Source organism: Lactuca sativa, chromosome 9 (assembly GCF_002870075.4).
Source record: "Lactuca sativa cultivar Salinas chromosome 9, Lsat_Salinas_v11, whole genome shotgun sequence".
NCBI lineage: Eukaryota > Viridiplantae > Streptophyta > Magnoliopsida > Asterales > Asteraceae > Lactuca > Lactuca sativa.
Genome location: NC_056631.2, coordinates 159,361,981 through 159,434,069, shown reverse-complemented (window position 1 = coordinate 159,434,069; position 72,089 = coordinate 159,361,981). Strand labels below are relative to the sequence as shown.

Sequence of the window (72,089 nt, the reverse complement as noted above, 5' to 3'; positions counted from 1 at the left end):
AGGTGACTCGGCGAGTCTGATCGGGTTTCATCAATCCTGGAGTGTTTTCTGAGTTGGCTCCTTCCAGTAGCTTTTCTAGCTCCTCCAAGTCTTTGTTAGCATCTTCAACTCCTTCAGAGTGTAGCGTGAACTTACTTGGGTCTTCTTTTAGTAAAATTTCAAGCTCTTTTTGTAATACCTCATCATCCAATTGGATAAATGAGATTTCTTCTCTCTTTTCTTCTTCTTGCTTGACTTCTGGAACAGCTTTAAACATCACCGAGTCATCACCCACTCTTAATGTCAATGTAGACTCACATATGTCAATTAGGGCACACGCGGTGTTTAAGAATGATCTTCCCAAAATAATTGGTATTTCGGGGTCTTCTTCCATTTCAACCACCACGAAGTCTACTGGAAAAATAAACTTGTCCACTTTGATAAGGAGATCTTCACAAATGCCTTGTGGATGAATTATTGTTTTGTTTGCCAAATGGATTCTCATATTTACCGGCCTTGGTGCTGGTAAATTCAGCTTCTTAAAGAATGAATAGGGCATCAAATTAACGCTTGCACCTGAATCAGTCAATGCTCGTGTAGAAACTTCATTACCAAATTGGCACGGAATTACTATGTTACCCGGATCACCCTTCTTCTCAGGCAGCTCACTCATTAATATCTCCGCGACTTCAGCCAGATCTTTCCTAGCAGCAAAAAGGCCTTTAAGCAAGTTAAAGTATTTAGGAGTTTGGAGCATTATTTCCACAAATGGCATATTGACTTGTAAAGCTTTAACATGCTCCATGAAGGTTCTATAGGCTTGAACTTTTTCTGCAGGCATGGCTCTGGTTGGGTATGGCAAAGGAGGCTTATAAGGTTTCAAAGAACTGATGGGTTTCTCACTTTCGCATGGACTCGTCGAGTCCATAGGAGTGACTCGGCGAGTCGGGTCGGGTTTGACTGGCTTCGATTCTTCTACCTTCTCTTCCTTCGTCTTGGAGATCCTTAGTGCTTCTGTAAGTTTTTCTTCACTGCTGGAGGTTATTACGCTCACGTTCTCCATTCTTGGATTGGGCTCGGTGTTGCTCGGAAGTTGACCCGGTCTTCTTTCATTCACTTGATGTGCAAGCTGTCCCATCTGTTTCTCAATGTTGAGAATGGAAGCTTGCTGATTCCTCAACATGTTTCTGGTTTCTTGCATTGCTACATCGTGATCATTATGTCTTTTCTCGGACGCGGTTATGAACCTTGTGAGTATTTCTTCTAAATTTGCCTTCTTTTCCGTCACCGACTCTTCCTTTTGGTAGAATCCCCTCTCCCTCTGTTTGTATTTCTCCTCCTTAGCCTTTTTATACTCTTCGTATGGGAGCCATTCCTTCTTTGGTTTCCTCCAGTCTTCATCGTATCTATCGCCACTGGAATAAAATACTTGAGCCTTTTTCTTTCCATTCTCGTCTCGATCACAATCCTTGGTAAGATGGGGGCCGCCACAATTTTCGCATCCTACCCTAATAGCATGGATCGTTTGATCCATTTTCGTCATTCTTCGGTCTAGGCTATCAAGTTTAGCTATTACCGCCGCCATGCCATCATTCACCGAGTTTACTGCTCCACGACTCACTTCATTCCTCAGATTGTGGTATTCTCTAGAATGCTTAGAGAATTCTTCAATTAATTCCTTTATTTCCAGAGGTGGCTTTCGGGTGAGCGGGCCTTGTGAATCGAGTAGTTGCCTTGTGGTGACATTAACTCCATCATAAAAGATGGAGACCTCTTGTTGGCTATTAAGATCATGGTGTGGGCAATTTCTAAGTAGGCTCTTGTACCTTTCCCAAGCTTCATAAAGAGATTCACCGGGTTGTTGCTCGAAGTTGGCAATGGCTTTCTTTAGCTTGGCTATCTTGGAAGGTGGGCAGAAATGGTCAATGAACTCTTCTTTCATCTTGGCCCATGTGGTGACTGATCCGGGAGGGAGTGACTTCAACCAATCTTTTGCAGCGCCTTTAAACGTGACAGGAAGCATTCGAAGAAGCTGGGTCTCGCGTGGAACATTAGGCACGTTGAAGTAGTCGGCCACATCATTTACTTCGTCCAAATGCTTGTAAGCGTCTTCATGATCTCTCCCGTAAAAAGGGATCTCCTTGAGTTGAGCGAGAATATGGCCCTTTAGCTCGAACGTAGCGGTTGCGGGAATTGCGGGTTGCACAAGTCCCGGCCCGGTGTCATCACGCATCCTTTTCTTCCACTCCCCCATGGGGACTTCATCGATGTTATCCATAATGATAGCTAACTCTTCTTCGGAATCGGTTTCGTACTCGATATCTTCGTGAATTGGTTCCTCAATTGTTAATGAGGCACTGGATGCTCCTGGTTTGCTGCCTTTCTTCTTGCTGAAAACTGATTTCAAGTTCTTGAGTGGTGAGTTCTTTGAAGTTGCGGTTTCTCCTTCGGCTTTTCCTTTGCTTCTCTTTAGTGCGGATTCCGGGTCTTCCAAAGGTGGTACTAGAGGTGTGTCCGATCCTCGGGTCATGAAACAGCTGAAAAAAAAAACGAAACAAAAGAAACGAAACGCGTAAAAGGAATAAAAACGAAATAATAAATAGGGACTAAAATTGCGATGGACTCGCCAAGTCTGCTCGAATGCACTCGGCGAGTTCAAGGCCAAAACAGAAGAGAAAATTTTCTAGTTATTCTAAAAACGGAATTTATTAAAACTAAATCTATTTACTGATTTGCTTTGTAAATAACTTTGTGTAAGATAAATCCCACACAAAGGATCGATTAAACTAGACTTTATTATTAATTTTAGAACCGTTCCCCGGCAACGGCGCCAAAAACTTGATGTGTGTGAACTCAACTAGTTTTAAACCTACTTTTAATTATCAAATAACACACAAAAGGCAGTGAACCTATCAATTGTGGTATAGCTAAATAAGTAGGGTATCGAACACAGGGAACGACAAATTAAACTAAAAACTAATTTAATCTAAGTTAATTAAAAAGCAGGGGTTGTTCTCTAGTTTTACAAGACTAGAAACTTACTAATTTAAGCTAGAAAATAAAGACTTTGACTAGATTCAATAACGGAAAAGTACTTCTATTTAGTTCAACTTAATTGATCCTATGGTTGATTTCAAGGTAAAAGTGCAATGGATTAATTCTCTTGCTAGTTACCGATTCAATTGATTAGTTCCGTATTCACTTCATTAATCCTTAGCAAATAAATCAATTTAAACAATGGCCAGTTGTCTATTTCAATTAAATTTACTAGATATAATATTCGGGTTAAGTTAGACTTGCAATAGCTAATTAAATTATCTTTTAATTAACTTCTTGTTTAATGGTCATCTCACAAGCTTGCACATAAATTTACTTGATTTTCTTATTAATCCTAGTTTCATGTTCATTTCACTAGACATATGACAAAAAGTGTTCACTACGCATATGAGATTGATAACTAATAGATGTTCATGCTAATTAGTTATCTCCCTATTAACAGAAAATCAATTATCATTCACACACAAGGTTCTTTAGCAAGCTAAAATAACTAAATTAACCAACATAGAATTAATCCTACCAAGAATCAAACCATACTACCAATTTCGTATCCCCAAATAGAAGTTTAAAGAATTTAGTTCATAACTAAGGTAAATAACAACAAACAAATAAGTTCAAGTTGCTTAATCATGTTGACAAAACAAAAGAAATAAATAGAATGGTGGAATTATGCCTTTATTACTCCCAGAATTGGATTCTAGCTTCCTTGGTCGACTTCTAGGGTTCTTCTGGCTTCTTATTCGCAGCTAAGCACTTCTGAAACTTCCCAGAACTCTCCCCTCTCGATCTGTGGAATTATCTTTAAATAAGCGGTCCGACTCGTCGAGTCAAGTGGTGACTCGTCGAGTCCCTCTCATATTCCCCGTATTGCGATAACTATCTGGGATCCCGAGTCATTATCCTTCTGATTCCTCGACCGGACTCGTCGAGTAGCTATCTGACTCGACGAGTAGAAGCCTTTTTTGGGTGTTTTTTTTCCTTCTTCATTCCACTCTCGAGCTCCTAACTGTTTCTCTTGCTTCCTTTAGCTTCCGAGCTTCATCTTTGGACTGAAAAACATAATTTAACACTTTTAAGTACCTTTTGTCCATAATATGCGATAATTTAGCTAATATATGAATAAAAAACTATACTAAATACACACTAAATATGCACATATCAATACCAAGAGTCTATAATAGGGTAAAAGACCATTTTTACCCTTTACCCAACTTGGCATAAAGCCTAGGCCCAAACCAATTTGTCCAAAGGCCCAATATTTTAAAATAATCATCCAAGGCCCATTATGGCCCAATTTTCCAAATTGGGCCAAAATCCTTCATGGGCCTTAAACCAAGGTCCAAAAACATTCTTAGCCCCAAAACAATATTCTGATGGCCCAAAATAAAGCCCTAGACTCCTAAAGTCCAAAATGAAGCTGAAAACTGCAAAGCCCATCCTGCACAGCCCACTGCTGAGTACGCTGGGCGTACTCAGCCTATACGCTAAGCGTACTCACTGTAGGGATTGTACGCGACGCTTATGGGCTTGTATGCCTATCGTACTCTCCTGAATGGCCAACTTTCAATTTCCTGCTCTTAACCGATTAAGACCTCAACCCAAACTCAGATCTGACTTCCTTAAGATGGTTTATCATGTAAAGTTCCCAACTTTACCTGCATGCATGGCTTAATGAGACCCTAGAGCTCAATAGAGCTTAATAAATGACATAATGCATGCATGAGACCATAAACCCCATAAAGTTTGCACCTTTAAGCTTGAGGAACTCTCCAAACATCCAAATCTATAAGATTTAGGTACTAAAACGATCTTAACCCATCAAGACCAACCAAAAAGGGACAAGGAAGCACAAAAGCGTCACATGAAGAGATCTAAGCAAGGAGAACAAAGGTATGAACTTTATACCTCAAAATTCACTAAAAGATGGAGCTAAATCTAGATCTCTATGCTTCCCTCCAATGAATGAGTCTTCCAATTTCTTCTTCAAACACTTCAAGGAGCGCAAACCACCAAAAATCAAGGCCAATGCTCAAGAACACTCAAAAAGGCTATTTGGGTTCGAGATTAGGGTCTTAGGACAATGGAGGGTGATAAAGAGGCCATCCCTAGGGACTTAAGGAGCTTATATAGGGTGAAACACCCTAAAATTAGGGTTTCATTAAACTCTCGTACACCCATCGTAATGCTTTTACACCCAACGTATGAGGCCTCGGTCCCGCAATCAAAACCCACTTAGTATGCTAAGTCGTACCATGTGGTACGCCTTGTGTACTAACCCCAAGGACCAAAATTGCAATAATTAAATACAAAGGGGCTAAAAAGGAACATACCCAAATCTAAGTGTTACATAAATCCTCCAATCGAAGCTAGATTTTTACAACGATTATATCATTAGGATCACTTTGTTGTGAACTTTCCAAATACACTCGTCATTATTAAAAGTGATATAAATCTTTTGGTCACTCATTTTTACCCTATTATTACTATTATTATTATTATTATTATTATTATTATTATTATTATTATTATTATTATTATTATTATTATTATTAGTATTAGTATTATTATCATCATCATCATCATCATCATCATCATCTAATTGATCATATTTTTCTAAAATATGAAAAGTTCTATTATCATCATTTGATGATGCTAATCTCTAGTGACGGTTGGTGACGGGAATTTCCCAATTGTCACACCGTTGCCCCATGGGAGGATGTTCGTTTTGATTTTGTGTTTGGTTTACCCCGAACTCAAAGACAAAAAGATTTGGCGATGGTGGTTGTTGATAGGTTTTCTAAAATGGCTCATTTTGTGCCACGTGCTAAAACTTATGATGCAAGCCGAATTGCATAGTTGTATTTTTATGAATTTGTCAAGCTACATGGAGTTCCAAAGACTATAACCTTGAATTGGAATGTAATGTTCATTACCCATTTTTGGCGCACACTTTGGAAAATCGTGGGGTGTAGGTTGCAATTTAGTATCTCCCACCACCCTAAAATGGATGGTCAAACAAAAATCACAAACCGAAATTTAGGAAATTTGTTATGAAGTCTTATCGATGATAACCCAAAGCAGTGGGATCTCCCCCTTACTCAAGCTGAGTTTGCATACAACCTTTCCACTAATCGCACAACAAGGTTGAGTCAATTCATAATAGTTTATGGTCGAAACCCGCTCACTCCACTTGATTTAACACACATTCCTCTGGTTGACCATGTGTTAAAGTAGAAGATCAATCCCGCTAGATTAAAACCCTCCAACAAAAGGTACATGATCAGATTATTAAGCATAACACTAGAAGATCAACGACAGTGAAGGAAGGTGATCGGGTTTGGATTCATCGAAGTAAGGAGCGTTTTCCAGCTAGTCGTTTTGGAGAGTTTAATCCCCATGCTGATGGACCTTCTCGGGTGCTTAAGAAGATCAATGATAATGTCTACAAAAATGAACTAGTTGGTCACCATAACGTTTCACCTACCTTCAATGTCGTTGATTTATTGTGACGTCTTCTAGATTTTTTTTTTCAAAATAGAACAAACACCCGTTTTCATAAAGTTACATTCAAGTTAAACCATTTGTTCATGAACCATAATTCAAAATTAGAGTCATAAGGAAAACAATGCGGAATATCGGATCATAAAACTATTGATGTGTATGTGTACAGTACCGCCTTCGCAATCCGATAAGTACCTGAAAAACATTTAATCCACAACTGTAAGCCAAAGCTGAGTGGATTCCCTAAAATACTCCACACAACAATACACATACAATGCATGTACACATGAGCCTTCGGTCTGACTGGACCGCCTTGCAAGGCCTAAGTACACCTGGACCGATCTACCGAGCATACAGTCTAACTGGACAGCCTTGCAAGGCCTACAGTATAACTGGACCACTCCCTTGGGCTTACTGATTGGACCGCCTTCCAAGTCCTATAGTACACCTGGATTGCATGGGTATCTTGGCATACAACAAAAAGCGTGACCGCCTCAACCCAACCAACCATAATACGTCGACATATGCAAAAAGATAAACAATAACTAGGAAACACAGGTAATCATAACAGATATACCAATCTAACAGATCACTATACCATAACAACATCCTAAAAACAAGGATACATACTACAATACAAAGTATAGTGAGAAAACTCATCTGTGCTAAACAACGAAAGCTCCACAACAACAGAAACAACTACATAGGCTACCTAAAGCCAAATTGGTACTAGTCCTAAGCCAAACACTCAATTCTACCCAAGTTTGACCAAAAGTCAACAGTCAAATTCAATAGTCAAAAATTCAACTCAGCTGTCAGCCATGTCTTTGTTGGATTAGATGTCTAAGCTTATAACTGTTATTGGTATGTATTCGACCCGAGAGTAGCATGGTCCATTTGGGTTGCACTTCACCAGAACAATTTATATGGATAGTCTTTGGAGAATAGTATGTTTATGATTTATATTAATATATTATAAGTTTTGATATATTAATATGAAATCATATTATTTAATTAGTATTGATCAAGAATTAATTTAGAATTAATTTAGTGATAAAAAAGGAACTAATTAAATATGGACTCTTATATATATATATATATATATATATATATATATATATATATATATATATATATATATAGCATGGGCGAAGTTCATTTAGGTTGGGCTAAGCTTGCATGTATAGTACTTGGAGTTTTTAACCCATGGATCCTATGGAAATGAAAGGTCATGGGTATTAGGGTTTACATGAATGTAACCATAATTCTCCATACAATATAAAGAGGTATTTGGCACACGAAATGACACTGGCGTGTGAGAAAACAAAAGTGGGCCAATTTCTAGTGTGCTTACTATTCTCTCAAGTTTTCCAAGGTGTTCTTGGTGATTTTTTTATTCCACTTGAGGCTTCCACACTATTGGGGCTAAGCTATTAAAGTTCAAGACTTCAAGCTTCATCAAAAGGTATGTCATCTAACTAGGCTTTTGTAGTATAGTTGCTTCATATTATGCTAGTTAGGATAAAACCTTGGAATATTGAATATTTGCATGTATAATAGAGAAAACATAGATCCAAGGCTTATAGGGTTGCATGTACACCATAGGGGTGTTAGAATTCTCAAAACCCATTAGTGGTATCAGATCCTAGGCTTGTTTTCAATTATAATTAATGCTACATGTTTTTCCAAAGTTGAAATTCTGCCATTTTTTGCATATGACTGATCACCACGACGTGGCAGTCTTTACCACGACGTGGTGATGCCCCCGTATGAAAAATTTCAGGGTTTTACTTGGTATTGGATGAGGATCATTACCCTAAGCTGTTTTTGAACTTGTAAACCTGTTTTGATGTGGTAATGTTCATGCTAATCCGATTTCAAAGATAATTGTCAATAGATTCATGTTTTGTATTAGTTTATTGGTCAGGCTAATTTCATGAAAATTGTTTGATTTGAATTATCTTGTTCTTATGAGTTGTTTTAGATTAATAGAAAAGTTATCTGATAATATGTTTTCAATCCAAATTGATCTAAAAGTTGTTCATCATATGTGTTTTTGTAACTTGTCCTCAAGTTATATGAAAGTCACATTTATGATTATTAAAACTCATAAGATTTCCATAAGTTATAAAAAATGAAGAGCCTCATTTTGTAAATGCATTAAAGTCTTCCATAACTTGTCCTCAAGTTATGGAACTTGAAGAGATTTTTTTATTAAAAACTACTTTAAACACATAAGTTATAGAATAGAAAAGTTTTTGAATTATTCGAAACTTGCCCTCATGTTTTGGAATTTGTAAAGTCTCACACACACTTTAATTCCAAACCCTAGAATTTTAAAAGTTAAAATTCAACCCTTATACTTTATAGTATTATAAGTTTATATATATATATATATATATATATATATATATATATATATATATATATATATATATAAGGACAAAGTCAGTCTTACCGTTAGTAGGCCTCATTCACGAAGCCGGTCTATAAGGGGGGGGGGGGGGGAGGTATAAGGTTACTTCCTATAAAATGACAGTTTAATGGGTGTCCACTCTCACCCACCGCTTCCTTGACTGGTGGAGGGTTGTTAGCCGAACGGGTAGGACAAGGACTATAATTTTCATTATAAGTATAATGATAAATATAAAGTAACTAAACCTTTTATAAATTCCCAATCTTAGTTACTTAAGGAAAATGTGAATTTGGTGCTAACCCATGAAATTATACTTTGCACTTTGCTTAAGTTGTTAGTGGAGTGTGTGTGGTTAACCGGCACACTAACCTGGATTTAACAAGGTAGGCAAAGGGTAACTTAATGTTTATCATAGGATTGCTGGAGCGTGTGTGGTTAACCGGCACATCGATTAAGTGATAAATATTAAGGGTACCAAGTATATTTTCATGGTTATTCACACCTTGTTTTGTGATCCTTGGCATCCCAGTCACAAAACTTGAGAATGCACAATCGAGATTGAAACATGCCATTGAAAAGTTCAATGAATCTCAAAGATCTAGGAGTTTCAAATCCAATTAAAACCTAATAATTTATTTCGTTTTTCATGGTGGAAATTGGTGAATCGTCATTTACCTACCTTCAAATATTTTATAGCTTGGATTACGACATCTCTCTTCCAAGTTATAAAATATTGTGTTGGGTCCTAGCCTTAATATTTCATATTGGGTGTTATATTAAGGACTTTAAATCAACTAACTTGAATTTCTCCCATTATAGATGTTTGGTTTAGACAACTATGATCTTCCCAAATCTCTTGGAACAAGCTTTCCCAATGAAGATGATGTTCCGTGGTTGGATAATGGAAATTATACTTGTCTTCCTCCACCTCCTCCAATTATTCTCTCTATCCCACAAGTTCTTGAATAGTTCAAGTTCAATCAAGCCCTATTGGCAAGCAAGGTCTATGTGTGCTCACATCTAGGAGATGAAGTCACATATTGACAGGCCAGGAGAGTTGGGTGTCAAAGTCTTGAGGAAGTTGGATGTTCAATCACTTCCTAAGTCACATAGTGAGTTCTTTAAGGACTACTATGTAACAGACTATGAAATGACCCTTAATATAACACCCATAAAATTTGATACAAAATTAAACTTTCAAAAACATTCAAAAACCAATAGTTACTACAAGTTTGTTTCCAAAATAGTCTTTATCAGAGTTTGCCCAGAATACATATCAAAACGTGAGGAGTGGTACAATCACGCCTTTGCCTTGCCTCGATCCCCTAATGTACATGAAACAATAAACTGAAACTATAAGCCCGAAAGCTTAGTGAGTTCCCCCAAAATACCCATACTCACAAATATACATATTATCATAAACACAGTATACAATGGGTCCAGTCAACAATCGGGTTGGAATACCCCAGGCCCTCAACCAGCAGGTTGGAATGCCAACACACTATGGGCCCAATCATCCTCGGGATGGAATACCCCAGGCCCTCAACCGATAGGTTGGAATGCCCCGGTCTATTGGCCTCCACACGAAGCAGGTCAACCTCAACCACCAAACAGACATGTGCACATATAACAGATAATCACATAACAATCTACAGACAATACTGATCTAACACATCCTACCACATAGCTCATCATATCCTCCTATCTACCAGGATACCGATCTAACAATTCATACCACATGTCATATAATATTATCCTACCCTCTAGGATACCGATCTAGCAGACCATTCTAGCATAACATAACCAGATACATTCCAAAGAGCCGGCCTTGGAGCCTTAGACCCTTGAGAATAGTGAGGATAACTCACCTTGCAATGCCGACTCGCATGAATAAGCTCAAACTCTCGGATCACTGACACGAACACCACCACCTATATTTATTACGAACCAAACTCGTTAATCTCCAATCTTTCCAAAACTGTCCCCAAAAGTCAACGGGTCAACTCATAGTCAAAGTCAAAGTCATCAGTCAAGGTTAACAGCCCATGTTGACCTTAACTCGTCGAGTACCCTCAGTTGCTCGCCGAGTTTCTTTAACACTCATCCACTCTCTGAGTCACTAGAGTGACTCGTCGAGTTCCTAAGGCTCGCGATCGAAGCTCTGAGACCACACATCGAGGTTTCCCCCGTACAACTCGACAAGTTTATACACACCTAACGATTTTGGAAAACCCTAACCGACTCGTCGAGCCGCTCTACAGGCTCGCCGAGTCTAAGGCAATCTTCATCAGACTCGCCGAGTTGTTCATCCAACTCATCGAGTCCATGACCATCTTCAAATGACTCGCCGATTTGACCATGCGACTCGCCGAGTACCTTAAATCCCTCATCCATATAGAAGCTTTTTAAGTCATGCAAAGGCTCCAAACTGCAGATCTAAGCTTCTAGGGCATGATTATCACGTAAAGTTGCAAACTTTACGTGCATGCAAGATGGTATGACCCAAAACAAGCTAAAAGGAGTGGCTTAAGGCAATGGGATAGGTCATAGCTTGGCAAATACTAAACTTTATGATAAAGAGAGGCTAAAGGAGCCCAGATCTGAGGTTGCAACCTCAGATCTTGACCCAACACAGAGAGTCATCACAAAACTCTAAAAAGGGCTCTAAACCCAACCATGAGGGGTTCTACTCAAAGGTGAATCAAGGTAACAACTTGTTACCTTCAAAATGATGCCAACCCAAAGAAGAATCCGGATCTACAACAACCACTAGCTCCAACTTCTTGCACTCCAAGCTCTTAACTCCAAAGGGTCTTTTTTCAAGGTCAAGAACACACACAAAAGAGGGCAAACACGAATTAGGGTTTTTTGGGTTCAAGAGGGGCAGTAAGAGAGGCTAAGAAGAATATATGATCCTTAAATAGGGTGCCCAAACCCCAGGATTTAGGATTTCATCTGCCAGCTCCTACTCGTCGAGTCCCTACTTGGAATCGTTGAGTAGATCACTAAACACGCGGACCAACCCACTGCTACTCGACGAGTGGGGCTACCAACTCATCGAGTAGACCTTGAAATCAAGAAAGTTCTTATGTAAGTCAATTACCTGAAGATCGGGGTGTTACACTTAATGATCTTATCGATTTGCTTAGTGCTGCTGAATCAGCAATGATTTGGGGTACTGGTAAAGCAAATTTGATTAGAAGATCAACTTCCCAAAATATCATGGACATTGATAATGGTAACACTGGATATCCAGAAAATCTTTCTCTTCCCAATGGAAAGGGATCGACCATAGTCAACTCAGTTGACCAAATGGTAAAGAGAAAGGATAAGTCTGAGATATTCCCGTGTACCATTCTCAATGGGTCCATATGTTTCTATTGCCAAAGGAAGGGGCATTGGTTGCGAAACTGCCCTAACTACCTGAAAGATCTGAGAGACGGTCAAGTCAAAAAGTTTTACTCTGCTTCAGGTAAGTCCACTATCTACCTCTCTTAAGTTCTTATTTGAAGATTCTTAATACATTTTGTTGTATGGCAGGATTAAGCAAAGGGTAGGAAACTTAAAGGAAGAGTATGTTGAATCTGATCGCGAAGATGGATTTCTATCGCATGGTTCGAAGATCGGATTCTTGAGCTACTACTTAGGAGTTATGATATATTGCTAGAAAATATGTAATATCATAGTTTCCATTTAAAGGTGCATTGTAAGGAAAAGTTTTTCCGCATTTTATAAATAAATAAAATTTTGTTTTCTTTATTTTATATCTCCTTGCAATGACATTTATGGAAAATTGATGTTTGTATGTTTCTAGCAATATTGGAAATATGAATTGATTCTTTCATTTGTGGTAATGTCTAAATTTACCAAATAAGGAAAGATTCTCATCACCCAAGTTTTCAATTGGACCGAAAATTGGAATCATGCAAGTTGTATAGTATGATGAATGAGAATTTTCATCTTTGGAAAGTTAAGACTAATTCCTTGTTCACATGTATATATGAGTCAAGTGAAGGACTAAGGGATCGAGTATACGTTCGTGTGCACTGGTCAAGTCCACCACAAAAGATCGATAAAACTATTCATCATAATTTACTAAAGTTTAGTAAATGTGGTTATACTTACAAGTTTAAGTATAATTCTGAAACATTGGAAAAGTTTCTATGTATGGCAGAACGAATGAGAATAATCAAATTTGGCAGAAAGATAAAAGTTTCTCAAATCTGAAAAGATGGGAGAGTACTTTAGTATCATGTTTTGTAATCATATTAATGATTAACAAACCATATCACAATTGGTCCTCTAAGGACATCTTAGTGCATTCCTATGGCTAAGAAGAGGAATCGTGAATTGTTGAAATGGTTAAATCAAGAAGATGAGTCATGCTTCGTTCCAAAACAAGTCTTAGAGTCATAATCCAAGATTTTAATTTGAGTGACATATCTTAAAGAAGGTTTATTAACACTTGTCAAATGTAAGAGTATAATGTGTCCTACTCTTGTACATTTGAAATTGGTAAGTTATGATGTTTTGGATAAAACAAAGACCAACTAAGGCCAATTGTGTGAAGTGTTTGATTTGATAAGAATCCACACTATCTCTTGACTACTTGTTTGTCAAGGAATGGGTCTTGGCAAGAGAGTCTTATATGTCAAGAGGACAGTGGGAGTCTAAAAGATCATGAAAGAATTTCAAGTTCTGATCAAGAATAAAACCTGTAGTTTCACACTAGCTCACAACCTGAGGTTTATAACCTATTGTGTTGACATATCCTTATTTTTATGCCCATTCCAGTTAAAGTTGGCTTTGCATATGAGTTCTGAGAGTTTTCAATTGGTTGCATAACAACTTGGAAGCAATGGTAGGCCCTTGTGCTGCCAGGTGGCAAGAAGTTAAGATTGCACAAGTTCAGTCCACATGAGTTTGGATTTGTCATTAACCGTGTCTTGTGATTATGGTTTTGACAAATTCACATGGATAGGAACACATACACCATAAAATCTAAGTGTCATAAGGTTTCTCTCCGATTCATGAAAATGATGGCGAGGAAACACTTTCACTAAGTAGATTTTAAGTAGATAGCAATTGTGATATTTGCATTCTCAAAGTCGTTAGTGGAGCGTGTGTGGTTAACCGACACACTAACATGGACTTGTGAGGAATGGAAAAGGTCTAAACAATTGAGACTATGATCACGACATCCCTTTTCATAGTTCTGAAATTGTTTAGACACACATGTGTGCTATCTAAGGAAATGTGTATGATTTTGATAAAGTTTTTATCAAAGCACTCGTATCAGAAGTCTGAACTTTGGTAATAAAGTCAATAAAGTATTGATTTCTAGAAGTCCAGCTGATTTCTGGGTACATGTCAAAGCTAGTGGAGCATAAGTGTTATGCTGATAATTCTAATGTTAGTGGGAGCATGATAATTATAATAAGTGTTGCAAGTTAGCAATGTTAATTATAGAAAAAAAAAAGTTTTAATTGGGGAAAATTTGTTTTGCTATAATTAAGGGAGAGGAAATTATACTTCATTTCAAATCTAAAAGCTTAGATCATGAGATTTTAATCAAATTTATTCAAGTATATATATATATATATATATATATATATATATATATATATATAATGTTATGTTGGAATGGTCCAACATAAGGAAATTCGATATATGGGAACATTATTTGCGTTCTAAAATTCGATTATGATTATGGCATCCCTTTTCATAATCTGAATTTTGAGAACATGGGAAATAGAAATAAAAATATTGTAGCAAAAGACTGGTCTAGAATCATATATTTATGTGAGACATCATGAATCGTGTCCCATATGTTTCGGGTGTAGGATCGATTGCATGTGCTATAATATTTATCCTTTCTAAATTTTTCAAAATGCCTGGGAGCATTAAGAGGGAAAAAGTACTAAAACTGGATATGAATAATTTGATTATGCAATTCTCGGGGACAATCTAAGGCTTACCAAAGATTGGTTGCTTAGGGACAGTTGGAAGTACAGTGTTAAATTTTGAAGGACCATATTGACATATTCTAAAAAGAGGCAACTCTTGTTCAGAAATGATAGTCAAAATGGGAATATGGAGATGTCTCCATAGGTGGAAGTTATTCTATCTGTGTAAGATTAGGAAACTTAATGCAAGAAGGATGTTCAAAGCAATATAGGGGTGTTCGTTTGGATGGATCGGTTCGATCCGATCCAATTAAGTAAATCCAAATTGATTTCGGTTTTCAAAATATGGATCCAAATAATCCAAACTAAATTCAAATATGATCCGATCTGATCCAACTACAATTCGGTTGGATCGATTTTTATAATTCGGTTTTCAAAAACTAAAACATTTTAAAATGATATATAATTATAATATTATCCAATTTTTATGGAAGAAGCAAAAAAATATTTAATTGTGATTTAAAATTTATAAACTACTAAGAATGTATATTATAGTTTAATATTTAATAGATAAAGAACTTTTAAGAGAAAATGCATATTAATGTTTTTTATTAGATGAAACTTTCGGAATTTTTTTGAAAAAATAAATTATAAAATTAATAAATAGTTATAGTTATATTAAAAATAAATAAATAATAAATTGTGATTCGGTTTTTTTGGATTATTCGGTTCATATTTTATAAACCAAAACCAATCCAAAATAGTAATTCGGTTTTGTTGAAAACTAATCCAAAAATTCGAATATCCGAACCAAATAGTTTACTCCAATTTGTCCAATTGGATAATTCGGTTTTATCCAAATAACGAACAGTCCTAAAGCAATGTACTTTGATTATGAGACTTCGTTTCCATGGAGTTGATCTCCATTGGAATACTCTGTAATGTCTGTTCACAAGTCTTTGTGACACTGTGCATAATCATTACAAGAGGATCAATGCATATAAGTTTAGAATCTAACAGATTTCAGTAAATGGTAGGAATTTGGAATTCTTACATTTACGGTAAGGATTTGGGATTGTGAAATGAGAATCATTGGAATTATGTTTAATCGATCTATTTCACAAAGTAAAGATCATAGACAAACTTAGTGTGCATACTTGGTGTATGACATAACTAATGTTTGGACAAACATAGTGTGCATACTTGGTGTATGTCATGACTATTGTTTGGATAAACATAGTGTGCATGCTTAGAGCATGGCATGACTAGTGTTTTGATTCAAGTATAAAGTTAATTAGTTGAAATATTATACAATTAATAATGTGTAATCAATATGGTGATAAATCAAAAGTGTTCTATTTATATTCATAAGTTCTGAGACCATATTGGATTCGATTATTCTTGTGTTTCACTTTGCATGTTTTGACTTCCAGAACAACTAGGTCATTCTTCCCGAATGACTAAGTTATTCAAACCATCCACAGTCGGCCATATGTTGGAAGTAGATATGAATCAAGATTGTCATGAAGTTGTCTTGTAGATGTCTAAGATGTTGGACATAGCAAGAGTTGTTACAACACTCATGAGTGTTCATAAGTTTTGAGTATTGGATTCAACCCACGCTCATTTGACTCACTTCATGAATTTTATCACGAGTGATCATGAGACAATAATATCTTATATTCTTCAAACCTAGATATATGAGCTGTTTCCTATGAGTTGGTTGTGCATTGATTGTACAAAAATTCATCGGTAACTCGATGTTATAAAACGTACCTTTGTGTATGATTCAACAAGTAGTAGAACAAGCATATGAGTCGAAGTTTATCCATTCCTTTTACCCTTGTTGGGATAAAAGCGATATTTGTGGGCCCCTCGATGATTTAGTGATGACACCCCTAAGTGCTTGGCCAAGCCACGACTAATTTGATTTGTTCAATTAGTTGGTCTTCATAAATCAGAAATCGGGAAACAACAAATGGACAGAGAGAATGATTATAATCCATGTCTCAGCCCATATTATATCTAGAATGAAGGAATATATGATCCCTTATCTAATAGACAAGTCATTTGACTAGGTCAAAGTTTGACAGCGACTTTAAGAGCTATGATTGTTAGTCGGGGTTTGGAGTCATACACAATAATAGTTTTAGACTTATCCAAGTGGGAGACTATTAGCTTAGATTTCTAAGCCCATAACTATTATTGGTATGTATTCGACCCGAGAGTAGCATGGTCCATTTGGGTTGCACTTCACCAGAACAATTTATATGGATGGTCTTTTGAGAATAGTATGTTTATGACTTATATTAATATATTATAAGTTCTAATATATTAATATGAAATCATATTATTTAATTAGTATCGATCAAGAATAAATTTAGAATTAATTTAGTGATAAAAAGATGCTAATTAAATATGGACTCTTATATATATAGCATGGGCTAAGTTCATTTGGGTTGGGCTAAGCTTGCATGGATAGTCCATGGAGTTTTAAACCCATGGATCCTATGGAAATGAACTGGGTATTAGGGTTTACATGAATGTAACCCTAGTCCTCCATACTATATAAAGAGGTCTTTGGCACATGAAATGACACTAGTGTGTGAGAAAACAAGAGTGGGCCAATTTCTAGTGTGCTTACTATTCTCTCAAGTTTTCCAAGGTGTTCTTGGTGATTTGTGATTCCACTTGAGACTTCCACACTATTGGGGCTAAGCTCTTAATGTTCAAGACTTCAAGCTTCATCAAAATGTATGTCATCTAACTAGGCTTTTGTAGTATAGTTGCTTCATATTATGCTAGTTAGGATAAAACCTTGGAATATTGAATATTTGCATGTATAATAAAGAAAATATAGATCCAAGTGATGGGTTTTAGCCATAAGAACTTTCCTATGTGCGCATGCAAAACCCTAATGCTTGGATCTAGGCTTTCTAATTAAACATGCTTTGAATCCAAGACTTCTAATGACTAATTAGGTATAAGAACAATACAAAATTAGATCTAGAATCATACCTTTGAATCTCTTGTTTGATCTTGTTGTCTTGGAGCTCTAGAGTCACAATTGTCACTCCTCTAATGGCTTACAAACACCAAATAGCAAGGAGGATGATTTGAGAGAGAGGAGAGGGGAGGAAATTCGGCCAGGGATTCTCTACTTGAGATGAGATACTGATTTCCCTTTCCCATAGGGTCTATTTATACTTGTAGACTCCTTAAGGGTTACAACTTAAACCCTAGTTGGATAATCTTCTCTTAAAGCAATCCAAATCCATTCCTTAGATAACCTTGGATGATTTTAAGCTATCCCTAGCTTCTAGAATTCATCCATCCTTTATCCAATAAGGATTTACAGTCTAATGTTTAACTATCAAACAATTGACAGTTTATACCCTCTTATTTAATTAATCTCTTTAAGTCGCCAAATTAATACCAATTAATTTATGACTTATATTAATCAAATAACAATATTATTATCCTTTATATTATTCTCATAATATATTAATAATATTTATTCTCTTTTAATAAATCATCCTATCAAGTTGCTATGGTGAAGGCAACCCAAAAGGACCATGCACAATCGGGTCAAATACTTGCCTAATATTGTTGCAGCCTTAGACACTATTCCAACAGTCTCCCACTTGGATAAGTCTAGTAACTATATGCACAAGTACAATTCGATTTGCAATCGTAGCTCTCAAAGACGCTGTCAAACTCTGATCTAATCAATCTTTTCCTTTAGATAAGGGATCGTATAGTCCTCTGTTAGATATCATGCTGACAATTCTATGGAATGATCAGTCAAGCATTTAGGTTTCTCGATCTCTGATTTATTTGACATAGAACTTAATCGAACACATCAATTCAGTTATGACCGGGCCCGACACATAAGTCAAATCAAATCATCGAGCGGTCGAGATATCACTTTTACCTTCTTAGGATAAAAGTTACAGATAAACTTCGACTTATATGCATTTACTTATTCATTAACCAACTATACACAACAATGCGTTTTATAACAACGAGTTACTGATGCGTTTTCGCATTATCAATGTACAATCAATTAACAAATAACAAACCATATATCTAGGTTTTAAGACTATATGATATTATCGTCTTACGATCACCCTTTTATATCATATTCCATAAGGTGATTCCAGCAAGCACGGGTTTGTTCCAGTGCTCAAAACTAGTTCATAAGCACTCATGAACGTCGCAACAATCTTTTGCTATGTCTAATACCATTTAGACAATCTACGCACCAATTCACGACAATCTTCATTCATATCTACTTACAACATATGAACGATTGTGGACAATTTGAATAATTCGATTATTCTTAACAAATTCAATTATTCTGGAAGTCAAAACATGCAAAATGAAACAATAGTTAAACAATTAACATAAGACAGTAACATTACTTATAAATAAAACTCTTTTATTTAATCATCAAATGTTAATTACATTTATCTATTACACGTTTCTAGTACTATCTAATCTATGCTAATATCATCCTTCAATCCAATACTCCTAGCATGCTGCAAGTGCTTAACCCTACTCAGTCCCTTCGTAAGCGGATCTGCTGGGTTATCTTCTGATGATATCCTCTTCACTACGAGTTGTCCTTCTTCTACACGATGTCTAATAAAGTGATATTTTATGTTGATATGTCTTGATCTACCATGATCCCTCGGTTCCTTGGTCAAGGCAACCGCTCCTTCATTATCACAGAAAATCTCCATGGGATCCTTTATGGCAGGTACAACTCCAAGATCACCGATGAAGTTCTTCAGCCATATTGCCTCCTTCAACGCTTCGCTCGCTGCAATGTACTATGATTCACACGTTGAATCAGCTACGGTTTCCTGCTTAGAACTTTTCCAAGTCACTGCTCCTCCATTCAGGGTAAAGATCCAGCCCGACTGCGAACGGTAGTTGTCCCTGTCGGTCTGAAAATTGGCGTCACTATACCCTCGCACCTTCAAGTCATCACTCCCTCCGAGGACTAAGAACCATTCCTTCGTCCTCTAAAGGTACTTAAGGATATTCTTCACCGCAATCCAATGGGCTCTACCAGGGTTCCCTTGATATCTACTAACCATGCTCAAAGCAAAGGCTACATCAGGGCGAGTACAAGTCATAGCGTACATGATTGAGCCAACTGCGGAAGCGTATGGTACTCGGCTCATTTCTGCTATTTCAGCTTTGGTACTCGGACTTTGAGTCTTACTCAACTTGGCATTTCTTTGTATCGGTAATTCTCCCTTCTTCGAATTTTCCATACTAAAACGTTTTAGTACCTTCTCTAAGTAAGTGTTCTGACTAAGTCCAATTAGTCCCTTACTTCTCTCTCTTACTATCCTTATTCCCAAAATATAAGAAGCCTCTCAGAGGTCCTTCATAGCGAAGCACTTCCCGAGCCAGGACTTAACTTCCTGCAGAGTCGGGATGTCGTTTCCTATGAGTAATATGTCATCGACATATAGAACGAGGAAGCTTACTATACTCCCACTGGCTTTGACATATACACATGATTCATCTTTGCTTTGTACAAATCCAAACTCTTTGACTTTCTCATCGAAGCAAAGATTCCATCTGCGAGACGCTTGCTTAAGTCCATAAATGGACTTCTCAAGCTTACACACTCTACTCGGATGCTTCGGATCCACAAACCCCTCTGGCCGAGCCATGTAAACATCCTCAGCCAACTTTCCGTTAAGGAAAGCGGTCTTGACATCCATTTGCCAAATCTCATAATCATGAAATGCGGCAATCGCTAGCATCACTCTAATAGATTTTATCTTCACAACTGGCGAGAAGGTCTCATCATAGTCAACTCCGGGAGTTTGAGTAAATCCCTTCGCGACCAATCGTGCTTTATATGTGTGTACGTTTCCATCCACGTCGGTCTTCTTCTTGAAGATCCATTTGCACCCAACGGTCTTACGTCCGGGCACATTATCAACCAAATTCCAAACTTGGTTATCATACATGGATTGGATCTCGCTATCCATTGCCTCTTTCCATTTTGCAGACTCCGGGCCTGCCATGGCTTCCTTATAGCTATTAGGTTCATGAAGATTTATTAGTGTACCATCACTAATATACGTGTCCCCTTCGGTAGTAATATGAAAACCATAAAACTGGGGTTGAACTCTAACTCTATCGGAACGTCTAAGAGGTAAGGATTCGTCAATCGGTTCAACCAGAGTTTCCTCCTCGGGTTGAGTCCTAGCGGTAGAGGTTCCTTCATCCATCGACTCTTGAATCTCTTCAAGTTCGATTTGCCTCCTACTGTCTCCTTGGCTTATGAGTTCTCGCTCTTGGAAAACTCCTCTCCTCGCAACGAAGACAACATTGTCCTTCGGTCTATAGAAGAGATATCCAAAGGATTTCTGCGGGTAGCCGATGAAAATACATCGCTCACTACGAGGTTCGAGCTTGTCGTGAGTATCTCGTCTTACGAAAGCCTCGCAACCCCAAACCTTGATATGTGCTGACGAGGGAGCTTTCCCTGTCCACATTTCGTGAGGTGTTTTGGCAACTTTCTTAGTAGGGACTCGGTTAAGGATATGGGCGGCAGTCTCTAAGGCATACCCCCAAAAAGAGATAGGTAGTGAAGCATGACTCATCATAGAGCGAACCATGTCCAACAAGGTTTGATTACGCCTTTCTGCCACACCATTCAACTGCGGTGTCCTAGGAGGCGTCAATTGTGAAACTATTCCACACTCCTTGAGATAATCGTGGAATTCAAGACTTAGGTACTCTCCTCCTCGATCGGATCGAAGCATCTTGATTTTCCTGCCTAATTGATTCTCCACTTCATTCTTGAACTCTTTGAACTTTTCAAAAGTTTCTGACTTTTGCTTGATCAAATAGATATACCCATATCTACTATAGTCATCGGTAAAAGTCACGTAGAAGTGGTTCCCATCCTTCGTGGTTGATCTAAACGGTCCACATACATCGGTATGTATTAGGTCCAATAGACCCTCACCCCTTTCGCAAGTACTTGTGAAGGGTGACTTAGTCATCTTTCCAAGTAAACAAGACTCGCACGTGTCATCTTCCCCGAGGTCGAATGACTCCAACACTCCATCCTTTTGGAGTTGGGCTATGCGTTTCTTGTTGACATGTCCAAGACAACAGTGCCACAAGGATGCTCTATCCATACTATTGGAAGAATCTATGTTCAAAACATCATTTCCAAAGTTATCAACAATCATAACAGTTTCATATATTCCATTACATGGTATAGCTTCAAAATAAAAGACACCATTTAGATAAGCTAAAATAGAACCATTCTCATCATTAAAAGAAAATCTAAAACCTTGTCTAAACAAACCATGAAATGAAATGATGTTTCTAGCCATTTCTGGCGAATAACAACAATTGTTCAAATCTAAACATAAATTATTCCTAAGCACTAAAGAATACACTCCAATCTTGGTCACAGGCGACGATCTTCTGTTTCCCATGATTAGATTGATCCTTCCTTGCTCCACATCCCTACTTCTTCTTAGTCCTTGCACATTAGAACAAATGTGATAACCACAACCGGTATCAAGAACCCAAGAAATAGCATGATTAGAATCGTTAGATTTAATTGTGTGTATACCTACGAAAGATGGCTTGATCTTTCCTTCCTTGATGGCTTGCAGGTACTCTGGGCAGCTTCTCTTCCAATGTCCTATCTTATGGCAGTGATGGCACTCTGCCTCCTTTGGGTTAGGGCAGGGCTTAGCAGGATCAACTTTGGTCCCACTAGAAGAGGCACCATCTCGGGCTTTAACCATGCGATAGTTCTTAGATGAAGCCTTCCTCTTCTTTCCCTTCCCTTGACCAATAGCCAAGACAGGAGCAGCAGGTGGATTGGGAGTTGGTGCAACAGACTTGTCTTTGAAGTTGCTCTCAGTGACCCTCAAGAGACCTTGGAGTTTGCTTAGGGTGACCTCCTCTTTTTTCATGTGGTAGGTCATCCTAAATTGATTGTAGCTCGGAGGCAAAGAGTGAAGCACCATGTCGATCGCCAAGTCTTCCCCAAATTCAACATTTAACTTGCGAAGACGGTCGACATACCTTTGCATCTTTTGCAGGTGCATGGTAAGAGATTCTCCATGACCCATTTTAGCGGAAATCATGTTATTGAAAATCTCATAACGCTCTTGTCTTGCGTTTTGGTGGTATCTCTCCAATAAGTCTTGATGCATCTCGTACGGGTACATGTCCTCATAGGACTTTTGGAATTCAGAGTTCATGGTGGCTATCATGATGCAATGTACCTTCGTTGCATCGCGCTCATGAGTTTCAAAAGCGGTCATTTCAGCCAGAGTAGCGATTTCAGGGTTAATTTTCTCGAGCTTCTCATCGAGGACATACTCCTTATCCTCATAGCAAGCAATGGCGCAAATGTATCTTATCCATTCGCTAAAGTTCGTCCCATCGAAAGTGACCTTTTGACAAAGGCTCATTAATGTGAAAGAACTAGCAGCAGCGTTGTTTGCGTTCGACATCTACAAATAGAAAGGACAAAGATAGATTAGATTATGAATCCCTAATTATCACCCAATAAGAAAAATTAGGGCTAGGATCCAACAACAATATTTACATATTAGAAAAGGGATGTCGTAATCCAACATGCAAATAATATGAAGGTAAGTGAATGACGATTCACTAATTCTCCACCTTAAAAAAAACTAACTATAAGTCCTAAATGTATTGAGAATTCCTAGGTTCGGATGAGATTCATTGAAACTATTCAATGGCATGTTTAAATCTCGATATGCCCCTCTTGTTTGTGACTGGGATACCGAGGATCACAAAGCGGGTGTGAATTACCATGCAAATTCACATGGTGCCTTCATTGTAACGATCACCTATTCGATGTGCCAGTAAACCACACACGCTCCATCGAACTATGATAAACAATGAATCACCCTTTGCCACCTTTGCTTAGAACCAATTAGTGTGCCGGTAAACCACACACGCTCCACTAACTTCTTAGCAAGGGTGCAAATTTTAATTTCATGGGATTGCATCAATTCACTTTTCCTAAAGTAACTAAGATTGGGAAATTTTAAAAAAAATGTGTAGTTACTTTGTATTTCATATTATACTTTTAATGAAAGGATGAGGTTGCCCTATCCTACCCGTTCGGCTAACGACCCTCCACCGATCAAGCAAACGGTGGGTGTGAGTGTACACCCTTTAAGCGCCATTTTATAGGCCGCAACCTTATACCCACCTTATAGATCGACTTCGTGAATGATGCCTACTAACGGTAAGACTAACATTTTAGTTATACATATATATATATATATATATATATATATATATATATATATATATATTAATCTTGTAATATTATATTAGTATAGGGTTGTATTTTAAACTTTTAAAAACTCAGGGTTTGAAATTTAAATTGTCTAAATTAAAACTTTTAATCACAAAACATAAATTTCAAAACTTGAGGACAAGTTTTAAACATTTAAAACATGGAGGATCAAATAACAAATAATTCTAATTTAACAATTAATTTCCTAATTATCTATATTTGATTTATTCAAGATTTCTTACAAGATAATTACCAATTTAATCAAAATAATTAATTAATTATCATATAAGGAAATTAAATATTTTATTAGTTGATAAATATCTTTAATTAGATCAAGATTATAGTCATATATATCAAAAAATTGGATTAGGGTTGATCTAATATGATTAACGTAAGTTTCCATAAGATAATCATGAAGAAATCCCGAATCTGGCCATTCCTGACGCTTGGACTCGCCGAGTGCACCAAGGGACTCGCCGAGTCAGGCCAACTCGCCGAGTCCACTATGGAACTCGCCGAGTCCATGACTCAGAAACACAATAATCGAATTTTGCAGTTAAGTTTCAAACAAACAAGCAACAATTTAATAGAAACCAAGCTAGGCTCTGATACCACTGATGGGTTTTAGCCATAAGAACTTTCCTATGTGCGTATGCAAAACCCTAATGCTTGGATCTAGGCTTTCTAATTAAACATGCTTTGAATCCAAGACTTCTAATGACTAATTAGGTATAAGAACAATACAAAATCAGATCTATAATCATACCTTTGAATCTCTTGTTTGATCTTGTTGTCTTGGAGCTCTAGAGTCACAATTGTCACTCCTCTAGTGGCTTACAAACACCAAATAGCAAGGAGGATGATTTGAGAGAGAGGAGAGGGGAGGAAATTCAGCCAGGGATTCTCTACTTGAGATGAGATACCAATTTCCCTTTCCCATAGGGTCTATTTATACTTGTAGACTCCTTAAGGGTTACAACTTAAACCCTAGTTGGATAATCTTCTCTTAAAGCAATCCAAATCCATTCCTTAGATAACCTTGGACGATTTTAAGCTATCCCTAGCTTCTAGAATTCGTCCATCCTTTATCCAATAAGGATTTACCGTCTAAAGTTTAACTATCAAACAATTGACAGTTTATACCCTCTTATTTAATTAATTTCTTTAAGTCACCAAATTAATACCAATTAATTTATGACTTATATTAATCAAATAACAATATTATTATCCTTTATATTATTCTCATAATATATTAATAATATTTATTCTCTCTTAATAAATCATCCTATCAAGTTGCTATGGTGAAGGCAACCCAAAAGGACCATGCACAATCGGGTCAAATACTTGCCTAATATAGTTGCAGCCTTAGACACTATTCCAACACCAAGGTCTATAGGGTTGCATGTACACCATAGTAGTGTTAGAATGCTCCAAACCCATCAGTTTTGGCCATGTATATGCAATGTTGTGGTAGCCACATCAAGAGGCTCTAGATATGATAGAGGCTAAGAAAATGCCCTAAAAACATGGATCCATCCCTTAAATATATTGAAAACCCTAAAATTCTTGGGCTTGGGTTGCACAACAGCCACCCGATTACATACTTGAATTCCTGACAAGTCATCTCTATCCCACCGTTCCCATGAGCGTAACAATGGCCAACCTAAAATCCTGCATGGAATCCACACTCCCATGCACTCAAGTGTACTACCTTATGACAAATCATTTGAGAGTCCTACAACGGACTCCATCACTGGTAACTTCACTTGCCTGAAATTATTCTCAAAATCGAACAATGATCCACTAAGGAGAAGCCCACCAAGGAACTGTTGTTGTACCACCATGACTTTTCGTTCAAGTCCACTTCCTACTAAGGCTCGACCCAAACCTATCGACTACTAAGCCACTGATGTGGCTAAAATGCACTTGTTTTATCCCTACTTTTATTGATATATTTAGCACACAAAGGCAGTGAACCTGTCTTTTAGTGGTATAGTTTAGTAAGTAAGGTGTCGAACTCAGGGAACGGAAAATTAAACTAATAACTAATTTTAACTAAAACAATTAATGAAAGTAAAAGGTTTTTCTTCTAGTTTTACAAGACTAGAAACTTAAGCAACACTTAATTAACTAAATGACTAAAGCAAACAACTAATTCACCAAATTTGATAAAGATGTTTCTATTTAGGTTCAACCAATTCACTCCTATGGTTATTTGTATTTATGATAGATTAATTGTTATTGGCTACCAATTAAAGTGGTTAGGTTCATGTTCATTACTCCTAACCCTTAGACAATTAACTAATTTAAGCGGTGATCAAATGTTTAAACTAATTAATTCCCTAGATTAATGATTTGGATTAAATAAGATTTGTAGTGGTGAATCAATTTAGTAAATCAATTAACCTCTTGTTTGATGGTTTCTCAAACAAACTCACACATTAATCTAATTATTGTCTTATTAATCTTAGTTTCATAATCATTATTCCTAAGCATATGAATTAGTGTTCACATAGACATATGAGGTTAACAACTAAGAGATGTTCATGCAGCTTAATTGTCTTCCAGTTAACAGAAAATAATCGTGATTAATGCATAAGGGTCTTTAACAAACTTAATTTAATAGATCACCAATAAACAATTAATCAAAAACTAAGAATTAAACCATAGGAGTTCCTTGGTATTCCCCAAACAGAAACAAAAACGAAATTAGTTCATAGTTGCAGTAAAATCACACACAAAAACGAGTTCAACTAGATTAGACATACTCAAATCCTAAAGCTAAGTGGAATGATTAACCTAGTTGCTTCAATTCTTCAAAAGGTTGGAGATTAGAATTCCTCAGCGTCTTCCAGTGCTCTCAATCGTAGAAGGATCTTCAAAAATCGCCAAAAGTGTCGACCCATCAAATAAAGGTTTGATTTTTATAGATATCTCAAAACAGGGGGTACTCGGCGAGTAGCAGACCCAACTCGCCAAGTAGAATCGTTGTTATCCGTCTTAGATCAGGAGTCGTGTCTATCTTCTGGAATATTCAGCTGGACTCGCCGAGTATACTCGTGTACTCGCCGAGTAGATGGTCTTTTGTTCCTTAATCTTCATTCTTTGGTCTTCAATTGCTTTCCCTTGCTCCCTTTTACTCCCAAGCATGTCTTTTGAACTGAAAACAAAATTTAAACAATATTAAGTACCTTTTGTCCATATTATTCACATAATTAGTTAAAAATGAATAAAAATATATACTAAATAATTAACTAATTATGCACATATCAAAATACCCCACACTTGAACTTTGCTTGCCCCCAAGCAAAACTAAATTTTAAACATATTAGAATCACATATGACAACTCCAATCTAACCCAGCCATTATGCCGAGACCGCAACGCATGCATTTTTGTCTACTTTTCCTAAGGACCTCCCATACTCCAAATACTCACAATCCTCATAAACACTTGCCCACTCATCCCGAACTATGCTCATTTTATGCAACCCTCCGAATCCATCCGCAGAAACCTCTTACCCTCAAGGTATTTTTAATTGAGCAACCTAAGCATACATAATCTAGAATTACAACTTTTTGATACCACTGTGGAGATCTTTTGGAATTCTTCACTTCCTTTGGTAATTTGATCTTTAATCTCTTTGAATTCACCACCTTTATTGTTTGATTTTTTGTATCTTCAACTTTTTGAATTTCTTGGAATTTTTGATCTTTTGATCTTCATACTTTAACTTTGATGCTCCAAAAATTCTTCAACTTTTCTTGTAATTCTCTCTCTTTTTTTTTTTACATGTACCTCACTCAAATCCCTACATGCTTAAGCAGGGGCGCTCAATCTCAACCTTTATTGGCTAACGATAACAATTTTCCTGGATACATTTCAGGTTTAGGCTGCTAAACATATTGCATCCCTCGGGCCGAGCGGGGTCGTGTTTTTGTCTCATGATTTCACTGGAATAAGGAAGCCACAAATGCACTATAACGTATATAGGCTCAACTAAACATTTGGGTCTTCATGCAATTATCAACACAACTCTAACATGGAATCCTAATTTTACTTTTACCAAAATTTTCTAAATTAAATTCTAAGTAATATTTTTGGTATGCAACAATTTTTTTTTTAAAATTAGCCTAAATTAAGATTCTAAGTTTTCTATTTATGTGACCAACCCCCTACCCCACACTTATTTTATGCAATGCCCTCATTGCATATTATGCAAGAATGCAAATATAGAGAGAATTGGAACAAACTCCCCTGGGGTAGCAGTCGATAGGTTGATACTCTCTTCTTCAGCTCCTTCTTCTCTTGACTTTTACCATGGGAATAGCTCATCCATGGCTCAGGTGTCATACGTCTCGTGTGGTTGACAACTCGAAAATTTTAAGGAACAAGTTTCTTTAGAATATCTCCAGAGACAATTCCTCCCAAAAAGTGGGTAAATGTTGTAGTGAAAGTGCCCAAAGCAGTTCTGGAATTCGAAAATTGGCAGCCTACTCGGCGAGTAGTAGCGAGGACTCGGCGAGTAGCTCTTGTCTTAGAACGATATCGTGTAATAACTCAAGTACTCGCCGAGTAGAACTGTCAGTTTCAAAAATTAATATAATTGATGCTCCATTCGACTCTGGTTTGGAAATGCAAACTGACCCTCTCTTCTAATTCCTTCAGTAATAGCACACTCCATTACTCTCAACTTTCACGGACTCAATCCTAAGGACAACACTCCATTTTTTCCTTGAAAATCTCTTAATCCCTTCTTGACCCTCAAATTAGCATGCCTCCTAATCTTCTATCCTGAAAAAAAAATTAAACAACTAAAAGTGACACTAATAATCAACCAACAAAAACAAACATCATCCAAGTGTTTTAACATTTGTCCAAATCATAACCAAAACATCATAAACATAAAAACATAAAAGAAAACAATTCTTCATCATTCATCCTCCATATCGGCTCCTCCCGTGCCACTTCCTCCTTCTCCGGCTCTCCTCCTCATCCGCTCATCCCAATTCATAATATATGGATACCCGGGACCGGATCTTGGGGTATATTCATTTGTTGAAAAAGATATTCAAAAGATTGGTTATTATAGTTCACCCCTTTCCTAATGTCATCTAAGTAGCGACGGTATTCTAATTGGTTCCATCCGTCATTATCCTCCTCCACTGGAATAACCGGTGGGTCTTCTCGCACCCGCTCGCTACGCTGTCTGACCCGCCTCCCTGACTCCTCCGGAATCGCCGGCTCGTCTTCATGTGGGATGGTGAATGAGTCACCAAACTTCTCGACTATCCTCTCCCTCCGATATAATGCCGTGTTGAATGGTGGAGGCTGGATAACCGTGAGTGCCCTAGCTTGCGGCAGATCAAGTATCCCAAATGACTTAGCCAGTCGAGTGATAAACATGCCTCCATTGATTTTTGAATTGATTTTCTCCTTGACCGCCCCTTCGGCAAGGAATTTGGCAATGCAGTACGGGAGGTTGCAAAAGGCTTCGGGAGTAATGATACTCCATAAATAGAAGATGTCAAGGGTTGGGACCTTGTCCCAATCCTTCCTCTGGTTGATGGTGTTGGCAACAAGTCGGTGAATAAGGCGGTGGATTGGTGAGCGGATGTGGCCTTCTTGGGCGGTGGAAGGAATATAAACTCGGTTGGCGATCGTGTTCCACCATGTTGAGGCCACCACTGCCTCGGGAAGTTCTTTGTGGCAATTTTCCAAGAATGCTTCAAAATCTTCCGTCAACATCATGCTTTGATCATAGATTCCCAACCTCCACGAGAAATCAGCAATGCTGCATTGTCGCAGCTCTCCACCCAAAGAAAAAGAGATTATATTGGGATTGTAGTAGTCACTACCACCTCGGAATGAGATGGTAGCGAAAAACTCCCAGCACAACTCAACATACACGGATTCCTGAATTTTGAACTATTGTAACCACCCATCACACGTGATGGTGGTGTACCCCAAACTGCACTCTTTCACCAGATAAGGTGTAAGCTCCTCCTCCAACCCTACATTGCCCAGCCAACCCCAATCAACCGCGTTTGGGAGATGAATTTCCTTTTGCTTGAGGGCCTCCAACCTGTTTCTAGCCCTTGTTTGGGATGACTTGGAAGTTATGTGTTGAAAGGAAAGCCATGGAATATCACTTTGACTTCCCCCGCGCAAAGACTGCCCTCTTCTGAACATGGTTCCTGCATACAAACACCAGCAAACAATACCCAGTAATTGAAAACAAAGAAAGTGGGTCTGAATAGTCATCTACTCGCCAAGTACACGACCTACTCGGCGAGCTGTATTGTCTCGGACCTGTGTATAGCGTCTAATAATCCAATTTTTCCACAGGGGTTTGTTGTAATGGCCTATCTAACCATCAATCATAAAGAAATTCGTCATAATATTACGTGATTCATGGCTAATTCGAAACCCTAGAATTTGAGGAAACCCCCAATCCAAAATCAAGCAAAATTGGGGCAAATCTACGATAAATATCGAACCTTTAATGAGTTTATAGTGTAAAGATGTTACCTTTTTGGTTGAATGATGCAAATCGAGTGGAAAATCGGAGAACTGGGACGAAATCGCGAAAATCGCCTGGCTACTCGAGGATTTGCTGTGCACGGCGAGTATGAGGTGAAATGGGTGAAAAACCCTCTTTTTTACAGACTTATATTTCACCCGTGTAAATTGGCTACTCGCCGAATAGATCGTACCTACTCGCCGAGTACATATGCAGTTACGCGTTTTTTCGGGTTACTCGGGTAGGTACTCGCCGAGTAAACGTGCCTACTCGGCGAGTAAACCTTGCAGTTTGAAAAATTTTCTGACAATTTTGAAAAATTTATGTATTTTCTCCTTTTTTAAACCATCCACCCTACACTCTAAGCATTGCTTGTCCTCAAGCAGTTATGTTCTCAAAAATAGATGAAGAAAAGAAAATTAATAAAAAATAAAGAAAAGGAAAGAAAATGCAAACTTGAAACTCGGGTTGCCTCCCGAGAAGCGCTTCTTTTTAGGGAGTCATTAGCTGGACTCCTCCCCTTCTACGTGGTTGCAATCCTTTCCAGCAACAGCAACTCTTCCATTCCTTCATTCTGGGGGACTCCTTCTTCATATTTTTTAACCCTATGACCATTGACCTTGAAAGGTGTGCCATCTCTTGATAATAGCTCTATAGCACCATGTGGAAACACCATCTTCACTATAAAAGGCCCATCCCACCTTGACTTGAGTTTTCCCGAGAAAAGCTTTAGTCTTAAGTTAAAGAGCAACACTTTTTGGCCTTCATGAATTTGTTTATCTTCTATCCTTTTGTCATGCCACATCTTGGTCTTCTCTTTATATAGCCATGAACTAGAGTACGCATCATTCCTTAGTTCTTCAAGAGCATTCATTTGCATTAACCGGTTGCTCTTTAATTCCTCCATGTTGAAATTACACCTCTTCAAAGCCCAAAATGCCTTGTGTTCTAGCACCACCGGTAAATGACATTGCTTTCCATAAACTAACCTATATGGTGTGGTACCAATAGGTGTTTTGAAAGCTGTACGAAAGGCCCAAAGTGCATCATCTAGCTTATCCGACCATTCCTTGCGATTGCTCCCCACCGATTTCTCCAAAATTCGCTTTAAGGCTCGATTTGTCACTTCGGTTTGTCCACTAGTTTGTGGATGGTATGATGTGGAAAACTTATGGGTGACCCCATATTTCTTTAACACCTTTTCAAATTGATCATTGGCAAAATGTGTGCCTCGGTCACTTATAAGGGCTTTCGGGACTCCAAATCGTGAAAATAGTTTCTTTAAAAACCGTACTACCACCCGTCCGTCATTTGTTGGTAATGCTTGTGCTTCCACCCATTTAGATACGTAATCCACCGCCACTAGTATGTATTTGTTTCCTTTGGACATGGGAAATGGTCCCATGAAGTCAATTCCCCATACATCGAACACCTCGCATACTTGGATACTATGTTGTGGCATTTCATTTCGAGATGAAATGTTTCCCACCCTTTGACAAGCATCACATTCTTTGACAAATTTGGTTGCATCTTTAAAAATTGTGGGCCAATAAAACCCAATGTCAAAGATCTTCTTTGTCGTGTAGTGTGCTCCATGATGTCCTCCCGTGGGCCCGCTATGACAATGCTCTAGTATTCTCCGGCTTTCCTTCCCGAACACACATCTTCGTATGATACCATCCGCACAGTTTTGGAAGAGGTATGGGTCGTCCCAATAGTAATATTTGATTTCAGCAAAGAATTTCTTCTTTTGTTGACTGTTATAGTCCTTTGGGATGTAATTTGTAGCTAAATAGTTAGCTATGTCTGCGAACCATGGCTCTTCTCCCATTGACACCATGATGTACTCATCCGGGAAGTCGTCTCCTACTATATCTTCTTGCAACTGCGGGTTCTCAAGTCTTGACAAGTGGTCGGCTGCCACATTCTCCATTCCCTTCTTGTCTCGTATCTCTATGTCAAATTCTTGAAGAAGTAGCACCCATCGTATCAGTCTTGGCTTGGCATCCTGTTTGGAAAACAAATACTTGGTAGCCGAGTGGTCAGTAAAAACAGTAGTTTTAGATAAAACTAAATAAGGGCGGAATTTGTCAAATGCATACACCACAGCTAGTAATTCTTTTTCAGTGGTGGTGTAATTTTCTTGGGTTGGGTTTAGAGTCTTGCTAGCATAATATATGGGTTGAAAGTGCTTATCAACCCTTTGACCAAGGATAGCTCCTAATGCATAATCACTAGCATCACACATAATCTCAAAAGGTAAGTTCCAATTTGGTGCAATAATGATCGGGGCATTAGTTAGTTTTTCCTTTAAAAATTCAAATGCCTCTAAACACTCTTTAGTGAAATTAAATGGTGCATCTTTTAATAGTAATTGTGTTAGAGGTCTAGTTATTTTTGAAAAATCTTTTATGAAATGCCGGTAAAAACCCGCGTGTCCTAGAAAACTCCTAATGTCCTTCACATTAGTTGGTGGGGGTAATTTGGCAATAGTGTCTATCTTTGCCCTATCCACTTCAATTCCCATTTTGGAAATCTTGTGGCCCAACACTATACCCTCCTTGACCATAAAATGACATTTCTCCCAATTGAGGACCAAATCGATTTTTTCACACCTAGCAAGCATTGAATCAAGATTAGTGAGACAATCATGGAAAGATGATCCAAAAACGGAAAAATCGTCCATAAAAACTTCCATGAATTTTTCCACCATATCGTGGAATATAGCTGTCATACACCTTTGAAAAGTCGCGGGTGCATTGCATAACCCAAAAGGCATGCGTCTATAAGCGAAAGTCCCACTTGGGCAAGTGAATGTGGTCTTTTCTTGGTCCATTGGGTCAATGGGTATTTGAAAATAAACCGAAAATCCATCTAGAAAGCAATAATAGCTATGGCCCGATAATCTTTCTAGCATTTGATCAATACAAGGTAAGGGAAAATGGTCTTTACGAGTGTCATCGTTTAGCTTTCGATAATCGATGCACACTCTCCAACCGGCTACCATTCGTGTCGGAATTAGCTCTTTCTTTTCATTGGTTATGACCGTCATCCCTCCTTTCTTGGGCACCACTTGGACCGGACTCACCCATGGACTGTCGGAAATGGAATATATAATTCCCGCATCTAAGAGTTTGACCACTTCCTTCTTGACTACTTTTTGCATATTCGGGTTTAGTCTTCTTTGGTGCTGTACAACCGGCTTTGCTCCTTCTTCCAGATTGATCTTGTGGGAGCAATAGGATGGACTTATTCCCTTGATGTCGGTGATGCTCCATGCTATGGCCCGTTTCCGCTTCTTCAACACTTGCACAAGCTCTTCTTTTTCAGAATTGGTCAATAAAAGGTAAGGGGGTTGGTAAGGTCAGAGGCTATAATTACTAGCTTTTGGTTGCCTTCTTCGAGAAAAGCATAATCCAAATGATCTGGTAAAGTTTTAAGCTCCGATTTTTTGTTCTGACTGTTGGACTCGTTGAGTGCAGGTGGGGTACTCGGCGAGTTTGTGGCTGTATTTACGACTTCTGCCTTTTCTTCAGAGGTACTCGGCGAGTAGAACTGTCAGTGTTCTTCACCAATTCTTCATAGTCGGCTTCTTCCAGCAGTCTTTCAATTTCCATCAAGTCTTTTTCTGGATCAAATTCTTCATCCTCAGCTGTGAACTTGATGGAATCTTCAGTTATGCATTCCTCCAATAATTCATCTAACATATCGATTGAGAATGTCGTGTCGTCACTGTTCCTTGAATACTTCATGGCTTGGTCCACTCCAAATGTGACTGAATCTTCTCCTACCCGCAATGTGAGCTTTGAGTCCCTCATGTCTACTATAGCACTTGCCGTGTTGAGGAAGGGTCTTCCAAGGATGATTGGCACTTGTGGATCCGCCTCCATGTCCAGAATGATAAAATCAGCGGGACAGACGAATTTGTCCACCTTGACTAGTATGTCTTTGCATATGCCTCTTGGGAATGTGACTGTTTTGTTTGCCAAGTGTATTGCCATGCGAATTGGCCCTGGTTCCGGGAGATCCAACTTCTTAAAGAACGAATATGGCATTAGATTCACACTTGCTCCCGAATCAGCTAAGGCATGAATGATGGCCAAGTTGCCAAATTGGCAAGGTAAGGTCAAACTCCCCGGATCACCTTTCTTCTTTGGTAGCTTATTTAGCATAGCAGCTGAGCAGTTTTCATTGAGTACTACCTTCTTCACTTCTTCCATCTTCCTTCTATTAGTGAGAAGTTCCTTAAGGAACTTTGCATACTTGGGCATTTGCATGACGGCTTCAATGAAGGGAATGTTGATTTGAAGAGTTTTGATATGATCTAGAAACTTCTAATACTCCTCTTCCTGCTTCTCCTTCTTAGCTCGGGCTGGGTACGGCATGGGAGGCTGGTAAATTTTTTCAGGAATCTGTGTGGTGGGATTTTGTGATGTACTCGTCGAGTCCATACGTGGTACTCGGCGAGTAGGGCTGTCAGAGTGTATTTCTTGGTTTCCTGCTTGCTTTTCTGCCTCCTCCTTCTGTGATTTCTTGGATGACTCAGTCTGAATAGGTTCCAGGGGATTGATTATCTTCCCACTTCTTGTTGTGACTATGTTTATGTGCGCGCCTCGTGGGTTATTTTCAGTTTTGCTAGGAAGTTCGCCCGGTGACCTTTGGTTGATTTGTTGAGCAAGTTGCCCAAGCTGTGTTTCTATATTGTGGATAGATGCTTGCTGGTTTCTAAGCATGGTCCTTGTTTCTTGAATTGCAGCATCATGGTCACTATGTCTTTTTTCTGAAGCAGCTACAAATTTGGTGAACATTTCTTCCAAGCTTGGCTTCCTTTCTTGCACCGGCTCCTCCTTTTGGTAGAACCCTCTCCCTTTTTGCCTAAACCTTTCCTCCTTGGCTTTTTTGTACTCTTCATAAGGGAGCCAATATTTCTTTTGTTTGCGCCAGTCTTCATCATATCGGCCCCCACTTGAATAACCCACTTGCGCCTTCTTGTTGCCATTCTCATCTAAATCACAGTCTCTAGTGAGGTGAGGCCCATTGCAGTTTTCACAACCCACCCGAATAGCATGGATTGTTTGATCCATCTTATCCATCCTCCTATCCATTGTTTTTAGCATAGCCATGACCGCGGATAAGTCTTCAGTAGCTGCATGAGCAGCTCCCCTAGTGACATCATGCCTAGGGTTGTGGTATTCTCTAGAGTGTTTAGAGAATTCTTCAATCAATTCTTTGATCACCGGGGGTGGCTTCTTTGTGAGCGGGCCTTGCGAGTCTAGTAACTTCCTGGTTGTGACATTGACTCCATCATAGAAGATGGATACTTCTTGCTGGCTGTTTAGGTCATGGTGTGGGCAGTTTCTTAGTAAGCTCTTGTACCTCTCCCATGCTTCATATAGCGACTCTCCAGCTTGTTGTTCAAAGTTAACAATGGCCTTCTTCAACTTGGCTATCTTGGAAGGTGGGCAAAAGTGATCAATGAATTGTTCTTTCATCTTGGCCCAAGTGGTGACTGATCCGGGGGGAAGTGACTTGAGCCAGTCTTTTGCAGCACCTTTGAATGTCACCGGAAGCATACGAAGTAGCTGAGTCTCGCGGGGCACATTTGGAACATTGAAGTAATCAGCTACATCATTGACTTCATCCAAATGTTTGTAGGCATCTTCATGGTCTTTTCCATAAAAAGGTATTTCCTTAAGTAAAGCTAGGATATGACCCTTTAGCTCAAAGGTAGCAGTTGCGGGAATTGCGGGTTGCACAAGTCCCGGGCCAGTGTCGTCCCGCATCCTCTTCTTCCATTCTCCCATGGGGATTTCATCAATGTTAGCCATTGTGACAGCTAACTCTTCCTCGGACTCAGTTTCGTGCTCGTATGTCGGGTCCTCTTCTTCTTACTCGGTCTCGTACTCGATATCCTCCTTTGCCGGTTCGTCGATTACTAAGGAAGCGCTGGATGCTCTTGACTTGCTGCTCTTCTTTTTCACAAAAACAGTCTTCAAATTGGACAAGGGTGACTTCTTTGGTGTACTCGAACTCTCCACGTCCTTTCCTTTGTTTCTTTCAATGCGGTTTCGGGATCTTCAAACGGGGGTACCAGCGGGGTGTTTGATCCTCTGGTCATGAAAGTCCTGAAATAAACAGAATAAAAGCGTAAAAAAATGTACTAAAAGAAATCGAAAATTAACTGCTGATTACGCTTGTACTTGCCGAGTAGGTGCGACTGCACTCGGCGAGTACCAGTATGTTTTTGAAAAAATTATAAACTTAATATTAAAACTAAAACAGATACTAAAACCTAATTACTGACTACTAACTGCAATAAAGTAACTTTATGCCAGTAAACTCACACAAAGGATCGAAAAAATTAGGAATTAGATTAATTATTTAGAACCGTTCCCCAGCAACGGCGCCAAAAACTTGATGTGGCTAAAATGCACTTGTTTTATCCCTACTTTTATTGATATATTTAGCACACAAAGGCAGTGAACCTGTCTTTTAGTGGTATAGTTTAGTAAGTAAGGTGTCGAACTCAGGGAACGGAAAATTAAACTAATAACTAATTTTAACTAAAACAATTAATGAAAGTAAAAGGTTTTTCTTCTAGTTTTACAAGACTAGAAACTTAAGCAACACTTAATTAACTAAATGACTAAAGCAAACAACTAATTCACCAAATTTGATAAAGATGTTTCTATTTAGGTTCAACCAATTCACTCCTATGGTTATTTGTATTTATGATAGATTAATTGTTATTGGCTACCAATTAAAGTGGTTAGGTTCATGTTCATTACTCCTAACCCTTAGACAATTAACTAATTTAAGCGGTGATCAAATGTTTAAACTAATTAATTCCCTAGATTAATGATTTGGATTAAATAAGATTTGTAGTGGTGAATCAATTTAGTAAATCAATTAACCTCTTGTTTGATGGTTTCTCAAACAAACTCACACATTAATCTAATTATTGTCTTATTAATCTTAGTTTCATAATCATTATTCCTAAGCATATGAATTAGTGTTCACATAGACATATGAGGTTAACAACTAAGAGATGTTCATGCAGCTTAATTGTCTTCCAATTAACAGAAAATAATCGTGATTAATGCATAAGGGTCTTTAACAAACTTAATTTAATAGATCACCAATAAACAATTAATCAACAACTAAGAATTAAACCATAGGAGTTCCTTGGTATTCCCCAAACAGAAACAAAAACGAAATTAGTTCATAGTTGCAGTAAAATCACACATAAAAACGAGTTCAACTAGATTAGACATACTCAAATCCTAAAGCTAAGTGGAATGATTAACCTAGTTGCTTCAATTCTTCAAAAGGTTGGAGATTAGAATTCCTCAGCGTCTTCCAGTGCTCTCAATCGTAGAAGGATCTTCAAAAATCGCCAAAAGTGTTGACCCATCAGATAAATGTTTGATTTTTATAGATATCTCAAAACAGGGGGTACTCGGCGAGTAGCAGACCCAACTCGCCGAGTAGACTCGTTGTTATCCGTCTTAGATTAGGAGTCGTGTCTATCTTCTGGAATATTCAGCTGGACTCGCCGAGTAGATGGTCTTTTGTTCCTCAATCTTCATTCTTTGGTCTTCAATTGCTTTCCCTTGCTCCCTTTTACTCCCAAGCATGTCTTTTGAACTGAAAACAAAATTTAAACAATATTAAGTACCTTTTGTCCATATTATTCACATAATTAGTTAAAAATGAATAAAAATGTATACTAAATAATTAACTAATTATGCACATATTACCACCAAAACAATGTCATACTGCTCAAACACTCAACCATAGCAAACAACAAAGGAACCAACACACGGGTCTCCACTACACAACTGTCAGGCCCAACTCACATAAGTGAAATCCATGATGATTCATGATACACCATGAAACCATCTAACCATTAGGATGAGAAGCTCATGGTTCATCACCGTTCTTGCTATCAGCCATCCACAGGTATGAAGACTCCCGCCCAACACCTAGTGGGCCTATAAGCACAAGACCATCATCCTATCGACCTGCAGGAACCCAATCAACAACCCACTCAATACTTACCAAGAGACAATATGAGCTATACAATTCTATAACACACAACCCTTCCACAGTCCAGGTTGCCACTGACGGGTCATCAAACGTAATGTCTCCTTACTCGATTAGAAAATAGGATAGACAGTTGAATGCTTGTTTCAAATCGAAATCTATAAATCAGATAAGAATCATGCCGCAAAGTCGGACCAAGTGTTCTCGGTCTCTCTTACTTAGTCCACATCAATGTTCTAAATAACGTCAAACGTGACTTGACGGCAATGTCAAGCCTCAAGCTTTTTCAAGCTGTGGTGAGGTGAGTCATGTCGTTTGTAAAGTGTGACTTAAGGTGTTAATTTTGTATATAATTAATAAATTTTATATATTTTCTACTATTATTCATTTTTATATACAGATATGCCTTAAGACGACATTTCGTTAAAGTTTGGTGGCAAGTACAAACCTTGGAGCCATGACAAACTTTTTAGAACCTTGGTCCACATATACCCCTCACGACAATACTTATTGTACTACCAACATTTCACACTTCCAAGGAGAAAACACGATGCTCCTTTGGCTGAAAAACATCTAGCGAATAAAAAGTCCATTCGTGACATCATAATAAGAAGCAATGGTGAGGAAATCAACAATCTTCAATCTTCCATGGTCAATAAACATCATTGGGCTCTAGGATATGTAACAATGTAGAAAAACTCCAAAGGGAATAATCAACAGAAGCTATCTAAAGTAATAAAAAAAAATATGATTTTTGTCACACCCCAAAACCGGTATGGCGGAAACGTTATGGGGTGGATGACGTCATGTCAAGTATCACAACATATGCAGTATAGTAATCAAAGTAACAACCACTGCATTAATAGTAATAGTTTTACATAAGTTACATTTCCTAGAGACATCGAAGTAATACAAAAACTAGTATAGATGCAGCTCGGTTCTAGGCTGACTTCGCAAAAGCTCCTGGGATGTACCTATCTATCGCTGACCTGAGAATACAAGTTATTTTGAAAGCGAGTATCAACATTTTTATAAATGCTGGTGAGTTCATAAGTATTTAGTGTCATTTGTGTAAGTAAGCATTTTTATTCAAAATAACTTTATGAAAAGTAGTAGTTTAGAATCTACAGTGTATTGGCGTCCTTTCCAGAAAATCCTATATTTTCTAAATAAAAGCAGTCTTCTACCAAGACTCCACAGAGTTATGTTTTAAAGCGAAATTTTCCCTTAAATACTATCATTACCAAAATACGGTATTTGACTTTAAAGAAAGTAGGAGAATATCACTAGTAAAAATACTAGGGGAAAATAACATATGCCTCAACAGAAATACTGCTGACTAAGGCAAAAGAAATCATAGACTCCATGAGAGTATCGAATGAATAATACGCCTGGCTCAGTCTAACAAAAGGAAACACAAACCCAGACGGTATCAAATGAACGATACGACTAGCAAGGTCTAAAACAAAGAAACACAGACCCCAGACAAGATCAAATGAACGATACAGCTAGCAAGGTCTAAAACAATGAAACACAGACCCCAGACAGTATCAAATGTACGATACAGCTAGCAAGGTCTAAAACAAATGGTAATCTTAAGTGGGTTGTTTCAAGAATACCGTGTTAATTCTCGTTACCTTAAGGCCATGAATTATAAGGTAAACATGGAGATACTCATAACCATACTGATAGACACTAGAGTACTTGACGCCCTGCAAGCGTCGGAATAATTGTGACATTTGTCACCCCTTGGCTTGGTAGGCCGAGGACTGTAGCTAGCAGTCAAGGTGTGGGAGTGTTATCCCCGTATAGATCTATACACACAATGCCTGCTCTCCCTCCAGGAGACTCTGGTTACCAACTTGACAACAAGGAGATCCGTGTCCTGAAGATGCATCTCGTATTCTGAATTCTAATGTAAGTACTAGAAATAACGATATAGACTCACGAATGAACTGACTCCTTTGGAATGCTCGTACTAGAAAGAGTAAATAGACTCTCCTAACTATTCCTATAATAGTTACTAGTGTTTATGGTCTATGAACTGGTCGATGGAAACCTTTATGTCTATACATGTATACACGATATATAACTAATGTTTAAACGACCTTCAGACTGATAACCGATACCCACCAGACCACATCCCAACGAGGAAAAGGAAATAGGGCGAACTAGCCTTCCTAAGTCTTTTAAACATTATTTATATAACTATACAAATACAGACATGCATTTAACGAAAAGTCTATGAACGATGAATGGAAGGATGCCCTTGCTCCCCAAGGGAAATGAACTGTTCGATGGAAACCTTTATGTCTACACATGTATACATGATATACAACTAATGTTTAAACGACTTTCGGACGGATACAGATACCCACCAGACCAAATCCCAGCGAGGAAAAGGAAATAGGGCGAACTAGCCTTCCTAAGTCTTTTGAACATTATTTATATAACTATACAAATACATACATGCATTTTAACAAAATAAAAACATAGAAGAAACTCCCGATGAAAACCTTGGAAAACCTTTACACATAAGAAAATCTACGACTTGATGTTAGTTTGTAAAACAAGTTTTAAAAACCTTTGGAATCCTTTGAAAAACCTTTCGTAACAACTTTGAAATTGATTTTTATAAGACAGATTAATTGAAGAAAACCTTTGGAAAACCTTTAACAGAGTTGAAAGCGAGATTTGGAACATCTTAAGCTGGATAAACAGTTATCACGTAAAAATGTATTTGGCTATACAGTTATTAATCACATGTGATTTATATAATAACTGTATAGATCAACTTGTATTCCCCCCTATAAAAGCAGTTAAAATCATTTAAAAGGTTAATTCAGGGGTATGAACTCACCTGTCGTGGGCGATTCGGATGAATGGACGGTATAGGATGCTAAGTGTCAAGTGAGGATTTGACCACACACGCGAATCCTATTTAACATGTAATGATACATTTAAGTATCCAATTAGTCATTTAATTAACTAATTAAGCAAGTAATGATGTCCTACTACATAAAAACACTTTGCTACAAGTGCTAGGAGTACCAAGGGTTGCATATAAGGTACGTATGGACTCACATTGGAGTTTACTCTTCAAATGATGGCCCTTATGGGTGTTTACGGTTTCAAGACCACTTCCCCCATGAGTTTACGGCCGTAAACTCATGGTAGTGGTGTCATGGGATGTTTAAAGGTCTTATCTCACTCATAGAATCATGCTAGAGTCGAATCAAGGGCTAAGGAAGTGGTTGGGGCTCAAAATGGACACTTTATGGAGTTTACGGTCCTTGGACCACTCCCTTGGGAGTTTACATCCGTAAACACATGAGTTTACGGTCGTAAACTCATGTTAGTCCATTTCTCTTGTTGTTTGGTGGTTCTAGGCTATGTAGGCAAGGTTCTAGTCACTTATATGAGCATAGGAAGGTGTTAAAGGCACTTAAACACCTTGGAAAGATGTTTACGGTTTTGGGAGACCCTCCCAAATCGTAAACTGAAGTGTTGCTCATTTGGGCATGTTTTGGTGCATCACCTGAAGGAATACAAGGTTCTAGGCACTTATGGAAGCTTTTGGGGGTGTTTAAGGGGTAATTTAAAACCCAAAAAGGTGTTTATGGTCCTTAAAGATGGGTTTACGGTCCAAGAATGTTCTTGGGCCGTAAACTCATGTTTACTCCCCATATGTTAAGATTTTGGTGTTCTAAGCCCATATGTGCAAGTCCACAAGTCATATCTAAGCCCTAGGAGTGATTTAGAAGGGTTTTGGGGCTTCAAAACCCCACTTATGGGTGTTTACGGTCCAAGAGTGTTCGTGGGCCGTAAACACATGATTTTTCCACTTTTGGATGTCTTAAACACGTATTTGCATGTTAAATGAGCTAAACAACAAGTTAGGGTAGATCACTTACTAGTTTGGGGCTTGAAAGAGGCGATTTTTGACCAAACCCGATTTGTAGAGAGAGAAAGTAGAGAGAGAGACTCCTAAGGTGTGGAAAGGGTTGGAATGAAACCCACTCAACCCTTATATAGGGTGGAGTTTATGGCCTGGTTGGGGGTTCACCCGACACCAACCGCGAACGGGGTTTTTCACGACTACCGTTAAACACGACAATTTTTAAAATTAGACCGCCTTATTTTTGGTTCGCTTGACGAATATTATTTAAAATATTCCAACGGGTTTAAATCCGGTCAAAAATATTTTTGGGATAAATTTGGCTAATTTTTGACGTGCTTAATTACGACGTTAAAACTAACGGAAATTTTTGGGTTGTCACAAGTTTTTAGTGAAAACCCATAAAAAATGCCCCCTTTGTAAATAAGAATTCCAAATCAGTTCCGTGCTTCCCAAATCCTTTTAATAACTCCCCCTCGACATCATATTGGTCTTCAAAATAATTATGAAGTGCATTCGCTAAAGACATGAAGATCCAAAAGCATCATGTAACAAATCAAGAGCAAGATTTTCAATCAAACTTGATCAAGAAGAGCCAAAGTCGAGAGACATATACCATATAGCCAATTACAACAACTAAACTCCATATATGCTCATCGAGACACCAAAAATACCCGACTTCAATAAATCATTTTTATGTTTCACTAAAAATCATCATGCTGAATAGTCATAATCTTCTTTTGAATGTCCATATCAAATTCTCCCCTTTTCTATAATTGGAATTTGATTATAAAACCTTCAAATAGGCATGAGATTGTGCTCAAATCGGATATATCAATGCTATACTCCCTATTGACAAGTGGAATAAACATGAAACTCCAAATTCGAAAAGTAGAAAATATGATAGTTTTTGAAATTTTGACTTTTTTTTACTTGAATGGGAATCAAATATGTAATGTTCACGTTAAATAATCTTGCGAAAAAATCAGATCTGATCATCCCGAACATCAACTCGAGGGACCAAATGTGAACATTTTGTTTCTACCCCACTTATCAGAATTAGATCGTCAATGGAGTATGAGTCATTTTAAAATTGGAAGAAATTAATAATCTTTGTAATTATCAGTGGTACAAAGCAAGTTGGGACCGAAGATGCTTTAATAGGAAAGAGATTTTTGAAATCTTGAGTACTAAATGATGTTTTTGAGATTGAACAAAAATGTCTTAGAAGTCGAAGAACTTAAGCCTATATTTTGGTTTTATTGATAAAAAATCATCCATAATTTATTATTATTATTATTATTATTATTATTATTATTGCAATTTAACCATTAAAATCGGTAAACACTTGCAAAATAACCATTGTAAGCGGTTAGTGCCATTTTTAAGGGTTAAATTGCAAACAAAAAATCATGAATGATTTCTTAGTTAATAAGATTAAAATTTAAAGATTTTTCTGAAACTTGTTCTTTTTATATATATTAAATTTATTTGAAGAAAACTTATATATATTTTTTAAAAACTCAAAATAAAGATAATTTTTTTATTAAAAAGCACAATAATGATAAACTATATGTCATTTTTGGACATTTTGTAATTATTTTTAATAGATATCAATACTACAATCATAAATATATTATATCTTATATAACTGAAGAAGATCTTGTTGATTTGTCGCAAGAAATGTATTTCTAGGCCAAATGCTACTTCATTGTTGAATTTTCAGGTCTTAAGTATACCATAAAACTACCACTCACCGAATATATTTTCACATTCGAAAGACACCTAAGAAATAAAAGGCTAGCTGTTATTCCTAAATAAATTTCCATTATACACACTATATGGTTTAGAAACGCATTTATTACGACAAATCAACAAGTCTCTTTTTGTGTTCACTAATGCCTCATATTTGTCAAAAAAAATTATTTTAACATTTTATCAGGTTTTGTACCTTTTTAGTCGGTCACCATTTTATGATAAATTAACAAAACCAACACTAACGAGTTACGAGGGTTATTTTAGAATTATTTGCCAGTTTCAATGGTTAAATTATAAAAAAATGATTTTTTGTCCATAGAGCCGAAATATAAGATTTTTTTTTCAAAAAGTTAATTGCGAAGATACAGTGAATCGATTCCAAATTAATTTGGCTAGCCACCGAATTCATCGTATCTTGCCTTTTGCCAGAGTTATTGGTAGCCATGGGAACAACATACAAACTTCAATTGATTTTGACTTCACACAGACTTCAAACGATTAATAACATCAACACAATACTGAAGTCAACTGAATTAATAACAAGAAACGAAGCTCATCAGAATTTCAATTTCAAATCCTGAACCTCTCTTCGATTCCAGTTCATCGTAATAGACTTAGGGAAAGTAAAATCATTCTTTTATGAACCAACCTTCAACTCGATCAGCAATCTTCATCATCAACATCCAATATTCAACCAATTATATATATATATATATATATATATATATATATATATATATATATATATATATATATATATATATATATATATATATATATATATATATATATATATATATATATATATATATATATATATATATATATATATATTAAAGATGGACAATCCATAGGATCAGTATCTAATCGGGGTTTAATTAATCAGGTACCGTTCCTCCGGTTACTCTCCTTTGTACCATGGTTGCGGCTTCCGGATCCTTCCCACCGCCTCTCTCTTTCACCGTTTTCATTCCTTATCTATTCAACTGCAACTAATCTTTGTCTTCGAACCCAAACTCAAACAACTGTTCATCGTCGGCTTCTTCTTCTCCGCATCTGCTGCCCCCATCTTTGGTTGATTCCCATATCCGACTGAGACGTACTCTGGCTTATTCTTCTTCACCGTTTTGCTTATTCCTCCACCGCCTCATCTAATACTCCTTTATTCCATTTTGAGGCTGCCTCTCCCGTCTTCCGCTTCCGATTCAGATCAGACATGTTTCTGCTTTTTCTTTTTAGCGACTTTGTTTCTTTATTTCTCGGCAGGTACAAGTCGATCCTTCATCTACGTATGGTTTCTATTTTGGGTTTATTGTGATTTTAATTATAGCTATTAAATCTGGCAGCGGAGGTGGTTTTCAGCCAGCTCCAATACCGACTGGTTTTGAACGAGCTCCGTGTATCCGTTCTCTCATCTGGAATCAGTTCAGGTAAAGGGCTTCAATTTCTAATTTCCTTTTTTCCTACGCACTGACGTTCCTATTTAGTTTTAATTTCATTTGATTTTTAGATAATCAGATGAAGGAGAGCATATCTCTTTCGGTTTTGGTGCATATGTGTTGGTCCAATTCGTTTCTATTTTCCCTCCATTAATGTTTAAACCCTAAATTTCAAATGCTTTTTTTTTCTCATTCAATTTGATTACGCCCGACATTGATTTTATTTCAAATCTTCGTTTTTCAGTGATTTTACCCTTCGTGGCGAAAAGAGGAGCGCTTCAATGCATCTGATGCTGATGGAGATGGTTTGTTGAATGTAACTGACTTCAATGAGTAACTTCTTAAAGGTGTAAAAACGATTTTCTTTTTACACTTCCATCTTCTTCTTCTCCTAAAATTTGAGGCTTTTTTGTGATATTTAGCTTTCAGCACCCTGCAGAGACTCATAATCCAAGACTGATTCAAAGTAAGTTCAACGAGTTCTTCCATGAACTATTTAACCTTGTAAGAAAATATGATGACGATAGTCATAATTATTCACATGAATCTACTGATTCATTGGAATCCCCTACAAAGAAGTGTTCTGCTTTATAATTTTTTTTCTATGATTTGGGAGTTGCTAATATCTTATGGATTGACTTCTCACACAACTGGTTTTAAATTTTTTAATGAGGCTGAGTTTTGATATTGTAGCTACTTGTATGATGTGGAACTTCTATCCGTCATCGGGAAGCTTCACTCTTCAGATTGTTATAATGCCAAACAATAGATAGGTTATATTATATCACAGGTAAGCATGGTTGATTTTGATGTCTTCTTATAACTTTGGCCTTGAAATTGTAGTAATTCAGTAGATACAATCATGTAGATTGACTTCTTTGTGTGAATAGTCAATGACTTTTTTCAGATTTGAGCAAATTGATTGAGGGTTTGTAAGTTGACTAGATAACATGCGTAATAAGCATCAGAAAACCTACATATCTTTTACTTCACCTTCTTCCGTATCTACTGCTGATTCCTTTGATTCTCCTTTTTAGGGATTTAGAAAGGCTAGTGAAAGTGGATTTACAAAATTCACAGGTAAGTATTGTTTAGTTCCCAATTTACACAAAGTATTAATCATTAAAGAAAGGTTCTTTTTTTGCAGAATGAATTGCCAACTTCGGAGCAGCAAAAGTCAGATGATAAGATGTTGAAGTTGGTATATGATCAAAAGGTTCATTTAATTCTTCTTTTTAAGTCTTGAGTTCTATGATTTGGGTTCTGCTTTCGGTATCGATTTGAAGATCTATTAACACATATTTTGCCATGCCATAAGGACGAAGGGTATTTTAGGGGCATAAATTTTTTTCTTGAATTCTAAGATTCTAAGATATGACCTTTTGGAAAAAAAATAAATAAATAAAAGTTTAATCTGTTTTCAAATGGTACCTCAGATACAGATAAGAAACGGTCCCTCTCTGTGTATTGTTGCACCTTCTCCCGTGGTTGCCTAGTAAAGGCAACATACATCATGTAAATTTTCTGCAAAATAAAAAAGAAAAAAGGTATAAATAACATTTATATTGATTATTAGACAAACAGAAAATGAAAATTCAACTGGGAAAAGATAGATGTACAGACATGGCGAGACTGAACAGCTTCATTGACTTGGCGCCTTATACCCTCAACATGACCCTGCAAGAAACAAACTAAGAATTGAACTTACGTTTTTATTTATTTCATAAATATAATGAGGGTATTTTAGTCTTTTAACAAAAGAAAGGAAGAATAGAATTGGATTCCCACCCTCCTTTAGGAACATGGAATTTGAAGGATTCCAGGAAATGAATTCTGTCCACATTTGGCATCTAAACAAACCTTGGAAAAGAATCTCAAATTCCAATTCCACATGCATAAAGAACGAAAACAGCATTTGTTCTTAGAAATTACAAAAGAAAAAAAAAAGGAGGCATACCCCACATCCACTTTGTGGTTGATGTATCATAATACGGACATTTGACATTTCATATCTCATGCCCTTTTCCCCACCAGCAAGAAGTGCTCCGAAAATTATGAGGGGGGCTTTCTGTTTAATTTGGCTGGAATTGGAATTTAATTCCATTCCAGTGTTGGTTCCAAGGGTGATACATATGTTACAGGGCTTGCCATGTCTAAGGTACATTTATTTTATTTAGCATTTGTAGATTTAGTTTTTTTTTTTTTTTTAATTTTTTATTGTTATTTATATTCATTTGTTTACAATTAATATATGCAATCTGTGAAGATAATAGTGCATCAAGATTTGGTGCATGATAGTTTTAGCACCATTGTTATTAAATTCATTAATGAGAATGAGACCAATGAAGAATTATGTCGATGACATAAAACAAAATTGGTGTTGACTTTACTTCCACTATACAAGTGCTCTTTTTAGTGTTGCTTCGATAAGAACCATTTTAAATTTCTTTGGTTTACATTTTAATCATTAAATTTAAAGAACTCTTTTAATATAGAATCTATTTATGGTATTGTATGGATTTGTTTATTCATGGACGCAATCACATACCGAAAAGCTTTGGAGAATTTCAAATCGTACTAAACGAGTTTATTCTCCTTCTGATACAACTGGATTGCAGGTTTGTTTTTTCTATTTGTCATACTTAATTATATACAATTTTATCTTCGGAGCTATCTAAGTCCATCCCCACAAAGTGGGGTTATCAAACGATCTTTAATTTTATATCCTTTTAAAACATGATTGGTCAATATTCTTATAGCAAAGCAGAGGACGTCCCACAAATGTAATCCTTCGTATTCATAAGAAGCACCAGATGCCAAAAACTATCATATCTGTTTAGATCTATCCCCGCAACGCGGGGCTCCTCGTCTAGTTCATAAGATAGATCATCACCGCACCAAACCAATTTGTTAAAATTGACAATCAACTCATCAACTTCGTCCACAGATAACGAATTATTCTTAGAATGTTTTCCGGCAAATCATTCAACAATCAACTTCATCAAATTACCTTCACATCGATTTCCGATATAATCACCAAAATCATCGAATTGAATATCCAGATCAAACAAATTTCGACAATTTACGAACTCTAGAAAAATGATAAATTAATCGACAGCGGTGGATAAGATTTTGAGAAACAAATTTCGATTTGAGAATATGATATGAAGAATCGAATGAGTGGATGCTTTTCTGATTGAATCATGGATAATCAATATACGAACTGGACTCGAAGTATTAACGCCAAAGCATTTTGAAATTGGGCCAAAGAAATTTTATATGAACAGTAACATACTGGAAGTATACTGGATCAAAAATAAAATTGGGCTGGAAGTTTACGATTTGATCCAATAAGAATATGAACAGAAAAAAGATCACACAAGTTTGGGATAAATTTGGGCTTTGAACAGTTAAACTCTTCATATCTGAACAAAAGCATAAAAATATAAACATGACTTTATAAAAGTGAGAGACATCAAAATCATTCGAGTTTTGTAGAAGTTGTCAAAAAGTGGATCGTTCCATGAACCACTCGCTTGAAACTTCATGGTCTGATGCAAGTTGTTTGGACATGAACGTTTGATTTGACACATAATAATCTCTCTCTCTCTCTCTCTCTCTCTCTCTCTCTCTCTCTCTCTCTCTCTCTCTCTCTCTCTCTCTCTCTCTCTCTCTCTCTCTCTCTCTCTCTCTCTCTCTCTCTGTAATATTGTCCGTTTTGGGCTCCCGACACGAAAACTTCACATGGGTTACCCATCTTTGTAGTGCTCTCGCCCGGGTATGCCTAACTGCAAAGTTCTTATGGGATCTGCAGTCCTCATGACTTTGAAACGCGTTGTAACAGGGAAGATATCCACACCCTTTTTAAGGAATGCTTAGTTCTCCTTTCCAGCCGATGTGGGATCAGGTGCAGCTAACCTGCCCGCCTTAACTTGTAACATCCCAAAATTTTCAATAAATTATAACTCTTTTTTAATAACATAAATCATCCATTTAGTATCTTTTTATTCAAAACAAATGAAATACCAAACCCCAAGATCAATTCAATTTCCAAACATTATTTAATTATAATTCTAAAATTTATGAAAACATAACCAATTCAACATGAATTCCAAAAACCCGCCTCGAGCCAGTATGTACAAAGCTTAGTGAATTCCGCACATACACATTATCATATCATATAATCATTACCCATATACACAGATACAAACAGTATCAGACACATAACCACACATACATGTCAAAGAACGAATCAGTAACAGACATATTCCTACTCGGAGACATTGGGTAGGCTTGATCCCCCTTGCTTAGTACATCGAGCCCTTGGGACACATTGGATAAGCTGGTTCCCCCGTACCCAAACCCATTGGGACACACTGGCCATGCCCGATCCCCCTTGCTCAGTTCGTCGAGCCTTTGGGACACATTCGCTACGCCTGATCCCCACTCGGATGCGTCGAGTCCTACCATGCATAATCCTCACTAAGTGAGGGAAAATACTAGACTCTACCCTGCTTAGTACTACCCACATAAACAACACATAGCACACACGATATAAAGTAAAGAAAATATAACACAACACGGTGTAGTGAAAAACTCACCTACAAAAGCAAAGCAACCTCCAAAGCAACCCGAGACTCACTCACACCTGCTTTATCTTCACACTTCATAGTAATAATGATTTAAGTTAAGTTTAGTTATTTATTTTCCCTAATTATCCAAATAGACTAAGGGTTTAAATTTCAGCTTTCTACATAAAGTATTAGGGTCTGTTCGGGACCAGTTTTTCCCACGTTATACTCCTCATTTTTTAAAACTGTTTCACATGCTGAGAGATCAAGTTATTAGCTTTAAAAGTAGTATTTTCACACCTCCCAAATATTTTTCTATGATTTATGGAGAATTTTACAAAACTTCCTCGCATAACAATTTAATCCAGACTAGTCTGGATAAATGGTCGTTTTTACCCTAGCTAGACGTATTTCTGGATTACGGTCGAAACTAATGAAGTGTAGATGACTCAATTATGAAACTTTGTGCACTAATTTCGATGAAAAATGGTTTTACATGACTGAGATGTGATCTTTCAAATACATGGACATATTAGGAAAAAAAAATCCTCAAATCACAGCTTTGGCTTTTTACGGTTAATTAGCTTCTTAACCCATTAAGACCCAATCCAAAATGACTTAGAACTTGGAAAATGATTACTTCACAGGAGTGAAAAATCATTGAGTCCAAAGTTTCATCCCAACTTCAATTATGACTCAAGGAATATAATTTTTAATGAGGAACGAAAGTATAATGCCCCTTTTGGTAACATTATCAAGTTAGGGTTTGGTTTCTCAACAAACTCTAGCTTCTCCATCACGAAACCCAACCACCCATGGCCAACCTAGCACGGTGGTTATTGGTAAATGGGAATGGCAGCCATGGCCAAGGCCATTGTGATTCTCGGCTATACCCAAAAAAGAACAAAAGAGAATAAGAGCAAAGGACTTCAATCATTCACCATGATCCCCCTTGATTCCTACTTCTTGCTTGACCTTTTCTATCCTTCCTTCTTCCTTGGATCGACACCCACTGCAACCTCCTTCTAGACCATATAAAAATCCTGCTCTCTTTCTCTTTCTCGGCTAGGGAAAATCATGGCACCCACACACATACTGAAACTAGGTTTGTATGTGTAGGTTTTGGGCTTAAACAAAGTTATACATCCATATACACGTGATTTCTATGAATTGGGCAAAAAGTAATTGGATGTAATCCCAAACCATATGATCCCATCAATTTTCATGGGCTAAAACCTTGAATGTCAGTTATAGCCCCCAATCACTGCCATAATGACGAAACATACCCTAAAACTAAAAAGCTTTACATAAATAGTTTTCTACTTTAGCACAAACTCCCTTACTAAAAAATATTTAGATTTCTTTTAATTAATTATTTTTCACTAAATATTATATATATATATATATATATATATATATATATATATATATTTCTTTTTATTTATTTTTGTTTACAAGAAAAACGAATACTTGAAAAATAGGGTGTTACAACTCTCCCCCACTTGAATCAGTCTTTGTCCTTGAAGTCACTACTAGATATTATATGCTTGCAACTCCACTTTCAGCTCTTAAGTCCACCTGAGATATTTATAATGTCGTCATTGATCTTTTACTAACTCAACTCCTTGTGCACGATGTCTTCATCCCTCCTTTAAGGATAGCAACCAATTTATCTATATGACTGAGTTGCTTCCAAATTGAAACATGTCATTCATCTTATGCATAACATTTGTGCTCCCTAGTATTCGGTGGTCGATCTTACCCCACACATAGGCGTCTTGCACTTCTTACTACATAATAGGACGAATGACGAAACGCCAATACAATATTGGAAGTATGCTAATACGCAACCGAGTACCCATTTCCTCTTTAAACCTTTCATACAACCGGGACATGGATTGTACATACTTATTAGAGACCATACAAATTGACATCATGTGCCTAGCTATAACATCCTTAGAGTAGATATCTTCTCATTACCTCCGACGTAGGAACATATACCAGACTTTAGTATGTCAGATAACCCCGAATTTCCAGATCAATAGTCACAATCTTTCCTGAACTCCCAGGTCCAATTGACATTCTTATCCTGAAATATCACTCCCTGCCACTTTTCATCAAATCCAATAGAGGAATAAACGTCTTCATTCGTAAACACAACTCACGACGTGGCCTACTAGTTGACTCCCGACTAAGATCATTAACAACTACATTTACTTTACCAGGATGGTAAAGTATCTCTCCATCATAACCCTTAACCATGTTTGGTAATAGAATCTAACTCCTTGTAAAACTCTCATAAATATAAAATTTATAATCTGAAATTCCATATACCGACCCTCTAAGGCTGATGATCATTCTTACTCCTTCCTGCACAAACCAACTAATCCATTAAAAAGAATATAACCACACCCAAAAGAAGAAATATCTTGATCAACACTTCTTTAACATCTCGACATGTACAATGGTTACGACACTCATCCATAAAACTCCTAACACTCGAGCTATCTTCTTGATAAATCAACAACACCCACTACACGAATGAGGCATACCCTATACACTAGCTAGAGATCTTCCATCGATATGCCCAATTTACACTCCTAGATTGTTCCACATCATACCCAAGGTCTCATATCTTGTGTTGAACCATACACCCAGGTACCCTCATCATTTAATTATTGAATAATTAGACTAACTAGTATAGCACGCATACAATACCTACCAACTGTAATCTCACAAACCACTATTATGGGTTTATTGACATATAACCATCCTCCCATAGTCTTGTAGGTTTCTAATTTCCATTCTCTCGAATCATGCCAACTTTTCGGTCTTGCTATAATCCAAAACGAGGCTGTCTGGCTTAAGACCAACACCTTAATGAGCCTATAGGTATAAAATCATGATACCACAAACCTGAAGGAACCCAAACATCATCTTACATCCCATAACAGTAAAATCCATGAACAAAATGAAATATCGAACCCTAGGAACCAAGATATATCTAGTGTTCGGACCATGTGTTAAAGCAAAAAGTGACCCTTTTAAACTTAGTCATCCGCAATCCTGATGTGTGTGAAATGAACTAGTTTTAATCCTACTAACTTAGACACAAAATAAACACACGAAAGGCAGTGTAACTATCGATTAGTAATATAGTTTGTCACACCCCCAAACCAAGGATGGTGGAAATGTCCGGGGGTGGAGGACTTCATGTAGAGTATCACAACAACGAGTATAATAGTGCTCAAAGTAAATACAACCATCATAAATATAATTGAAAAAAAAGTTACACCAAAGTATATGTTTACATGATTCAAATCAATTACATTATGATACAAAATGAACTGTTTGACGATTTATCGTCCCATCCTCAAAACGTAGTTGATTTCCTGTTTCACTGAATTCCTGAGAATACAAGTAGTTTTGAAAAGTGTCAACACAAAGGTTGGTGAGTTCATAAGATTTTGACGGTAAGAGTTTGAAAATCGATCTTTGTAAAGAGATGTATGTTACCAAGAAAAATCCAATATTTTCCTTACATAAGTTATGTGGTCCTAAATACCAGGACCGAAATCGAACAAGTATTTGTCATACTTAAAGATATAAAAGTGGTTTCAAATTGGCGTAAAACCCTTTCTGATTTGAGAAAAACTCTCGTAATGAATGGTGTGTAGTCTTAAATACTAAGACTGAAAATATACAGCGATATTTGTAATTGATATAAAAAGTGATTTTAAATGAACATAAAACCCTTTTTAATATGAAGACGTACAAGTATTTTTCCGTACTTAAAGTAATTTCTGAGAGCTAAATCGACATAACTCACTAATTTAAAGTTAGAACCCGTAAATCTTATGATTTGTTAATACCACATGTGAGCTATCATAACCATACTTGACTTTGACGGCCTCGTAATTGCGACGTTCTTCAGGCGTAGCGAAACTGAAATGACACTTGTCACCACAGACCTGCCGGTCTAGCTGTTGCAAGCAGCTCTGGTGTGGGTTTGTCAAACCCAATATAGATCTATACACAACTATCACGTTCTCCTTACAAGAGACTCTGGTTACAATTTACAGGACTTTTTGATTTGGTTACTTTGGAAGTAACCCGAAGCGAATGACTCACAAATTTATTCATTAACAGATTTACGTGATCTAAACTGAAAACCTTTGGTAAAAAGTTTGAGAAGTAAATGATACATAAACTATATCTATTATAGTTTATCCAAAACGTTTGTAATGTATAAGAACTCTTTTATGAAACACATTTGTGCTATGAATCCATAAACTATGCTTGTTATAGCTTAATATACGTGTTCCAAATGAATGAATATTCTTATTATGAATGACAAATTTTCAGTTTATGATGATAAAATTAACAAAGAAACACATTCAATACTTAGAACTTATTATTATACACTTTGCTCAACATAATACAAAGTGTTATGAAAGTTATATGATGTTAACTAAATTAAACCTTTCTGCACTGTTTTAGAAAAGTCATAGAAAAATCATACGAAGTCGAAAACTAAATCCGTAAATTCTGAGAGTTCCCAAAATGTGTCTAGTTTACTCATAATTTTTATCATGATTTTTAATAACCTTCAACTTGGGTGAAAAAGTCCATAATCACAGACTGGTCCGGATTGGTGTTTGAAATGATAGGCAGTTTTGTAAAAATCACCATAAATTGTAGAAAAATCGTATGGAGATGTGCAAGTAGTCATTTTAAAGCTAAGAACTGAAACTACTTACACCTAAAACAGTTTTTCAAACAAAAATGTTTAAGTTGTCCAAAACAGTCCGTGAATGGAGTCCAACTTTTCTGATGAAAGCTGTTAGAAAATTTTAGTTATGTTCTTGGTATTTTAACTTGTATTCCCCCCTAAAAACTTGAGAAAATATGAAAATATAGGGGTAAGAACTCACCTTGAGTGATTTCAGTAGGTAAGTGTTGAAGAAAAGAAGTGTTCAACCCAAGAACACTTGAAGAATCACTTGAAGATTCGAAGATCTAACAAGAATGTGATGATGTTTGTGTAAGCAATCTATTATTTTGAGTATGAGGGTGTGCAATCATCATAAGAAAGATGATGATACTTACTAATTGTAGGAGAAAAGTCTTGGAGTATGCCTTGAAATTCTCGAATTGGAGAGAAAGATGAGAGAGTTTGGAGTGTGGTTCTTGGTGAAAAATGAGAGAATGAATGAAGTGTGAGGAGAGAGGGTGGATGTTCCAGCCCTAAGAACGTGGGAATGGTTGAAAATAGTGAGAAAGGACTTATGAAGTGACTAGGGATGGGCTGGTGGTGAATAGTGACATGGAGTGGGTGTGGGAGTGGTTGCTTGTGTTATAAAATAAGGTAAAGTCAACACTCTACCCTTGTACTTCACCTACTCTCTTTTGGATAAGGTTTTATCCTTAAAATGTGATTAATCATTAATTAAGGGGTGTTATATGTTAAAATAAAGTTTTGGGTGAAAACCCCGTGTTAAAACAATTAAAAACGGGCCTAAAACGCAAAATTAGTCGAAAACCGGAAGAAAAGAGGCTTCCCAGCGAGACCTCGCGGTCCTGGCCGAGGCTCGGTCCTCCTGTGGCTGGGTTCGGTCCCTAAGACTGCTTGGCGCGAAGCGAAGGGGGCGAGGAAGCGAAGGGGCGAGGGCTCGGTGTACTCAGAAGCGAAGGCTCGGTCTTCGGTCTTCAGAAGAGAAAGCGATCAGACCCGAAATGTGCCGAACGTTCGGGTTCGGGTGATGTGCGAGGTTCGGTTCCAGGAGCCTTCGGGTTCGGTTTTCTGAGTGAGGTTCGGTTCAGCAGCCTTCGGCTCAGAAGGGTTCGGGTCCTAAGAGGACTTTTGGGTCCTAAGAGGGGTTTCGTTTCCTTAAGTCCGTTTTTCGCGTAGACTTCAGTTTTTGGGCTGTTTTCGCCAAATTTGAGGGTCGGGATGCCCCGAGTGATTATAGAAAGTTGAGAGAGATTTTGAGAGAGATTCCACATACTTAGAGAGATTTGGGAGAGATTTGACATTCTTGGAGAGATTTCACATACAGAGAGATATTTAGGAGAGATTTCACATTCTTAGAGAGATTTGACATTCTTGGAGAGATTTCTCATACAAAGAGAGATTTGGGAGAGATTTCACATACTTAGAGAGATTTGGGAGAGATTTGACATTCTTGGAGAGGTTTCTCATACAGAGAGATATTTGGGAGAGATTTCACATTCTTAGAGAGATTTGGGAGAGATTTGACATTCTTGGAGAGATTTCTCATACAAAGAGAGATTTGGGAGAGATTTCACATACTTAGAGAGATTTGGGAGAGATTTGACATTCTTGGAGAGGTTTCTCATACAAAGAGAGATTTGGGAGAGATTTCACATACTTAGAGAGATTTGGGAGAGATTTCACATACTTAGAGAGATTTGGGAGAGATTTGACATTCTTGGAGAGATTTCTCATATAAAGAGAGATCTAGGAGAGATTTCACATACTTAGAGAGATTTGGGAGAGATTTCCGATAAGAAGAGATGGAGTGAAAACGATTGAGAGCTGTTTTGTGTGTGACGAATGTGAGTGTCCGGCTTCGCAATGCAAGGTCCGTAAACCCCGTTAAGCCTTGTTTAAGGATCTTGCATACTCTCGATGAGTATGAAACATTGTTTTATCGGTTTGGCTCGCCACGTACCACAGTTTTAGGTTAAGGAGATCTAGATTTACGCACTTTTCGATTTATGATCTCTCATTAGAATAGCGAGTTGTTTAGAAATTACATAACGTAAACTCTAGTACCTACGGGCAAATCGAGTTGACCGGTTTGACTTGTTGACTTTAGTTGACTTTGACTTGACCGAAAATTGACGGTTGTCACATAGTTCAAGCAAGTAGGGTATCGAACATAGGGAACCATAAATAATTAAAATAAATGCTAATATTATCTAAATAAAACAAGTAATAGAAAGGGGGTTTTTTCTCTAATTTTGCAAGACTAGAACCTTAAGCAATCAAATAACACTTAAATGAATGCAATTAACAACTAAAGAGAATAGAAGATAACTAGATTCAATAATAAAAGAAACTTTTGTTTAGATTCGACTCACTTATTCCTATGGTTGATTTTATGGCAAGTGCAATGGATTAATTTTTCATTGGCTACTGATTAATGTGATTAGGTTCATGTTCACTATTACTAATCCTTAGAAAACAAATCAATTCAAACAGTGGCCAATTGGTTAAATTAATGAGTTTCCTAGTTTATTGATTCAGGTTAAGTAAGACTTGTAGTTTAGCTAATTAAATTACTAATTCAATTAACTTCTTTTATGGTTGTTCGTCACACAAGCTCACACATTGACTTACCTATTTTCTAGTTAACCCCCAGTTTTATGTTCACTATTCTTAGGCATATAATATTGTTTTCACATAAATTATATGAGACAAGCATTTAAGAGATGTTCGTGCAACTTAATAGACTTGATAAATAATAGAAAGTAGTTATTATCAACACATAAGGATCTTTAACAAGCTTAACAAAACAAAATTCACCAAATCAAATTAATTAAAGCCATAAAATCAAACCATATTCATAAATTCATCTAGTCTAAACAGAAGTAATGAGTTTTTAGCTCATATCTACAAGAAATAACAAACTAAAAACGAAATATAATGATTGAAACATGGTTCATGCAAAAGATTAAGATAAAAGTAATGTGTTATTGCCTTTGATCTTCTTCCAAATTGATATCTAAGTTGAAATCTCAAAAACCACAGCTCTAAGAACCCTTCTGGCCTCCAAAAATCGTCCAAAGCTTCCCCAATTAATTAGGGTTCAAATGTGTGACAATAGTCAAATTCGGGTCAAGTCTAAGCCGGACAAGGTCAACGAGTCAAACCGGTCAACTCAATTAAACCTTGTATAATAGGGTTTGTATTATGTAATTTCTGTATAACTCACTATCTTAATGAGAAAACATCACTTGGAAAGTTCGTGTGTTTAAATTTCTTTAACCTTAGTGCTAAATAATGAACAAGAACAATAAAACAATGTTGCATACTCATAGGGAGTGTGTAAGATCCTAAAACATGGCATAACGGGGTTTACGGACCTTGCATTGCGAAGTCGGACACTCACATTCGTCACACACGAAACCGCTCTCAATCGTTTTCACTCTATCTCTTCTTATCGAGAATCTCTCCCAAATCTCTCTAATTATGTGAAATCTCTCCCAAATATCTCTCTGTATGTGAAATCTCTCCCAAATCTCTCTAAGTATGTGAAATCTCTCCCAAATATCTCTCTGTATGTGAAATCTCTCCAAGTATGTCAAATCTCTCCCAAATCTCTCTAAGTATGTGAAATCTCTCCCAAATATCTCTCTGTATGTGAAATCTCTCCAAGTATGTCAAATCTCTCCCAAATCTCTCTAAGAATATGAAATCTCTCCCAAATCTCGTTAAGAATATGAAATCTCTCCCAAATCTCTCTAAGAATATGAAATCTCTCCCAAATATCTCTCTGTATGTGAAATCTCTCCAAGTATGTCAAATCTCTCCCAAATCTCTCTAAGAATATGAAATCTCTCCCAAATATCTCTTTGTATGTGAAATCTCTCCAAGAATGTCAAATCTCTCCCAAATCTCTCTAAGAATATGAAATCTCTCCCAAATATCTCTCTGTATGTGAAATCTCTCCAAGAATGTCAAATCTCTCCCAAATCTCTCTAAGTATGTGGGATCTCTCTCAAATCTCTCTCAAAATCTCTCTCAACTTTCTATAATCACTCAGGGCATCCCGACCCTCGAATTTGGCAAAAACAGCCCACAAACGGAAGTCTAAGCGAAAAACGGACTTAAGGAACCGAAACCCCTCTTAGGAACCGAAAGTCCCCTTAGGAACCGAACCCTCCTGATGAAGAAGGCTACCGAACCGAACCCTCCTGATGAAGAAGAACCGAACCGAACCCTCTGATGAAGAAGAACCGAACCGAACCCTCTGATGAAGAAGAACCGAACCGAACCCTCCTGATGAAGAAAAACCGAACCGAACCTTCGGACAGACCCCTCGCCCTTCGCTTCTCGCTTCTGGCTCGCGCCTTTCGCTTCCGATTCAGCACCAGCAAGGACCGAACCTCGGCCTAGGGACCGAACCTCGGCCTAGGACCGAGAGGTCTCGCTGGGAATGCTTTTTCTCCCGGTTTTCGACTAAATTCGCATTTTAGGCCCGTTTTTAATTGTTTTAACATGGGATTTTCACCCAAAACTTTATTTTAACATATAAGGACCCTTAACTATTAATTAATCACATTTTTAAGGATAAAACCTTATCCAAAAGAGAGTGGGTAAAGTACAAAGGTAGAGTGTTGACTTTACTTACTTCTATGACACAAGCAACCACTCCCATACCCACTCCATATCACTATTCACCACCAGCCCATACCTAGTCACTTCATAGGTCCTTTCTTACTATTTACAGCTATTCCCACGTTCTTAGGGCTGGAACATCCATCCTCTCTCCTCACACTTTAATCATTCTCTCATTTTTACCAAGAATCACACTCCAAACTCTCTCATCTTTTTCTCTCTAATTCAAGAATTTCAAGGCATACTCCAAGACTCTTCTCCTACAATTAGTAAGTATCATCATCTTTCTTATGATTATTACACATCTTCCTACTCAAAATCAAAGATTCCTTACACAAACATCATCACATTCTTGTTAGATCTTCGAATCTTCAAGTGATTCTTCAAGTGTTCTTGGGTTGAACACTTCTCTTCTTCAACACTTACCTACTGAAATCACTCAAGGTGAGTTCATACCCCTACATTTTTATGTTTTCCTAAGTTTTTAGGGGGGGGGGGGGGGGGGGGGAAATACAAGTTAAAACACCAAGAACATAACTAAATTTTTCTAACAGCTTTCATCAGAAAAGTTGGACTCCATTCACGGACTGTTTTGGACAACTTAAACATTTTTGTTTGAAAAACTGTTTTAGGTGTAAGTAGTTCCAGTTCTTAGCTTTAAAATGACTACTTGCACATCTTCATACGACTTTTCTACAATTTATTGTGATTTTTACAAAACTGCCTATCATTTCAAACACCAATCCGGACCAGTCTGTGATTATGGACTTTTTAACCCAAGTTGGAGGTCATTAAAAATCATGATAAAAATTATGAGTAAACTAGACACATTTTGGGAACTCTCAGAATTTACAGATTTAGTTTTCAACTTCGTATGATTTTTCTATGACTTTTCAAAAACAGTGTAGAAAGGTTGAAATTTTGTTAACAGCTTATAACTTTCATAACACATTGTATTATGTTGAGCAAAGTGTACAACGATAAGTTCTAAATATTGAATGTGTTTCCTTGTTAGTTTATCATCATAAACTGAAATATAGTCATTTATGATAAGATTAATCATTCATTTAGAACACGTATATTAAGCTATAATGAGCATAGTTTATGGATTCATAGGATTAAAGCATTCATAAAAGAATTCTTATACATTACAAACGTTTTGGATAAACTATAATAGGTATAGTTTATGTATCATTTACTTCTCAAACTTATTTACCAAAGGTTTTCAGTTTAGTTCACGTAAATCTGTTAATGAATAAATTTGTGAGTCATTCCCTTCGGGTTACTTCCAAAGTAACAAAGTCGACAAGTCCTGTAAATTGTAACCAGAGTCTCTTGTAGGGAGAACGTGATAGTTGTGTATAGATCTATATTGGGTTTGACAAACCCACACCAGAGCTGCTTGCAACAGCTAGACCGGCAGGTCTGTGGTGACAAGTGTCATTTAACGGCGACGCCTGAAGAACGTCGCATTACGAGGCCGTCTATGTCAAGTATGGTTATAATAACTCACAGAAAGTATTAACAAACTTAAGAATTTACGAGAATTTCACTAATATCATACGCGTTTATATTGAAATAAACTCACGTTATTTCTGTAAATAAGGAAGATTACTCATATGTTTCAGTCTTTGGATACAAGACTACAGTATTCATTTTAAGGAAAATATTGGATTTTTCTGGAATAACTATACAATTACGAGACAAGCTTTTTTTTCATAATTATATACAAAAACTTATGAACTCACCAACCATTGTGTTGACACTTTTTCAAACTACTTGTATTCTCAGGAAATCGCTAAACAGGTAACAAAGTACTTTTGAGGATGGGGCGTTGAGGCGTCAAACTTATCATATTTTGACAACATATTGTAATTGATTTTGAAACATGTAATTCATACAATGATGTAACTCTTTCAATTATATATATGTTGGTTGTGTTTACTTTCATCACTATTGCCATTGTTGTTATGATACTACACATGAAGTCCTCCACCCTCGGACGTTTCCGCCATCCTTGGTTTGGGGGTGTGACAAAATGAGAAATGTTTCTATATATATTCTGAAAAACAGAGCCAAATCGATACGTTTGTGACCCAACTCGTCGAGTTGGTCATTAAAATCTCGTGTTCGGCAAGTCAGCGTCGAGAATCGCAAACTTTCTGATTAACTCGTCGAGTTGAGGCCAAACTCGTCAAGTTCTCTTGGAACCAACATTTTCTCAAAACATGAAAGTCGTCCGAAATTGTGTCTAGTTTTCAGAACATTTTGAATCTCGTCAATCGGAGTTACGATTCATGAGATATGGCTAAAACACTGACGTGGGGTCAAACTGTCCAGCAACATCCTTCTTTCTTCAAAATCCAAGATCCAAGCTTTCAATTGCTAAATCCGCTTCGTTTTCCAGCACAACATGTCATTGTTGCTGAAAAATGGAATTCTAAACTAATTAAGCACCTTTTGTTCATTAAATTATATAATATCAAAATAAAGTATTAAGATAATATATAAATTATATGACTAAATATGTCCCTATCAAATCCTTTCTGTCTACCGTAATCTACTTCTTCACTGCCGCAATTCTTGTCTCTACCGCAATCTCTCCCCTACAACCGTAATCCAGATGTGAACCAAAGTGAACCGTAATGAATACTTAGCTTTTGTATTGACTTGTGATAACATCTATTTATCCACTAGACATTGTATGGTCTTTTTAGTCAGAAGTTTATTAATAGTTTATCTTGATTGTAAGCCTTCAAGGCTCTATAAATAAAGTGCTCTCACTTTGTATCAAACACCACTTCTACAATTTCTAATCACATCTGAATTCTCTTCTCTACTTCTTATCACTTCTCATATCTCATATCTCCATCTTACTTACTGATCATCATCGAAGATCTTCACTTTAAACCGATCTCACTTACTAACTCGTGTTTGAATGCAAACCGTGTTTCGTATCAGTTTGGTGTTTACTTGATATAAATTGTAATTTGCATTTCCTTTACATTTCAGCACTTTACATTTCTGCAACTAACAAATCTAACTTATTATTGTTGAGCTTTCATGATCCTTTGAGATTAACGTATTCCACAATTATCAACTTGTACTAACGTTTGTTCAAGTGTTTACCAAAGTTCTTCTCTCAACAATTGGTATCAGAGCCAAAGTGGTTACTTTTTAAACAAAACTCTGATTTTGAAAAGCCTTCTATACCACTGAAGCTCATTTCTTTTCAAAACAAAATTCTTTAAAAAAAAAAAGAGGAAATGGCACAAGCTTTATCACTCAACGTTTCCAACAGTGTTGGAGGTTCTAACCGAGCCCCAATACTTGTTGCAAGAGAATATCACCGCTGGTCTCAAAGAATGGAGAGATATCTAAAATGACTTGGTAGAGATGTATGGAGATCTGTAGAAGAAGGCCCTCATGTTCCTATTTTCACTCCTGTTCAAGCTGATGGTGCTCAAGCTAGACTCGGTGGAGGTCAAGTCGTGATGAATTGTCCCACTAAAGATGATATTAATAAAATGGAAAGTGATGTTGTTGCTTTTTATGAAATCTCATGTGGAGTGGCCCCGGATAACTTTGACATCATTATCAATTGCAAATCAAGCAAAGAAATCTGGGATGTTCTTAAAAACTTGTATGAAGGTTTCGAGTAAGCTCAAGACAAGAAACTCACCACTGCCCTCAATGATTTCAATAACTTCAAATCTCATCCAGGTAAAGTAATCATGAAACAAACTGTAACTGTGACATCCCCATTTTCACGACCAGAGAAGACTGATTTTTGTTTATGCTTTATAAAAATCAGAGTACTTCTTTTCATAAAAATGTTGTGGAATTTGTTCCCAAAAAAATACGTTATCAAAACATTTTCGAAGAAACGTATTTTTTTCATTTTAAAACGTTTGGGATGTCATTTTCAATACATGAACATAAGCATAAACGGAACTTACATTTATTTACACTAGTGATCTACATCTCTTTAATCTCTCAGTGTAATGTCACTTCATATCGACACTCGTGATATAAATAAACTGAGTGGGTCAGGTTGGGAAACCTGGTGAGTACATAGGGTTTTCAACCCACAATAATATAATTATTATGTTTAATCATCAAACATTTAACCCAATTACCCATCCCCATTATCTTCTTTATTCTTAAGGATCTACCCTAAGAATCAGCTATTTCTTGTTCATTCATTCCTAAGGAGTATCCTAAGGAATAGGTATGAATTCCATCGTTGTAAATGACACATCTGTCAAGCACAACTGCTAGTTCTGTCACTTAGGCGCGGCTGCCAAAATTGTGACATTCTCTATGGGGCGCATCTGCCGGAATCGTCCTTTTAGGCGCATCTGTCGGGTTTACGAGGTTCTCTATTAGGCGCTTCTGTCGGTAGAGTCCTTTAGGCGCATCTGCCAGGGTTTTATTGACAGTATCGTTTTCGCTAGTCCACTCGCAATACATATCAATGGGTTTTTAGAGTACACCGGTGAACACATCGTTCACAACACCTACAGGTTGCGAGCCTGCTAGTGTTCCACTAGACTGTCTAGAATAGTCTATGGTTGTTGATATGTGCATAATTAGTTAATTATTTAGTATATATTTTTATTCATTTTTAACTAATTATGTGAATGATATGGACAAAAGGTACTTAATATTGTTTAAATTTTGTTTTCAGTCCAAAAGATATGCTTGGGAGTAAAAGGGAGCAAGGGAAAGCAATTGAAAACCAAAGAGTGAAGATTAAGGAACAAAAGTATACCTACTCGGCGAGTACACGCGTCTTCTCGGCGAGTCCAGCTGAATATTCCAGAAGATAACCACGTTTCCTGATCTAAGACGGATAACAACGAGTCTACTCGACAAGTTGGGTCTGCTACTCGCCGAGTACCCCCTGTTTTGAGATATCTATAAAAATCGAACCTTTATCCGAGGCGAACAGACCTTTGGCGATTTTTGAAGATCCTTCTGCGATTAAGAGCACCAGAAGACGCTGAGGAACCCTAATCTTCAACCTTTTGAAGAATTGAAGCAACTAGGTTAATCATTCCACTTAAGCTTAGGATTTGATGATGTTTAATCTGGTTGAATTTGTTTCTATGTTTGTTTTTACTGCAACTATGAACTAATTTCGTTTTTGTTTCTGTTTGGGGAATACCAAGGAACTTCTATGTTTTAATTCTTAATTTTGATTAATTGTTTATTGGTGATTTATTAAATTAAGTTTGTTAAAGACCCTTATGCATTAATCACTACTATTTGCTGTTAATTGGAAGACAATTAGGCTGCATGAACATCTCTTAGTTGTTAACCTCATATGTCTATGTGAATACTAAACCATATGCTTAGAAGTAATGATTATGAAACTAAGATTAATAAGACAATAGGAAGATTAATGTGTGAGCTTGTTTGAGAAACCATCAAACAAGAGGTTAATTGAATTAATAACTTAATTGACCATTACAAATCTTATTTAATCCAAATCATTAATCTAGGGAATTAATTAGTTTAAACACTTGATCACCGCTTAAATTAGTTAATTGTCTAAGGGTTAGGAGTAATGAACATGAACCTAATCATTATAATTGGTAACCAATAGCAATTAATCTATCATAAATACAAATAACCATAGGAGTGAATCGGTTGAACCTAAATAGAAACATCTTTATCAAACTTGGTGAATAGTTGTTGCTTTAGTTATTTAGTTAATTTAGTGTGCCTAAGTTTCTAGTCTTGCAAAACTAGAAGAAAACCCCTTTTACTTTTATTAGTTGTTTAGTTAAAATTAGTTATTAGTTTAATTTTCCGTTCCCTGAGTTCGACACCTTACTTACTAATCTATACCACCAAAAGACAGGTTCACTGCCTTTGTGTGTTAAATTTATTAATTAAAAGTAGGGGTAAAACAAGTGCATTTTACACACATGAAGTTTTTGGCGCCGTTGCCGGGGAACGGTTCTAAATAATTAATCTAATTCCTAATTTTTTCGATCCTTTGTGTGAGTTTACTTGCATAAAGTTACTTTATTACAGTTTAGTAGTCAGTAATTAGGTTTTAGTATCTGTTTAAGTTTTAATAGTAAGTTTCTAATTTTTTCAAAAATATACTGGTACTCGCCGAGTGCAGTCGCACCTACTCGGCGAGTAGCAGCGTAATCAGCAGTTAAATTTTCGAATTTTTTAGTACAACTTTTTTTTGTTCTTTTTACGCTTTTATTCTGTTTATTTCAGTACTTTCATGATCAGAGGATCAAACACCCCGCTGGTACCTCTGTTTGAAGATCCCGAAACCGCATTAAAAAGAAACAAGGGAAAGGACGTGGAGAGTTCTAGTACACCAAAGAAATCACCCTTGTCCAATTTGAAGACTGTTTTTGGGAAAAAGAAGAGCAGCAAATCAGGAGCATCCAACGCTTCCTTAGTGATCGACGAACCGGCTAAGGAAGATATCGAGTACGAGACCGAAGAAGAAGAGGACCCGACATACGAGCACGAAACCGAATCCGAGGAAGAGTTAGCTGTCACAATGGCTAACATTGATGAAATCCCCATGGGAGAATGGAAGAAGAGGATGCGAGACGACACTGGCCCGGGACTTGTGCAACCCGCAATTCCCGCGACTGCTACCTTCGAGCTAAAGGGTCATATCCTAGCTTTACTTAAGGAAATACCCTTTTATGGAAAAGACCATGAAGATGCCTACAAACACTTGGATGAAGTCAATGATGTAGCTGATTACTTTAATGTTCCAAATGTGCCCTGCGAGACTTAGCTACTTCGTATGCTTCCGGTGACATTCAAAGGTGCTGCAAAAGACTGGCTCAAATCACTTCCCCCCAGATCAGTCACCACTTGGGCCAAGATGATAGAAGAATTCATTGATCACTTCTGCCCACCTTCCAAGATAGCCAAGTTGAAGAAGGCCATTGCTAACTTTGAACAACAAGCTGGAGAGTCTCTATATGAAGCTTGGGAAAGATATAAGAGCTTACTAAGAAATTGCCCACACCATGACCTCAACAGTCAGCAAGAAGTATCCATCTTCTATGATGGAGTCAATGTCACAACCAGGCAGTTACTAGACTCGCAAGGCCCGCTCACAAAGAAGCCACCCCCGATGATCAAAGAATTGATTGAAGAATTCTCTAAACACTCTAGAGAATACCGCAACCCTAGGCATGATGTCACTAGGGGAGCTGCCTATGCAGCTACTGAAGACTTATCCGCGGTCATGGCTATGTTAAAAACTATGGATAGGAGGATGGATAAAATGGATCAAACAATCCATGCTATTCGGGTGGGTTGTGAAAACTGCAATGGGCCTCACCTCACTAGAGATTGTGATTTAGATGAAAATGGCAACAAGAAGGCGCAAGTGTGTTACTCAAGTGGAGACCGATATGATGAAGACTGGCGAAGACAAAAGAAAGATTGGCTCCCTTATGAAGAGTACAAGAAAGCCAAGGAGGAAAGGTTTAGGCAAAAAGGGAGAGGGTTATACCAAAAGGAGGAGCCGGTGTAAGAAAAGAAGCCAAGCTTGGAAGAAATGCTCACAAAATTTGTAGCTGTTTCAGAAAAAAGACACAGTGACCATGATGCTGCAATTCAAGAAACAAGGACCATGCTAAGGAACCAGCAAGCATCTATTCAAAATATAGAGACATAGCTTGGGCAACTTGCTCAACAAATCAACCAAAGATCACTGGGCGAACTACCTAGCAAAACTGAAAACAACCCACGAGGCGCGCTAATAAACATTGTCACAACAAGAAGTGGGAAGATAATCACCCCCTGGCACCTATTCAGACTGAGTCATCCAAGAAATCACAGAAGGAGGAGGCAGAAAAGCAAGCAGAAAACCAAGAATTACACTATGACAGCCCTACTCGCCGAGTACCACGTATGGACTCGGCGAGTACATCACAAAAACCCACCACACAGGGTTCTGAAAAACTTTACCAGCCTCCCATGCCATACCCAACCCGAGCGAAGAAGGAGAAGCAGGAAGAGGAGTACCAGAAGTTTCTAGATCACATCAAGACTCTTCAAATCAACATACCATTCATTGAAGCCGTCATGCAAATGCCCAAATATGCAAAGTTCCTTAAGGAACTTCTCACAAATAGAAAGAAGATGGAAGAAGTGAAGAAGGTGGTACTCAATGAAAACCGCTCAGCTGCTATGTTAAATAGGCTACCTAAGAAGAAAGGCGACCCGGGGAGTTTAACCTTACCTTGCCAATTTGGCAACTTGACCACCATATATGCCTTAGCCGATTCGGGAGCAAGTGTGAATCTAATGCCTTATTCATTCTTCAAGAAGCTAGATCTCCCAGAACCAAGGCCAATTCGCATGGCAATACACTTGGCCAACAAAACAGTCACCTTTCCAAGAGGCATATGCGAAGACATACTAGTCAAGGTGGATAAATTTGTCTTTCCTGCTGATTTCATCATTCTAGACATGGAGGCGGATCCACAAGTACCAATCATCCTTGGAAGGCCCTTCCTCAACACGGCCAGCGCTATAGTAGACATGAGAGACTCAAAGCTCACCTTGCGGGTCGGGGACGATTCAGTAACATTCGGGGTGGACCAAGCTATGAAGTATTCTTGGACCAGTGACGACACGGCATTCTCAATCGACATGCTTGATGAACTATTGGAGGAAGACATACCTGAAGATTCCAGCAAGTTTTCAGCTTTAGATGAAACATTTGATCCAGAAAAAGATTTACTAGAAATTGAAAGACTATTGGAAGAAGCGGAGTATGAAGAACTAATGAAGCAATCTGACAGCCCTACTCGCCGAGTAGGGCCGATCTACTCGCCGAGTATATCTGAAGAAAAGCCAGCATTCGTGATTGCAGCCACCAACTCGCCGAGTACCTCACCTGCACTCGGCGAGTCCAACAGTCAGAGCCAAAAATCAGAGCTGAAAAATTTACCAGATCATTTGGAGTATGCCTTTCTCGAAGAAGGCAACCAAAAGTCAGTAATTATAGCCTCTGACCTGACTAATTCTGAAAAAGAAGAACTCGTGCAAGTATTGAAGAAGCGGAAACGGGCCATAGCATGGAGCATCACCAACATCAAGGGAATAAGTCCATCCTATTGCTCCCACAAGATCAACCTGGAAGAAGGAGCAAAGTCGGTTGTACAACACCAAAGAAGACTGAACCCGAATATGCAAGAAGTAGTTAAGAAGGACGTGGTCAAGCTCTTAGATGCGGGAATTATATATTCCATTTCCGACAGTCCATGGGTGAGTCCGGTCCAAGTGGTGCCCAAGAAAGGAGGGATGACGGTCATAACCAATGAAAAGAACGAGCTAATTCCGACACGAACGGTAACCGGTTGGAGAGTGTGCATCGATTATCGAAAGCTAAACGATCCCACTCGTAAAGACCATTTCCCTTACCTTTTATTGATCAAATGCTAGAAAGATTATCGGGCCATAGCTATTATTGTTTTCTAGACGAATTTTCGGGGTATTTTCAAATACCCATAGACCCAATGGACCAAGAAAAGACCACATTCACTTGCCCAAGTGGGACTTTTGCTTATAGACGCATGCCTTTTGGGTTATGCAATGCACCCGCGACTTTTCAAAGGTGCATGGCAGCTATATTCCACGATATGATGGAAAAATTCATGGAAGTTTTTATGGACGATTTTTCCGTTTTTGGATCATCTTTCCATGATTGTCTCACTAATCTTGACTTAATGCTTGCTAGGTGTGAAAAAACCGACTTGGTACTCAATTGGGAGAAATGCCATTTTATGGTCAAGGAGGGTATAGTGTTGGGCCACAAGATTTCCAAAATGGGAATTGAAGTGGATAGGGCAAAGATAGACACTATTGCCAAATTACCCCCACCAACCAATGTGAAGGGCATTAGGAGTTTTCTAGGACACGCGGGTTTTTACCGGCGTTTCATAAAAGATTTTTCCAAAATAACTAGACCTCTAACACAACTACTACTAAAAGATGCACCATTTAATTTCACTAAAGAGTGTTTAGAGGCATTTGAATTTTTAAAGGAAAAACTAACTAATGCCCCGATCATTATTGCACCAAATTGGAACTTACCTTTTGAGATTATGTGTGATGCTAGTGACTATGCATTAGGAGCTGTCCTTGGTCAAAGGGTTGATAAGCACTTTCAACCAATATATTATGCTAGTAAGACTCTAAACCCAGCCCAAGAAAATTACACCACCACTGAAAAAGAATTGCTAGCTGTGGTGTATGCCTTTGACAAATTCCGCCCTTATCTGGTTTTATCCAAAACTACTATTTTTACTGACCACTCGGCTATCAAGTATTTGTTTTCCAAACAGGATGCCAAGCCAAGACTAATACGATGGGTGCTACTTCTTCAAGAATTTGACATAGAGATACGAGACAAGAAGGGAATGGAGAATGTGGCAGCCGACCACTTGTCAAGACTTGAGAACCCGCAGTTGCAAGAAGATATAGTAGGAGACGACTTCCCGGATGAGTACATCATGGTGTCAATGGGAGAAGAGCCATGGTTCGCAGACATAGCTAACTATTTAGCTACAAATTACATCCCAAAGGACTATAACAGTCAACAAAAGAAGAAATTCTTTGCTGAAATCAAATATTACTATTGGGACGACCCATACCTCTTCCGAAACTGTGCGGATGGTATCATACGAAGATATGTGTTCGGGAAGGAAAGCCGGAGAATACTAGAACATTGTCATAGCGGGCCCACGGGAGGACATCATGGAGCACACTACACGGCAAGAAGATCTTTGACATTGGGTTTTATTGGCCAACAATTTTTAAAGATGCAACCCAATTTGTCAAAGAATGTGATGCTTGTCAAAGAGTGGGAAATATTTCATCCCGAAATGAAATGCCACAACATAGTATCCAAGTGTGCGAGGTGTTTGATGTGTGGGGAATTGACTTCATGGGACCATTTCCCATATCTAAAGGAAACAAATACATACTAGTGGCGGTGGACTACGTATCTAAGTGGGCGGAAGCACAAGCATTACCAACAAATGACGGACGGGTGGTAGTACGATTTTTAAAGAAACTATTTTCACGATTTGGAGTCCTGAAAGCTCTTATTAGTGACCGAGACACACATTTTACCAATGATCAATTGGAAAAAGTGTTAAAGAAATATGGGGTCACCCATAAGTTTTCCACATCATACCATCCACAAACTAGTGGACAAACCGAAGTAACAAATCGAGCCCTAAAGCGAATTTTGGAGAAATCGGTGGGGGGCAATCGCAAGGAATGGTCGGATAAGCTAGATGATGCACTTTGGGCCTTTCGTACAGCTTTCAAAACACCTATTGGTACCACACCATATAGGTTAGTTTATGGGAAGCAATGCCATTTACCGGTGGAGCTAGAACACAAGGCGTTTTGGGCATTAAAGAGTTGTAACTTCGACATGGATGAACTAAAGAGTAACCGGTTAATGCAAATGAATGCTCTTGAAGAACTAAGGAATGATGCATACTCCAGCTCATGGCTATATAAAGAGAAGACTAAGATGTGGCATGACAAGAGGATCAAAGAAAAACAAATTCATGAAGGTCAAAAAGTGTTGCTTTTCAACTCAAGACTAAAGCTTTTCTCGGGAAAAATCAAGTCCAGGTGGGATGGGCCTTTTGTAGTGAAGACGGTGTTTCCACATGGTGCCATAGAGCTATTATCAAGAGATGGCACGCCTTTCAAGGTCAATGGTCATAGGGTTAAAACATATGAAGAAGGAGTCCCCCGTAATGAAGGAATGGAAGAATTGCTGTTGCTGGAAAAGATGGCAGCCACGTAGAAGGGGAGGAGTCCAGCTAATGACTCCCTAAAAAGAAGCGCTTCTCGGGAGGCAACCCGAGTCTCAAGTTTGCATTTTCTTTTACTTTATTTTTTTCTTTTCTTCATTTATTTTGAGAACATCGCTGCTTGAGGACAAGCAATGCTTAGAGTGTGGGGTGGAGGGTTTAAAAAGGAGAAAATACATAAATTCTTTAAATTTGTCACAAGAAAAATTTTCAACTGTAAGGTTTACTCGCCGAGTAGGGCCGTATACTCGGCAAGTACCTACCCGAGTAACCCGAAAAAACGCGTAACTGCATACCTACTTGGCGAGTAGGTCCGTTCTACTCGGCGAGTAGCTGATTTACACGGGTGAATAATAAGTCTGTAAAAAGAGGGTTTTTCACCCATTACCCTTCACACTCGCCGTGCACAGCAACCCTCGAGCAGCCAAGCGATTTTTCGCGAG

At 37.6% G+C, this 72,089-nt stretch overlaps 1 protein-coding gene, 1 long non-coding RNA gene and 2 other non-coding genes across 8 annotated transcripts; 2 read left to right on the top strand and 2 right to left on the bottom strand.

Annotated features, from left to right (window-relative positions):
• Positions 1-34,233: 34,233 nt before the first annotated feature.
• Positions 34,234-34,941, bottom strand: LOC111888173 (uncharacterized). Its single transcript, XM_023884301.1, has one exon. It carries the CDS (start codon positions 34,939-34,941, stop codon positions 34,234-34,236), a length of 708 nt encoding a protein of 235 aa, XP_023740069.1.
• A 1,117-nt stretch (positions 34,942-36,058) lies between these two features.
• Positions 36,059-36,165, top strand: LOC111888211 (small nucleolar RNA R71). Its single transcript, XR_002849117.2, has one exon. It is a non-coding gene; the product is annotated as a small nucleolar RNA R71 (small nucleolar RNA).
• A 9,088-nt stretch (positions 36,166-45,253) lies between these two features.
• LOC111888123 (uncharacterized) lies at positions 45,254-64,505 on the top strand. 5 transcript variants are annotated; one of them, XR_008227225.1, is made up of 8 exons: positions 45,254-45,689; positions 45,770-45,853; positions 46,107-46,209; positions 46,285-46,328; positions 46,556-46,942; positions 47,010-48,020; positions 48,418-48,480; positions 64,491-64,505. It is a non-coding gene; the product is annotated as an uncharacterized LOC111888123 (long non-coding RNA). The 5 variants fall into 5 exon arrangements; XR_008227224.1 differs by lacking the exon at positions 64,491-64,505 and having other exon boundaries at positions 45,255-45,689; positions 48,418-60,305; XR_002849091.3 differs by lacking the exons at positions 48,418-48,480; positions 64,491-64,505 and having other exon boundaries at positions 45,258-45,689; positions 46,556-46,652; positions 46,900-46,942; positions 47,010-48,257.
• A 2,217-nt stretch (positions 64,506-66,722) lies between these two features.
• On the bottom strand, positions 66,723-66,829 carry LOC128129442 (small nucleolar RNA R71). The gene has a single exon (XR_008227341.1). It is a non-coding gene; the product is annotated as a small nucleolar RNA R71 (small nucleolar RNA).
• Positions 66,830-72,089: the final 5,260 nt, after the last annotated feature.

Excerpts from the sequence above, each read along its gene's own strand:
- LOC111888173 (XM_023884301.1), bottom strand. The coding sequence starts at position 34,941 with ATGGAAGAAGTGAAGAAGGTAGTACTCAATGAAAACTGCTCAGCTGCT.